This window comes from Scomber scombrus, chromosome 24, assembly GCF_963691925.1.
Source record: "Scomber scombrus chromosome 24, fScoSco1.1, whole genome shotgun sequence".
NCBI lineage: Eukaryota > Metazoa > Chordata > Actinopteri > Scombriformes > Scombridae > Scomber > Scomber scombrus.
In genome coordinates, this window is record NC_084993.1 from 13,443,176 (window position 1) to 13,515,264 (window position 72,089).

At 41.1% G+C, this 72,089-nt stretch overlaps 2 protein-coding genes across 15 annotated transcripts in view; one reads left to right on the forward strand and one right to left on the reverse strand.

Annotated features, from left to right (window-relative positions):
- The window catches only part of LOC134006578 (cysteine/serine-rich nuclear protein 3-like), a 4,209-nt gene extending 303 nt beyond the window's left edge, over positions 1-3,906 (forward strand). Inside the window, exons 2-4 of the mRNA XM_062445494.1 lie at positions 753-1,012; positions 1,212-1,523; positions 2,809-3,906. Of these exons, the coding sequence (XP_062301478.1) occupies positions 753-1,012; positions 1,212-1,523; positions 2,809-3,906 (1,670 nt within the window). The remainder of the gene's footprint in view (positions 1-752; positions 1,013-1,211; positions 1,524-2,808) is intronic.
- Positions 3,907-11,698: 7,792 nt separating this feature from the next.
- scn1lab (sodium channel, voltage-gated, type I like, alpha b) lies at positions 11,699-40,509 on the reverse strand. Of its 14 annotated transcripts, none has more exons than XM_062414816.1 (27): positions 40,234-40,509; positions 38,662-38,780; positions 38,270-38,359; positions 36,529-36,657; positions 35,445-35,536; positions 33,175-33,426; positions 32,238-32,301; positions 30,980-31,121; positions 30,407-30,618; positions 29,663-29,687; positions 28,683-28,961; positions 27,735-28,076; positions 27,112-27,244; positions 26,655-26,893; positions 26,383-26,556; positions 25,542-25,898; positions 24,902-25,414; positions 21,141-21,276; positions 20,364-20,518; positions 20,007-20,180; positions 19,119-19,241; positions 17,682-17,957; positions 16,617-16,670; positions 16,290-16,427; positions 13,751-13,855; positions 12,969-13,239; positions 11,699-12,882 (listed from the first exon to the last, which is right to left on the reverse strand). In XM_062414816.1, exons 1-27 carry the CDS (start codon positions 40,498-40,500, stop codon positions 11,699-11,701), a joined length of 6,045 nt encoding a protein of 2,014 aa, XP_062270800.1. In that variant the 5' UTR covers positions 40,501-40,509. The 14 variants fall into 14 exon arrangements, with proteins under 14 accessions (XP_062270800.1, XP_062270786.1, XP_062270798.1 ...); XM_062414802.1 differs by lacking the exon at positions 35,445-35,536 and adding an exon at positions 35,838-35,929 and having other exon boundaries at positions 40,234-40,500; XM_062414814.1 differs by lacking the exon at positions 29,663-29,687 and having other exon boundaries at positions 27,879-28,076; positions 30,412-30,618; positions 40,234-40,500.
- Between the last annotated feature and the right edge of the window lie 31,580 nt (positions 40,510-72,089).

Here is a 72,089-nt window from a genome sequence, read left to right on the forward strand (position 1 = left end):
ATAATGTCATCCAGAGGAGGATGGGAGGGTTACTATGGAGATAATTGTCGATTTTTTAAGTATGCCTTATAAAGATATGTTCCAACAATATGTTATTTTGCAGGTAATTAAATATTCTTAACCCAATAAAACAGCTTCTTTTTTATGATTAAAATGGTTACATCAGTAGCAAGTTTGACTTTAGTTAATTTTACAGCACTAAAACTGCTCTTGTCAAGGTCACCAGTTATTTACACTCTTACATGAGATTAATTAAATCTTGCTTGAAGCACAGTCATTAATAATGAGACTACCTAGAGAACTGGATAGCATTAAAGACATGGCTCTTAGCTGGTTTTCTTCCTACCTTACTATTGACAGAAGTTTCTCTGTTAGCATTGGATGGGCCTCTTTCACACCTTCCCCCCACTTTACCTGTGGTGTCCCCCAAGGATCTATTTGGGGACCACTTTATTTTCTATATATATGTATACTGCCATGGGGATTTAACTTTAAATTCCACCTTTATGCCGATGATATACAGCTTTATATATCTCCCAACCTGGTGACACAGTTAATGTTACCCAGATCTTGTTATGGCACAATACCTCAACAAGGAGTGACATGTTTTACTGTTACAGCCTTACTTGGTCTAATATGATCAGCTAACTAATATGTATTACAGACTTGGTGTCAGTGTATGAACTCATCTGTAATTGTGCTATTTTTAGTGCTATAAAGTTCTGTTTTTCACCTCTCTGTGTCAATCTCAGCTTCCTCTATCCAGCAACAGCCAAAGCGACTGCGGGGCCGCAATGTGCACTTTGAGAGTGTGACCGTCTACTACTTCAACCGGCGGCAGGGATTCACCAGTGTTCCCACACAGGGTGGCAGCACCCTAGGGATGTCGCCACGTCACAGTGGGGTGAGGCGTTTCACCCTCAGGGAGTTTGCCATGGAGCAGAAAAGGAGCCATCGGAACATGCTGAGGGAACATCTCAAAGAGGAGAAACTCAATGCCATCAAACTCAAAGTCAGTGGAATGACTCTACAAAGCCTTCTATATCAGTTTCTTACCCATGATTTGTCCTCTTTTAAGATTGTCCCTTTAAATATTAAAATGACCGTTGCTCATATATTTGATGAAGAAGTCAGGCCTGAGAGTTTAAATGTATGTATCAGTGTATATTTATGGTCCAGTCTTAATTTAACTTAACTTTCCTGCCCTATAGCTGACTAAGAACGGCACAGTGTCATCCGTGGAGGCGGATTCCCTGACGCTTGATGACATCTCAGAGGACGACCTGGACGTGGACAACACGGAGGTGGATGATTACTTCTTCCTCCAGCCTTTGACTACCAGGAGGCGCCGTTCCCTTCTGCGTGTGTCGGGGGTGCGACGCATTGACGTGGATGAGAAGCATGAGCTGCGCACTCTTCGTTTGTCCCGAGAGGAATGTGGATGCCGCTGCAGGGGGATATGTGATCCAGAGACGTGTGCTTGCAGCCTGGCCGGCATTAAGTGCCAGGTAAATGGAACTGTGGTGAGGCCCATCTATAATCCTAAAGTGTTGTTCATGTCTGTCTGTGCTGTAGACCTTCTCTGAAGTCCAACTGAAATAAACATTTGCATGAAGAAATCCATACGTCTATCCTTGAGGTGTCTAAAAGGAGGACAAAGCTTTTTACATTTTTCTGCAGTTACAGTGCACTATATTAGCATTCTCCATGGTTAGGACATTTTGGGCGTGACAATGTTGGTACTGGTAATTTGATTGGTGCATTATTTGTATGGGTGGACACTGAAAACGGTACCAGCTGGGGTCTGATGTTGGTAGTTGTTGCTTAGCTCGATATCTGATTTGAGTACTCACTGAGATATTCTGTGACTCTGTGTCTTAATCCAAATCACAGGGTAATGGACAGAGTGCTGAGTTTACAGGATTCTACTCATTGCTGTGAGTTTGGACAGTCTGGTCATTTGTCATTACCAACAACTGGTCTAATGGACAAAAGACAGCTAATTCTAGCTCCTTTGCATAATGTGAGATGAAAATGAGTGTGTAGGCGCAGCTGCTAACTTGGCAGGTGTTGAAACAACGATTAACATCTACAGGGAATCAGTGCTAACTTTAGGAAGGCGGGTAAACTAGCTTTCACTTTCTGAGTAGACCATGACTGTATATAAATATGGATTATATCACAGCTCCCCAAATTGAAGCCGAAAATATTTGGTTCACCCCCTGGTGGCTGGCTGCAGTATAGGTCAAAAGTACCACCCACTCCATTTTAGTAGATGGGACATAGGGCCAATCAAAGTATAAGTCAAATACACTTTTCCTGTCAATTTTGCCGCCTGACTCAGACTTGACATTGTCGTCACTTGTTCTTATTTGAAATGTTCACCGTCCACCAGCCTTTCCCAGGGGCCCTTGTGCCTATAGTTCTCTTCCTCTCTACCTGAGAGTATCTGCAGCAGGTTTCTATTAAAACCCTGATGTTTCATAGATGTGGGGTATTCAGGGTGCTATTCTGCTTTGTGAGTATGCATTATTGAAAGCCACCTTGGGAAGATGATGATTTTTTAAGAAACATATATGTAATCCTTTAGAGTTAGAAATCAGTTAACTCTGATATAAGATTTTCAGGGTATTTATGGCACTTGTACATGAGGTTCTACTGCTTTAAGGTGTGTAATATAATATTGATAACACCAACAGCAGATTCCGCAGTTTCTCTTCAAGCATGACCAGCTATGATTGGCAGCTGAATTTACCTTTGCTGTTACTGCTGTTCCACACTGGTGTATTTAATCATTTTTGTATGCAGGTGGACCGCATGTCCTTCCCTTGTGGCTGCACCAAGGATGGCTGCAGCAACAACACGGGACGCCTGGAGTTCAACCCGGTCCGGGTGCGCACCCACTTTCTGCACACCATCATGAAGCTGGAGCTGGAGAAGAGCCGCGAGGAGCAGCAGCAGCAGCAGCAGCAGCGGCAGCCGGAGCAGCAGCTTGTAACCAATGGCAACGGTTACCATGGCGACTCCTCTTTGGTCCAGCAGCAGCAGCAGCCGAACCTGCAGTTTCCACTGATGAGCGGCACGGCGCACATTCCCATCATGCACCTCCAGAACACAGGCGACACAGATTCACATCTAGATGAAGAGGAAGAAGAGGAGGAAGAGGAAGATGAGGATGAGGATGATGAAGCCTATGAGGAAGATGAGGATGGTAGCAGCATTTGCAGCGGGCTTTCAGACTGCAGCACACACAGCTTAGAAACAGACCTAGAGGAAGATGAAGAGGATGAGGAAGATGAAGAAGATGAAGAAGATGAGGAGGAGGACGACGATGAAGAAGATGAAGAAGAAGAAGAAGAGGAGGATTGGGATTGCTCAATGCACGGTACAAATCACCCTCCCTACTCGGTTCCACTTCCCTCTGTGATGAGTTACTCTAACAACACACTCATGGGGCTCAGTAACCCCTTCCACATCAGTCCCTCCATGCAGAATTATCAAATAGACAGCTCTGTGAATGAAACTATGGCTTTTCTCAGAGAAAATGTTACTGTGGCTCCGACACTCCCCACAGTAGAGCCTACATTAGAGTCAGAAATAAAAACAGAACTCCACTGCCAGACAGAGCAGCAGAGCATTCCCTGTCATTACCCTGACCCCACAGAGCCCCTGACGCTCCAACCCTGCTCACATGTGGACACCCGTGAGAGTAACACTGCCCCTGCCGTCGCATCCGGCAAACAGCCGCTCCCGACGGACCCCCAGAACAATCCAGACGCTCATGACTCACAGACTGAGGCTTCGGCTGGGTCTGTGGAGCAGACAGAGGAGGAAGTAAAGAAGCTACCAGAGCAGGAAGACGCAGCCGATCAAAAGACGGACACGTCATGCTCAGAGAGCATCTGATGATTCAAATGTTTTAGAGAGATCAGTTCATATTTGGAAATGGTTATTCAAGAATCTTGACCCTTAGCTGTCAGAGTTTGATTTATTCTTGATAAGTGCACTTCCGAAGAGAGAATGAGTCACAATGAGTGGATTTGCTGCGACTGATTTTGAAACAGAAGGCTCAAAGAGTTGATCTAATTTTAGCTCAATTCATCTCTAAACCTTTGTAAGATTGTTGGTTTAGATAAAAGACTCTAAAAGTATCAAATGTTCATTGATAAATATCAATAAAACAGTGTTTCTGTAAGTTACTGGTAACTGTATGGAGTATTACGTATGCCCTGTTATAAAGTCTTTGATCATTACAGCATGTTTTCTGGCTGGCATCTATGACAAATCTACAAGATTATGAGGTGCTTGTATTGTTTGACTATTTTTCATTGTGCTGGTGTCTCTGAGCTGCTTATTGTTCTTAATGCCTGTCTGTATAGCATGTGTTCAGTTTACCTATGATGTTTCAAGGCTTCCACAAACTGTAAAATGATAGATAATGTTACTGGCAAAACACTGACATTCATATGAATGATCACCAACACATAAATACATTGTAATTCATACTGAAGGTTGTTTTTGTTCCATTTTCGTGCTCAGTTTTTAAAGCTTGGAACATAATTTTAATAAAAACTTCAAAGCAGCTATAATCAATATTTTATATATTGATAATGGATCACATGACTGAAAGGAGGGTTGTTGTTGGTGACAATTATCACTCATTTCAGCTTTCAATTTTACTGTTTGGATGTTCTCATGACATTGTTTCAGAAGTAGCGAGCTCATGGTTTTATTGAGGAAGAAGCTTTGTTAAACCCACTGTACCCTACCTGTCCTTAACAGAAGACTAGCTGCTACACATTTAGCATTTAGCAGCTAAAGAGCTCGATATTTCACTCAAGATTTAGTGGAAACCAACTAATTTGTTAGTATTGTATTTACAGCAACTTTAACTTTTTCCTTTACTTTATAATACCCACAAAACCAATAATATCCCCCTGTACTTGCCAATTAGCAAATGCTAACGTGCTAAACTAAAACACGGTAAACATTACCTGCTGAAAATTAGCCGGTTAGCATAGTCATTGTGAGCATTACAAGCCTTTACAAGCTCTATAACAACAAAGTATTTTACAGTCTACAATACAGTACCAGGAAATGATCAGTTTCACATCATTTTCCTGTACTGTGACAATGAGTATATTCACCATTAAATCTGAGCTTTAGAAAACAGTAAGAGTAACTACCCATTGACTCCTATTTCAAATAATCGTCTACCAGTCAGTACATAAGGTTCATTCACTTTTCTCTATCTGTCCTCTCTCCTCTCAGTAACATCACACTCAGTATTTCTTTGGTTGTTAATAAAAAAACGTGCCAAAGCTTTTAGTAATAGAAAATGCCTGTTATTTATCATTTTACAGTCTTGTGAACAAATGTGATAAAACTGCACTTTTTTCAGTTTATATAATAAGTTAAAGCTTGTGTCTGACTTATTGTCTCTCAATACTGCCGAGAAGTGGGGGCCAAATATATGACATGATTATTTTGTTCTTTTTAAAGCAACAGTGTGATTAAAAAGCTTTTTAACATCCTTCTGTGTTTAAAGTTGGTTCATGAACTGTTGTTTATTTTAATATCTGGGTTAAATATGAACTTTTTACACTGTGAAACCCAAATAATGTCATAACATAGACTTTAAAAGATACACAATAATGAAATATTGTTTAAATCAGAGCAGACAAAACAATAGAGAATTTCTCTTGTTCTGCCAGCAGATGGCGCCTGCTGCTCATAAACTGTTTCCATCTTCTTTACCACTGACAGCCAACAGGAGAGGGTTAAATCATTTTTCTGACGTCAGTAAATTTGTTGATTACATGCTTTCAGCCTCAGGCCATTCTGTGACAATGGTTTTTGCTTGGAACATCTGCCCTACGTCAGCAAACAAACATTTATTTAAATCTTTTTATACATTTTAAAAATCTAAACCAAAAAAAAACCCACATTCATCTCTGGCGTCAGAGACACTGATGTCAACACACACCTGTGGATCCCCAATCTGAGTGTGACCTTTCTAACTGCTGCGTCACACTGATGTCCCATTCTCATTCATGTGCACCACCAGTGTTTCCAGTTGAAATTCTTTGCATCTTGAAGCCTCTAGAGAGCAGTGCTGCGTTAACACCTGTGTTTGGGTGAGGCAGTGATCAGACAGGGGTTAAGAGGAAGCTATGTGTTCCCGCCTCATTGGCCAGCTGCTTCATGTATAGAAATATTTTCATGGCTTGTTGCATAACCACACAACAAACAGAGTCTGGAGCAGGTGCTGGACACAATAGAGCCCCGCACAGACTAAACATACATCCAATAGTCCTTTTCTCATCCTCCAACAATGAAACAACAAGTGTGCAGTACGGGCTGTATAGTGGATCTGATAAGGAACACAAGGTCATCACCTGACCTCTCCTGTTTCTTACATAATCAAATGATAAGGTGTGTGGCAGCGTGAGAATGCCCGCTTGCGTTTTGACAGCAAGGTATTGTGGGTAAGCAAGCCGGGAGACGCTGCTGATCAATCACAGGAAGGGGAGCTGTGATGTTAGGTTGCCAGGCAACAAGAAGGAGCAGCAATGCATTATGAGGGCGCTGCTGGGTGGGGGTAGTCTCAGCTTTTCACCTCCGTCTCCCTTCCTGTCTATCCCACCACAACCTCCTTCTTCTCCCTGTACATGTGTGTCTGCCTCTGGTGATTGATGGGTCTTCATCCTGTTTAATGTGACATATGTTGACTATTAAATATATTTAAAATGCTACATCCAGTGTTGCACATGTAAAGGACAAAAAGCTTGTTTCCTACTATGAATTTTAAGCCATGTTCCCTCCTTCTGTGTCTTCCTTTCTTCATCTTTTTCTCTCCAACTCTTTAATACAAGACACATTTTCAGCCCCCATCACCACAACACTCTAGTTGGCAAAAAAGACAGTCTGTACTTGAGCTTGATGGTTCATTCGTGACATTGGAAACAACAGTTTGGCAAAGAAATGTGCAACTCAAGATCCACTTACTATAGATTTCTTTCTTCTTTACTTAGTGGATTGCTTGTCGGCTACATCTTGTGGCCTTCGTCAGCAGATGAGGTTGTCATAGAGACGTCATCAGGTTCAGCTGACAAGCTCAGACATGTGATAAGATGGGGTCATATGGAGGATGATGAAGGTCATGGGATATAGCTGTAAGCTCCTGAAAAATCTAGTAAATGGACCTTGAGTTAAGATTTGATTGTCAAATATCCATATTTCATTTAAATGCATTGAAAATGTTTTTTAAAGACCCCCCCCCCCTCCTTTTAGCATTTACAGCAGTATATGAACATGTAAATGGCTTGAAATGACATTCATTCTGTATATTATATTTAACCATATTTTTTATGATGGTACTTATGTTTATTAATAAAGTATTTATCTATTTTTAAGTACTAAGCAAACTACATCCATTAATGAATGCCATGAGATGTGTGTCATAATAGCGGAGCAGGTAGATCCAAATGTAGAGCAAAAGCAAGACTAACGGGGGAAAAAAGGTCTTTATTCAGGATGTGCATGCAAATAAATAAATAAATAAATGAATGAATAAATGAATAAATAAATAAAACAAAAGCTGGGCTGAGCAGAACAGGAAATAACAGACAGGAACAGGGCAGAAAGGACAAGATGACACTGTAAAGACTGAATTTAAATACACAAGGGATAATTACATAGTGGACACAGGTGAATGAAACAAGACAGGTGAAACACATGAGGTCATCAACAAAGGTGGAAAAAACACAGGAAGTAACAGAAACACATATATTTCAAAATAAAACATACACAAACAGATAATCTTGGCAGGATGTGACAACGTGGCTGAAATTGGAGGAAATCCTGTAAGTGGACATACAGTAGAGTTGAGATTTTTTGTTTGTTGTTGTTGTTGTTGAACTGCAGTTTCTGAGGTCAAGAATGAACCTTCAAACTCAACATGTCTTGAGTTTTGAACATCGTTATTAACTGTTTTACACCAGCATGTGAATGACTTGTATCAAATGTCATTAGATAAGATTACAGCTGTTATATTGTGTCATCAATCAATCATTATCTGTTCATATTGTACACCAGTTACAGATTCTTACATCTGATGGTCATGTTAATGTAATCTTAAATAGAGCAATTGCAATGTAAAAACACCCACCAGTATGGATGTACATTCCACCCTCAAGCAGGCTTTACTGGCCCAGTTTACCGTTGGGAGACTCAGCTATCTATATACAATCCATCACTCTCAGGCTGGAAACAGACCATCATCTCAGTAGCTAAGTATCTGATTAAACCTCATTGAGTATGCTGAACCTCTTACCTGTTTTTAATCATGAGCTCTCACCTCAGAATGAACGCATCCTGCATGCAAAATATGCTTCCCAAAATAGGTTTTATTTTGGAAATCTAGATTTTGTGTTTTGTTGCCATATCTTTGGTTATAACAAAAAAAAGAAAGAAAAGAAGTCACTTGTCACATTTTTTGCAAATTGATACATAGTTAAATGTAACATGTACTTGAACCACATGAATGATCCTGTCAATCAAAGTTCCCGCCGTGATAAGCAATCATATATACTTCAGGTTCGGATCACAGACCAATAAGAATGATGTCACTCACAGAAAAAAAACTTTAGAACCATCGCACAAGGAATAGGCTTGAAAAGGAAACGGAGAAAATAAGCAAGCAAATACAAAAAATATCTCCTTTATTCTTTTGGCTTTAAAATTATATTACCATATGAGCGGACAGTAGTCACTTCTTGCATGCAGTTCACTAAAACACTACAAGCGCAATGAGAGATGGCTACTGATTGCTTCATGGTTTGTATCTACAGATATGGGGACCATACATTATGTGTTACGGAGCAGAGAGGCAAAAAAAAAAAAAAAAAACGAGTCCTAGAAAAAATTTAAAACAAATCTGAAGACTGGAAAAAAGCACTCATATCTACAGTAAAAATGCTATTTATAATCAGTAGATGATAAGCAACCCGCACACTCCCAGTCTCCCTTTCTTACAAATACACACATAAATATACAAATACACTTGAACTTTCTCTCGCACACACACTAACATGTACGACTGCCACACGTGGTATTACATAGCAGTGGGGATAAAAAGTGCTCTTACATCAAATGTAAGTGTGATGCATACTGTGGGCCCAAATAGCTATATATTTACAAACCGAACCACTACATTAAAACCGCTCGCTTCTCAATTCAAATCAAGAACAACATGAATGTCATACAAACATTTGTGATATTATAACCTTTAAATGTGATATATTGTCATATTCTAGTTTCAGAGCAGTTAGAAAGAGTGACATTTTTTTTATTTTTAAGTATGTTTCATTACTTAAGATATTTTCTTTACAAGACTCCAGGAGATGTGAGGAGGATGAGGAGGAGGAGGAGGCGTGATGGAGGATAAAAGGAACTAATGCATTAGAGGAGACACTGCAATACAACAGCAGATGAATATGTAATTATGAGTGTCACCTTAAAGGAATAGTTTGACATTTTGGGAAATATTCACTTGTAGAGAGTTAGAAGAGAAGATCAATACCACTCTCAGGTTTGTGAGTTAGTCAACTACAGAGCTAGAGCTGGGAGTTCGTTAGCTTAGTTTAGCGCTGAGATTGGAAACTACAGTCAACTACAGAGCTAGAGCCTGGAGTTCGTTAGCTTAGTTTAGCGCTGAGATTAGAAACTACAGTCAACTACAGAGCTAGAGCTGGGAGTTCGTTAGCTTAGTTTAGCGCTGAGATTGGAAACTACAGTCAACTACACAGCTAGAGCTGGGAGTTCGTTAGCTTAGTTTAGCGCTGAGATTGGAAACAGCTCGTCTAGTTTATTCCAGAGCTCCAAAACATGCTTATCAGTACCTCTAAAGCGTGTTGTATCTTGCTTCTTGCTTATTTTAGAAGTTAAAAAAATCCAGTTGTAAAAAAGACGAGTTGTGGTTTCACGGAACTTTTTGTTGCTGTTGCTGGGGCTATTTTACAGGTAATGTTTCAACATAGCTAGGAATGACCGTGCCAACACTGTGAACCACGTATTGGCCAAACCAATCCACATGAAGTATGGTTTTCTGTTCAACTACTTCTATTGTCAGATTAAATGCGTTTCAATGTTAAGTCACTTGTTAGCCTTTGCACTAAAACCTGACGTAGTGACAATGATGTTAGCTAACGTTACCAATTGAACAAACTTGGTAAAATGTTCGGCTCTTTTTGTCAAGAGAACATTTTGAAGCTTTTTTATGGGCAGAATATATTTTTTGTACATGTTTAACAAAGGTTGATAAAAACAAGTAAATGAGAAGTGAAATCCTTATTAAGAACTTCTAACAGCTGGATGAGCTACGTGTGGAACTACGGTGAAGAGATGTAGTAGCATATAATTACACTGAGTGAGGCTTTTATCACAGCAGCTCAGCTCAGTTTGTAATGGCTCTCTCTACACAACACCTGTAATCACAAACATATATTATATGTATTAGACAAAAACATGGTGGTGATCATCATTGTAATGATGCCATTTCATAAACCTTCTGAACAATACAGACATAATTCTAACAGCCTGATATTAACTTTGACATGTCTCAGTTAGTTCTATACAAAGCGGTTAAGACATTTTACTTTTTAAAAAAACAAAACAAGAGCACTGGTATAGTATCAGTACTCTATCGGACAGAACAAACAAGAAGTACAGTACTGATGCAATACATTGATTTTGAGGATTGGAATTAATATTGGGGGAGGAAACATTTAATGGACAGATATGAGAGTGTTGTCAATCTTCTCATCTAATTTTTGGTTAACAAAAAGCAAATTAACATATTTCAAAAACTGTTAAACCATTCCTTTAAATGTGTCTCATTCCATCAGCTTGCATACATTCAGCTTCTCTGTATAGAGACTTGTATTTTCCATTGTTATGGGGTGATAGCACAATATAGATTTGAACAATCACTGATGGCACACCAGTCAGTACAATTTATTTGTTCATTGTACCTCAGTGAGATGCTTGTTGTTTCAGCTTTGTACACTGATTCAAGAGCATTCTGGCATGGACCCTGCATGATACGATAAGTTTCAGATGATTGTTGGAGTTTCCAGCATTGACTTTGTCTGCCCTTGGTGATTTTTACAACAGTGAAAGCAGTGGACACATTCTCACAATAATGACACGAAAAGTAGAAAACATTCTTTCTCATAAAAAAAGGAAATCTTGTAACCAAAAAATAAACTGAAAAAAAAAGAAAAGAAAAATGCAGAGTACTAAGTGATACAGCGATTGTTAAATTCAAGACACTGGATTTATAGTAGTAGCAGCAGCACTAGCTACAGACAACTTAACAGTACACTCAAGTGTGTCAGATAGTAACAACAACCAATAGGAAAATCACAAGCGTTTTGCAGAGAGGCTTTTCCATGTCCATCTCAATCTCTGGCAATGTCTGCTGTATCATTTGTTTCCAAATTTCCCCTCAGAGAAGTCCTCATGTATTCATATATGACATAACCGCACTCCCATTTTAGGCCTACCTGGCGTAGCATTTCTCAACTCTTAACAATCAACACACAAGCGTACATCTATCTACCCCCTTTAGAAGCTGTAAACAAATTTCCCACATGTCGCTGATGCATTTTTATTTTTTGTTCCTTTTTTAAAAAGTCTATTTCTTTCGGTCTTTCCCTTTGTTTTCTTTGTCCCTATTTTCTTTCTCGTATTTGTCCTTGTCCGATTTTGTCACGCTGTTGTAGGAGGGCGGAGAGGCTGTGGAGGGGGTCATGTCTGTTTTGTCCGAGGTTGAGTTCTCAGTGAACTTGCTGATGACCATCACGTCCTTGTCTGGGTCACGGATCCCCTCCTTGAGCTTCTCCTTGTAGAGAGCGGAGGCCTTCTTCATGGCCAAGCGGATCATGTAGTGGCGGAAGGCTCTCTGGATGATTGTGGCAGACATGTCCTCCTGCTTGCGGCGGAGCGTGGTGGTGATGGGTTCATAAGACACCTTAGAGGGGTTAGAGGCCATGAAGCGCTCCTCCATTTGCCCACGTAACACGTCCATCTCACCGCCTTCGCCCAACACTCGCTTGGTGAAGGCAAACAGGATGTCGAGGCAGTGGATGCGCTCGCCACTGACCATCGGCAGGTCCATGGAAATGAGCTGGATCATGTTAGGCTTGGGCATGCGTAACGGTGGATCTAGAGCATCTGCAAAGTCAGAGAGCTTGCTGTACTCCATGAATTGAGTGGCGTCAGGATCAAAGCGTTCCCACACTTCGTAGAACATCTCAAAGTCGTCCTCGCTCAGCGGCTCGGCGCTCTCCTCTGTCGCCACGCTGAAATTCTCCAGGATGACGGCAATGTACATGTTGACCACAATAAGGAAGCAAATGATGATGTAGCTGACGAAGAAGAAGATGCCCACTGATGGATTGCCACAGTTGCCTTTGTAGTAGTTGCCCGGGTGTTCTATTTGACTATCACAGTCAGGCTCCCTCTTGTTCAGTATGGGTGACAGCAGGCCGTCCCACCCACCTGAGGTGGTGATCTGAAATAAACAGATCATACTGTTCCCAAAGGTCTCGAAATTGAACATGTCATCAATTCCTGCCTCATGCTTGACGAAGGCGAAGTTGGACATGCCAAAGATGGCGTAGATGAACATGACCAGGAAGAGGAGGAGGCCAATGTTGAATAGGGCAGGAAGTGACATCATCAAGGCAAAGAGAAGTGTTCGGATGCCCTTGGCACCTTTGATAAGGCGGAGGATGCGGCCTATCCTGGCTAGGCGAATCACTCGGAACAGCGTAGGAGATACAAAGTACTTCTCGATAACTTCAGATAAAAACATGCCTGCAAAAGCAAATAGATCACATTCAGCCACATGATTTAACTCGATATCTACTGGAAAACTGAGGCACCTTAAAACATCTTCTTACCTACAATCGACAGGATTACCACCACAAAGTCAAATATATTCCAGCCAATGGTGAAGTAATAGTGACGCAGGGATATCATCTTAAGCACACACTCTCCCGTGAAGAGCACAATGAAGACCAGATTGATCCAGTAGAGGATTTTGTCCATATCTTCTGTTTGGTCGTCCCTCTCCACCATCATGGTCACCATGTTAAGGCAGATGAGGATCATGATCACTATGTCGAAGGCCTGCTTTGTGATGCAGTCAAACACGCAGCCTTGAAATGCATTCTGAAAGCAGAGGAGGACAAGTAATGGAAACGCATAAGTCATTTTACACTTCAATTTCCAGTCAATTAGAAGAGGGGGCTGGCCATTTGTCCGAATGCCCATTATTCTGAAACCCCAATAATTTGAACGATGGACTGAAAGCCCATTAGTCCAATGGCCCCATTGCTCCAAAAATACATAATCTGGAGTTTGAATTCAATCACTGCTGGCCTTGCTACTTCCCAGACTATAAACATCTTTCTGAATTTAACAGATCTGGGTTACCTGATAGACAGATACTCCTCCTAAATCATAACGTATGAGTTTGTATGACTCCTAAAGAACGATTTTTCATTTCCACTGATATTTAACTTCAACAACTCTGATGTAAACAAAGTTGAACAAACTAACAAACTAAACTATTGAGGTTTTGGAATAATGGGTCGTCGAATCAGTGGCATAGTGTAGACAAGCTTTGCCACGGCATTTCCAATTGAAGCATTAACAAGCCAAAACATGAAAATAGTCCTACTGTTGGCCGTGGTATGGGTTTTTGTGGTTTCTTGGAACCCAGCTTCTTCATGGCATTGTAGTATTTCTTCTGTTCCTCTGTCATGAAGATGTCCTGACCTCCAAAGTAAAGGGAGCACAACAAATCTTGATTATAACCATGTACTTTGAAGTCAAAATATATTTCTTTTACATTTAAAAAGAAAGCTATGTGATCAACAGAGCAACTTTTTATTTCAGTGTATACCTTTGAAAAATACTTTACATATTTAAGGGTAATTATGAGCTTCACAGAGTATAAAAGTATTGGCAGAAATGTTATGACTTTCCTGTAACAGGAGTACAGAGTCTTAATGATGCCCTTGATAGGAATTCTATGTGCAGTCGAGACAGGAGTTGTTTTCTTTGGGTGCGTACATTCACAGCAAAAAAGGCTATTGACAGGAAACAAAGGATGGGAACCATGTCTTGATAAGCAGAGATGTCAAACAAAGATGGAGTGGGATTGTCTTGTTCACTTGCTGGAAGAAAGGCTGCATTTTCTCTCTCTGGCTTGCATTTTGTTATATTTAAATATCTAGAAACCCAAGCTTAAAATGTACATTAAGCTCAAGGTAGATTACTACACAGATCCATGTATTAAAGACCATTTATAGTGTAGGCAGCAGTCCCTGTGTGATTACTGGTACCTGGTACCTTACTCCTGGCAACTGAACTAAGAGTTCATTGGGGTTTTTGTGAACTCTATGTTTTGTCTTCCGCTGCCTCATATACATATAACCCAAGGCGTCCACTATTAAATAAATCAATGAAATAATCATGATATGTTCTGTTCATCTGATGGTAAAACCTTGAGTTGTTGATTAAATGAATGTATAGAGAATACATGAGAGCAATGACAGAATATATTGTGTTCTTCATAATAGAACTGGTGTAAATTGGATTTTTAAAAGTTGAAGTGTACATATGAGCAGGATTTGGTGATATCACAGCTAGTCTGGAGCTAATCATGGTCCAGTATTCAACAAATGTGACGTGGAAACCTGAAGCCTCCAGTGCACATACGTACACTAAGATTGGACTTTTTAGTGAAGTAGGAGGCTTGTTTGCATCTTCATAGTAGATTTTTTTTAATGATGTAGAACGAGGACGTCATTTGAAGAATTTTTAGTAACTCTCCGTAGGGTAAATTCCTCAGAATAACACAATGCTAAAAATAGATTTTTAATTGATTTGTTCTATTTTGGTTTTATATCTACAGCAGACTTTGTGTATCAAGATTCCATCAACGACATGCTGATAGAAACGTCAAAAAATACATAATGTCATAGCTGTCATTTCTAAATTATATCCAAACATTTCAGCCGCTATCGTTTCAGTAATCAAAGAAATGGATACCCTGACAATGGCGTACATGAGGCGCACATCACACCCTGTGTGCTGCTCACTGAGTGTATGATGCGTGTCTGGAGGGAGGACTGGTGTCAACACTGAACAACCATCTGTGTGTGACGCTGTGACTGTGAGGCTGCTGAACCAACTGATAAAGTGTCTCAGTCAGTCAAGCCAGACCTGCCAGCACGCAGCAAAACACAGAGCAAACCCCCCCCTCCCCATCCCCCGCCTCTCCTCCTCCCTCCTCCTCCCCCCTCCTCTCTTGGGCGTTGCCAATCCTACTTGTTAGTGCTCGGTTGAATGGAGGGCACATTTCTAGACTGCATTCGCTGTGACACTGCATGTATACATGTGTGTGTGCAGGCAGGGTGTTTTTCGGTGACTCATGCATCCTCAGTGCTCTCAGTAATTCTTGGCAGAGGCAGGTCCTCACCGTGCTACAGATTATTCTGGAGCTCGCTCTCTTTCTTTAACACAGCTGTGGGTCTGCCTTGGCTAAATCAGTGCTTCAGTTGCTATGTATGTGGTCGTCACAGGATTAGTACCTGTTGGTGCTCCTTTGTGATTGGAACAACAGAGCAGAGCAGAACCAAAGCTGGAAGTCAACATGAACACCAGCTCACACGGTGGACCAGCTCAAGTTGTTTTTCTTCTATATTTTGCTTTGGATTCCATCTTTATTTTGAAATACCGTTACATCTACAAAAGCTAGGACTACAGATAGTGCTGGGCAATACATCAAATACAGAGTATTAGAGTAATCTTTATAGTGGCTTATATTGAGGAAATAGCAATGCATGCACCTTTTGGAACTAATTACACCATGACGTTAAAATCCATACTAGTTCAACTTAACAAAGAGATTGCAAAATGTCTTTCTAAACATGTAATATTTGATTTTTGCTTTGTTAACTATGTCATCAGAGCTGGTTCTCCACCATCCACAATCAATGTATTCTAGCTGGGTGCACACCTGTGGCCTGGGGGGTTTAAGGTGCTGACCGTAAACCAAAACGTCCCTGATTTGAGTCCATCCTAGGACTCCATTCCTCCTCTCATTTCCTTTCATCTTTCTGCTGTATATAAGTATTAAATGCTACAAAAAATATTGAAAGAAACCGTTTTGTCACTTTTCTTGTCTGGAGACACTTCATAATGCAACTTATCTTTTTCTTCTGCTGGTTGAAGTTGTCGATGATGACACCGATGAAGAGGTTGAGGGTGAAAAAGGAGCCAAAGATGATGAAGATGACAAAGTAGAGGTACATGTACAAGTTGACTTCATATTGAGGCTGGTCTTCCACCTGAAACAAGCGAGATGGAACAGGATGAGTTAGTGGCTTTCATAACTTGTGTTTTTCAGTCCCTTTACAAAGAAAAGAAATGAGCCGATTGTCCGTCTGGTTATGCAACTGGCTGTAAAAAGCGGTAAGTGCAGTGAGTAAATGGTATTTTTCGGTTTGTAAAGGCTAACTTGAAGCACAAAGACTTACATCTCGAGAGTCCACGGCTGCGTACATGATGTCCATCCATCCCTTAAATGTTGCCTAAGAGCAGATGAGAGAGGCCGGTCAGTGTGGATGGTGGGAGTGGAGGTTGGGGGTGGGGTGGAGGTGGGGTTATTTTAGTTCCTCCTTATGACAATGATGCAAGATCATTGGCTTTATTACATTATCAGTCACATTCTGCTAGATATCACCAGCCTAATGGTGATAAAGGATATCTGCAAAGCCATTGATAAGGGCTTCTTATCCCAGGTGTTCCAAGTGCTCAACTTCATTATAAAAGATCAAATCTAATAGTAGCTTATTGTCATTTTTATTGATTTCAATTCCATTTTTCATCTTGTTTTGCTGTATTTTCCAGAACCGGCTGTCGTTACAAACATGATTTCCCCCTCCACCCTCCTGCTTGTGTCTCACCTGTGTGGTGTGTCCTTGAAAGTGGATTTGATCAGTGGGGAAAAAAAGGAAAGACTCCATGTTCTCCTTAGAGAGGTGCACCACACTCCACAGAGGGTTTGCAACATCATTGCTGCATGTGCTTGTGTAAGATGCAGCGCTATATTGTTTTATACTGACTATAATATATTACAGATTTGATAGAGTAGGGCTGACTTGGATAAATGAATGCAGCTTAATTCAGAGTGCCACTACAGAATCTATAATTAGCTCTGATTACATATTTTTGTGGCATTTATACGCATAAAATTGCATTTTGAATGTAACCTTTTGCCCTCAACTGTCAGAAAACTACAACATGTCATCAAACTTTCTACTTTGTGTCTCTAAATGTCTCAGGCTGTTCATCTGTTTTTGTAGATAGGTTTATTATAGAAAATTTAAACATATATCATATCTCTATTGTGTCTCATTTGTAGGTTATTATGTTTTACTGGTCTGGCCCACTTGAGATAAAACTGGATGTGGCCCTTGAACTAAAACAAGTTTAACACCTCAGATCACTGATTAGAGTTCAATCCTGAATCATTCTAAGTAAATATGCCTGCTGTGACTTTTTTGCCTCTATATCACAGAGTGTAATTCACTGACACTGACCACTTGGAGCAGAGCCAGGTATCCGGCTCCGACATTGTCGAAGTTGATTTTGACATTCCTCCAGCGGGCGCTGTCGTTGACCAAGTTCAGGCACTCTGTCTTGTTGTTGGCCCGGTCGATGGGCAGCGTCTCGTCTGTGGTGGTGTTGACGCAGTAATAGTACTTCCCTGCGAACAGGTTGACGCCCATGATGCTGAAGATGAGCCAGAAGATGAGGCAGACCAGCAGCACGTTCATTATGGAGGGGATGGCCCCCAGCAGAGCGTTCACCACAACCTGGAGAGGTCGAAGCACACAGACAAACTCAGCGCTCGCTCCTCGGTCAAACACAGTTCTCTGCTTACCAAAATAGAAAAAAAGGCGGTTTGATTTTGTTGGATAAGTGGCCGTAACAATCATCTAATCACTTAACTGTGCTTAAATTGGACATGTGGACACCTGATTTGATTGTGCTGTGAAGCTGATGCTACGGCTTTCAGAGCGAGAGCTGAGACTGAATTAAACATTTATAGTCTTCCTGTATTATTCAAAGCTGTATCTAAATATGTAACGTCTGCACCATCTACAAATCTAGGAATTTAACAAGGTGACAGTTGGAAAGAGGAAGGCGGATAGGTGAAGAAGTTAACATTTGATAGGTAAAAAAGCAAAAACAGAAAAAAACCTTAGAGAGGCGGGATGAAGTCACAACATTTTGTTTGACTGTAAATGAAAAAAGACACACAACAAAGAAAAAAATTACAGGTCAAAGGCACCACACAAGCAACGTCAGAAAACAATGCCTGAGAACAGCTGTATGCAGTAATCCATTGACACAATGTGAAGAAAAAGCATGCAGATAGAAGAAGTACAGTGTTGAATAGCAAGGAGAAGATAAGTTTACACAAGTTGTACCAAGCATGCAGTCTTACAGTCAAACCCTCCTAATGAGCTAAAACTTTGTGAAAGCATTTCTGTCTGCAACAAGATGCCACAACTGACATTAAGTGTTAACCTGAGACATGTGATATTCTACAAATGGAAATATAAATTATACTATATTTTCCCAGAGAGGAGGACAAACAGAGAAACTGTCTCCATAACTTTACTGAGACATATAAAATAAAAATAATATTTCACGTTGATTTGCATCAATAGGTTGACATTTTGAAAAATTCTCTGCAGTTAAACAGTATTAAAGTCATAGTTTGACTACTTTTACACACTTTCTTGCCAAGACTCAGCTGAGAGAACTGGTATCAATCAATTAGCATATCTTCCAGAATGTCTATTTCCATTTTACAATTTTAATCTGACCCAATAAAGCATGCACAATCAGTTAGTGTTAATTACATTTCCAGTTTCCAAGAAATTGCTCAGGTACTCTATGCTTACTCTAAGCTTTCTTATAAAGAATAATCTTTTTTGTTGCTTCACTGCTATTCCAGATGTCCTTACCCTCATGCCCTCAAACCGAGACAGAGCCCTCAGGGGCCGCAGGGCTCGCAGTGTCCTCAGAGATTTGATGGCGGTGAGCTCAGAGTAGCCCAGAGCGTTGGCTACAAGGCTGACCAAGGACACCTGAGAGAGGAGAATGACACAGACAGGCAGGGTGAAAGGTGAGAAATGAGAAAAAAGGCTCCTTTGCACAGTGCCAGCCTGAGTGTTTGAGCAATATGCTTAATGAGAGCTAATTAGCCATTAATGACAAGTCTGCACATAATTAAAGAGATAATTAATTGTTAAAACGGTTTAAAAATGAATAACAGAAGAAGCTCTGCACAATGTGTGTGAATTTTAAATAAAGATGTGATAACAATGAACAAAGACTGAGTGGCACTCAGTGGAGTCTGTATAATAACTCACATATCTGTGTGTGAATATAAATGTATGCCAGGATGGCAGCTTAGTTTAGGACTGTACGTAGAGGGAAACAGCTAGACCAGAACTCTTAGCTTCACAGTTAACGCTCTATAGAGAGTGGTGTCAATCTTCTCATCTAACTGGCATTGGCTTGGATTTCCAAAATTTGTATTTATTCTGGATTTAGAGTCCAGATGAACCTGCATAACAGGCAGGACATAACACTGGGAGTGTTATAATGAATCTCAACTCTGTGACCCTAAAAGTTGAAGACTGATTGATGGGTAGCTGTCATGAAATGGTGAAAAAAAAAAAAGAAGAAAAAAAAAGGTTGGTACAAGTCTACATAAGCATGTGTCATATTTTGTTTTACAAGAAGAAAACATGAGTGGATGAAATTGACGTTTTGGGTTTTTTTGGCATGTTTTGATCATATATTGTGATCTAAAAGACATGCGTGACTACATTTAATATTAAACCTACATCTACGATGAGGAAGTCGAGCCAGCACCAGGCGTTGGTGAAGTACTTGACGAAGCCGTATGCCACCCACTTCAACAGCATTTCCAGGATGAAGATGTAAGTGAAGACTTTGTCTGAGTACTCCAGCACTGTTTTGATGGTTTTCCTCTGTTCGATGTAAATGTCCTCGAAGGCCTGTGCAGAAGGGAATAAATCATGCCGACTGCAGGTGGAAATGATGAGGTGTGGGAGTTGCCTAAGTCTGCGTGGGAAGCTAGCCATGAGCTAAGGCTGGTACATTTATATCAATCTAAATATAGACAAACAGTAGACTAAGATTCAATACTGATTTTGGGTCACAACAAAACACACACTCACCAGCGCTCCACTGCTGAGCAGAATCATGAATATGATGAAGGATTCAAACCAGTTGTGCTCCACTATGATAAAGCAGGTTTTCCTGAGGTTCCACCAGGTCTTAAAATGGCCTTCCTCCTCGTTGATTTGGCAGCACTGGAATCTACTCACACAGCCTGCAGGTGTGGGGAAATGTGGGGAGAGAGGCATGGTCGAGAAGAAATGGACCAAAGGAATGAATATAGCTCCATGTGGACTAGAGGTGATTGTATGATTAAACCAAAACAAGCCTCTCTACCCTTTATTCCTCTGTCTCTTTTCATTACCTGGCTTTTTTTGGACGAATATACTGATTCTAGCAGCTCCATTAGCCACAATTCATTCATTCATGCCCTGTTTCTGACAAATACACTCCTTGTTTCTTGCTAAGTGTATTTGACTCTCGCACAAATAATAAAATGCAGTGCAAAATGGTGCCAAGTACATGCCAAGAATGTGACAAAATGTCCAAATAATTGACTGAAGAGCTCTTTGCAGATTCAGAAATGTACTGGAGGTGTGTTAGACAAAACGTCGGGTTACATCACAAACCAAGAGAATCCCACAGACTACTTTTCTTTCTGTCCTGCTGAGCATTTGTATTTACTGTCACTCAGCGGTGAGTAAAACAGACCGGTGCTAAGCACAAGCAGTTTAAGCGATGTACTCTACGTCTTGAAATGTGTTGAAGCATTTCGTCTCCCACCTTCGGTCCCTCACTTTCCACCTCCCTGCCAATCACCCTCTCGTCCCTCTTACCCTCGGTGAAGCAGGCCTCTGGGTCCAGTGACTCCTCCGGCTCTAGCTCTATTGAATCGACCCCATCTCCTGGGGGGCGAATATCGACTGTGCTCCCCTCTGAAGAGCTGAGATGCTTGGGCACTATGTCCAGCTTCTGCATAGACCAGGAAGAAACAGGGGTACAAAGTTACACTCTGATACCCGAAACCTAAGTTAGTGGTTATAGGAGCCAACCTTCTGAGCTGGTTATCATTGTGATTCTCCATTCACATGTACTCCAGTGCCACAACTGTATACCTTAGTGTGGAGATTAGGCACTGTAATAGCTCACAGAGTTGGGCTCTTCAGAGTCATCATCATTTTATCATCATCATCACATGCAGCATCGATCAAATGTACCTACAGGCTTTGATATTAGTTTTATCTGATGGCTCAAATCAGATTATGTGGCAACACATGGCATGGTGAGGTTGGCATTAAGGAAATGCGCTGTGGGTACGTTTGATGTTACCTCAGTTCGAGGGAGAGTGCATGCAGTATTCCAGTGCATTATCAATCCAAGCCTGAAATAGTACCAAGCAAAACGTGTGCTTAAGTATTTTCATGTCCACTGAAAAATGACCCCCTAATCAATTTATCTTTAATTTATCCCAGTCTGAAAGTTGCTTTTGTGCATAACAATTTCCCCGCCCTTACACCTAGAATCCACCCACAAAAGGGCTGCTGAACATTTTTCTCAGTGACATGAAAACACGTTATTTCCATTCCTTGAAAGCAGTGTACAAGCTTCTTTTGTTTGTGTTGAAGTAGACGGATAACCACATTAGCTTACCAGCAAAAACCAGTACTGTGCACTGTTTATAAGACAGCATGTGGTCTGGCGTTTCTTTTTTGTTGTTGTTGTTCCAACTTGTAAACATGTTGAATTAGCACCCATGCCTACCCAGAAAACATACAGGGCTAAGTGTGCTAATCAATGCTTTTCATCCTTCTTCTCAGCGATATGCAAAACACATGTAGGGACACGTTTTGCTGCTGTTGACAAGTTCATTTGGCTCTCACTTGCTAGCTGAATTTTGAACCTTTTAAACTCCTAAAATGCAGTGATCTTTGTTTTTGTAGTTAATGTACATTATAACATCATCTGCATATAGTTATACATTTTTGCTATTGTGGGACTGTTTCCTGTCTGTTTTGCATTGGGCAAACATGGTGTTATGTTGTGTCTGATCTATCTACTGTGTGAAGGTTAGGAACATGTCATCCTAGACAGTGCAGCAGCCCTGATTGCCGTGGGACCCAGCTAATACGGCGTGGGAATGATGGAAGCATGCTGCTCAAGTAGATTATTTTCTGGCAGGGTTCTTTTTCTTTTTGTCCCTCCTGTTGTCTTTCTCTCCTTCAGCAAGAGACCCATTTTACCTCTTCAGGACGTGGATTATATGAAGTGTTTACTCTTAACCTAACATGCTTGTATCAGTATAAGAACTGTTAGATTTTTTTTGGCGAGTTTCACTACATTTTGTATAAGTTTGGTGATGAGATAGTTGCAGTGGAACGCAAGTGGATAACACAGGCATCGCAGCACACAGAACAGGGCTGACTACTCCATAAATATGTACCATATCTGGAAGGATGCAGAGTAATTTGGGTTGGATGTATTCAATTTTATAAGAAGTAATGACCCTTGCTGCAGTGTGTCATCATAAATCAGTCTGATTCAGTTTAACTGCCGTGTGTTATCTGTTTTGCCACTCTGCAAAAATCAGAGCTGATTTATTTGTATTTCAAAATCCTTGGAAAGAATTCTGTAAAGAATCTTTCATCATTCCACTATTATTCCAGTACCACAGAAAACAAGTACGTACGAGTATTTCATGTATGTATGCATGGGCTGTGAACCAGACAAATGAATTTTGTCAAACTACAGCAAAATTCATTCCTCCATTTCGTTTCTTTCTTTTTTTGTGTGTCTTCATTCTCATCCTCTCTTCCTTCATTCTCAAGCTCAGAGTGTATATGCCAATCAAGTCCCAAAAACAAGTCAAAACCAAGCAATGAAATCAAAAGCAAAGATCATGTTAGATGAGTTTGTCTATCAATGGAAAAAAGGTGGTGTTGCTCATTCCTAATGGTTCGTAACTGCAATACAGCCTGATGCTTGGGGATAAATTATGAAAGGGGAAGGGGGGGTGGGGGGGTGGAAGGGGGGTAAAGGGAAAGACTACAGCATTGACTGTGCTGCTGTATGGGGTGGGAGAGGGGTGGGGGTATAAAGCAAAAAGGGTGTGGGAGGGGGGTCGGTAAGGGACGAAGGACAGACCAGGCAAAGAACAAAAATGGGCAATCCATTGAAGGTATGAGAAAAAATATGTTGTTTGTCTGTAAATGGCATAGGCAGTCCTCATGGTTAGTGGTACAATAAAGTGGTCTTACAATTCTCCTCTCACTGAAAACCTTGAGAGCGTCTGTGACACGGCTGCAATAACAAATGGGGGGTTAAACAAAGTAAGTCATACACACACACACCAAAAGCCAGCATACAACCTCAAGTCTGCACTCACTGGTCAACCACAAGGCACAGTGGGGAAATTAATTAGCCACAGAGAACAGAAACTACAATTTAGGTTTCACTGAAAGCACATTCCTCAAGAGATGCAATGCAATACGGTGGCTTTTAAACTGGCAATGACATTTGACACTCATCTTACACAACGGTTATATAAACACCACACTGAATGCATTATCTCTAATTTATGTTCACCAATCTATGACGCACAGAGTCAAATATCTTTGAACTACAGGATCATTTAGAGAAACAGTGTTAAATTGCCTGATCCATATATGGAGCATGTGGTGCCCATGGCTAGAAATAGTCTCTCGGGTTGTTTTGAATCACGGGGAATTGGCACCACACCCACGGAGACAGGTTGGCATCACCAGGGGAGCTTAATGCTTAGTCAGCCTGGCAACAGCTTTAACAGCAAACCTGGCATTTGCTCTGTAAGAATAGGCACTGAATTACAAAAAAGAAATCTATTATTAAGACTTCTATGCATGTGTGTGCCATTAGTATTTTAAAAGTAATGTTGTTGTTATGGTAGACAATCAGATTTTGACTGGGATGCTTCTACTATATTACACACTGATAATCTACTGTTTATTCAGCAGCATATGGAGTTTCAAAAACCGTTTGCTGCTTCGTTAATTCCACTTTATCACAGGACATGCACACGTATGCGCTTTCCTTTCCCCGAAGCTTGGAGCCATGAATTCAGCAGCATCTTCAACAGGTTGTATATCATAGTGAAGTGCATTTGCTGGCCTGCATGTTAAATCGACCATGTAACGCTGTAACACAGACACACTGACCCTGACACATACTGTCTAATGAGTACATCTAGAAAGTGAATGTGCTACAGTGCATAAGTCAAAGGCATGTTTGAGTCATTATTTTTCATGACTCTTTCTTTATTTTCTGCCGAGGGCTTTAGAACTGAGTAAAAACTCCAGATGATTCCCTCAGTAGCACACAGCTTGCTGCGTGTACAAATGAGTCAGCAGGTATGTTATTTTCAAACTGCTTGACTGTCGGATATTTGTCTGAAAAGGCCATCACTATGCAAATGTTGACATATTCATACACTGACTTGCTTGCGTTAATGTGTTAATTATTAACGTGTATAAAGGAGCTAATAAAATACAAAAAGCTGTGTGACTCAGGATATTTCCTACAAACTGACAAGACACGTCAGTCTAATTAACGTCATTCGTCTTACCTCTTTGCTGCCCTCCATGTCTGACGAGTCGCTGCTAAAATCTTCTGTGTTAAGGTTCTCAAAGTCCGACTCACCCACGGCGATGGGCACGGTGACAGTCAGGCTGGGGTTATGAATAAATGACATGTAGTCACATTCCTCCATGGGGTACTTCTCTGTACTGTCCCCACCAACCCCCACCCCAACCACCAGCCCTCCTCCTGGCCGTCCATTTCCCTCTGTCATATAAACCCCGCTGGGGTCTTTGCTGATCTCCACAGAAGTGTGGTTGGAGACAAAGTTGCCTTTGCCATTGCTGTGCAGTTCATCCAGGGGTTTGCTCTCCTTGGCCAGACCCTTACCGCTCCCCCCAAAGCAGAGGCTCTGGAGGACAGTGGATTTGACAAAGGCGATACCCCGCTGGATCCTGCCCACAGCAATTTGCAGGTTGTTCATCTCACTGTCGTCATCGGTTGCTGCCAGGTTGTCAGCGCTGAATGAGCTCAGGAGGAGAGCCAGGAATAGGTTTAGAACCTGGGAAGAAAGGACATTAGGGAGGATGAGTGAATTCACTTGACTTTATAACTTATAAACAGAGTAACTTAACCTTATAACAAACATAACCAACTAAATATTCCAATAAAGAGAAAGAGCCCCATACCACCAGGTTTCCAATGACCATGACCATCATGAAGACGATCAGGCACATGCTCTGTCCTGCCACCTCCATGCAGTCCCACATGGTCTCGATCCACTCTCCGCACAGCACTCGGAACACAATCAGGAAGGAGTGGAAGAAGTCGTGCATGTGCCAGCGGGGTAGCTTGCATTCGTCCGAAATCTTACACACACACTCCTTGTAGCTCTTGCCGAACAGCTGCATGCCCACCACGGCGAAGATGAAGACGATGATGGCGAGCACCAGAGTCAAGTTGCCCAAAGCCCCCACTGAGTTACCGATGATCTTGATCAGCATGTTCAGAGTGGGCCATGACTTGGCCAGTTTGAAGACTCTCAGCTGTTATAAAAGAAAAAATTAAAAGCAATGTGTGATATTCTGGATTTAGATGGTTATTCAACTAAATAATTAAAAAGACAATTGTATTTGTTCAACGTATATATGTAAACTCAACTTCAGTTAAAGTGGGTCAAAAGTATGAGTAAGCCTTTTGTTTATCCGTAGCGTGAGTACGATATATATTCATTCCCAATGGATGAAAATGGTGTTTCAAACAATCTGCACAGCACCAGTCACTAAAAGCTAATCAGGTGAACAGAAAAAAACACACTATGCCCCAAAGACCACATAAGCTCTCCGTGGGGCCTTTTGTGTACTTCATGAAAGCTCACATTACATCATTGCCACATTAATAGCATGTTATTGAGAACTGTTGCCTGACCCTAGAAGCACAGCTGCACCTTAACTTTTCTCATTTCAAGAGCGGACAAAACTTTTAATACGTCAATTTCCTGGTTAGAAATTACTTTGGCGGAGCTCTTACCAATCTAAAGGACCTGAGCACAGACAGGCCTTCTACATTGGCCAAACCGAGCTCCATCAGACTCAGACTGACAATGAAGCCGTCAAAGATGTTCCAGCCCTCCTGGAAGTAGTAGTAGGGATCCAGGGCGATGATCTTGAAGCACATCTCTGCTGTGAAGATCCCTGTGAACACCTAATGACAGAGAAACCTTTATTTTACACCTGATTCTACATCGCAAATGATATTTAACATGTTTTTATCTAAATGTGTTCATATCCCTCAGTACTTACAAGGTTTCCGACTGTAAGAGCATTAGAAAAATCATCTGTCATGGGGTAATGCTCCATGGCCATGAAAAGGGTGTTGAGGACGATGCAAATTGTGATTGCCAGATCCACAAATGGGTCCATGACCACCGTGTTGACAATATTCTTGATCTTCAACCATGTGGGGCAACAATCCCAAATCAGAGCGGTGTTCGCAAATCTATACCAGCAGGGGGGGCACTTCTGTCTAGACTCTTCAAGCTCTGGAAAAGACAAATAAGCACATTTCTTTATAATAGAATGCAGTTAAATGTATTTCTATAAGATTATACCTTCATACTGACATCGTAGTTCTGCCAGATCTAAAAATAAACATGGTATGATTTCCAAATAATTCAGAATAGTAACACAACTCAATTTTCTGTATGAATATAAATGTCACAGAATGGTTGAAGGTGGTAAACTACGGTATGATTCTGACCCTCCATGGTGTTGGTGAGGATGCTGGCCACGCTCATGGCTCTCTGCCTGCCTCCTGGTTCCTCTAAGTAATCCATGGACGGCTTGCGAAAACCTGTGCGCCGTTTCTTCAGCTCTGTATCTGTAGTCGTACCCTAGGGAAAAAAACACGTACAAAAAAAACAAACATGTTGAGCTCATACGAAAAAACATTGGGAATATTTTTCATGATTTTTTAAATGATTGAAAACATTTGTGCTCAGTCTACTGTTTCCTGGTTGAGAGTTATTATGTTTTATAATTTGTATTGTAAAGGATAAGTATGGAGATATTCTATATTTCTGTTATTTTGTATTTTATGAAAATACCAAAGCCATCAATGAATAGATACAAATTGATAAAAAGTATTGTCAAAACCTGATATATCTTGATGAATCTTGAGCTACTACTGTGAGTGGTAATTATTTAAACACATACTGTATTGCATTAAGGTAAAGATTGACTTCATTGGAAAATGTCAATTTCTCCAAACTGATTAATAATGGGCTTTTTGTGTATTAACAACATCAGAACAAGGACGTGGGAATAAAATGAAAAACTTGAAGGGGGTCAATGGTAAAATAATGCAGGAAACAGTGAAGTCACCTCAGGCAGCAGTAGACCTACATGGGAGGTTGTTACAGAAGTTCCAGCGACCAGCGACACCACGCCGTTGCAGTCTACGGCACAGTGCATCTTGCCGTTGGCGGGCAGAACGATCCGTGGGGCCCCTAGACTGGTCTGGCTGACGGCGCTGCTGCGGCGCTCGAGCCGGCGCGGTAAGAACAGGGAGCCCCGGCGGCTGTCGCTCTCCTCGAAGGTGCTGTGCTCGTCGTCCGCAAAGTCGTTTTCCGAGCCCATATCGCGTGCCCGGCCGCGGAAGCTGAACAGGCTGGCGCGGCTGTTCCTCCTCGGTGAGAAGAGGGATCCGCGTATGCTGAGGAGAGACTGATAGAGAGAGAGAGAGAAAAAGAGAAAGGGAAAATGGGGTTAGAGGGTGGGAATGGGATGATGGAAAGTTGGAACAAGTGACGAAAATGCTACCAAAAGACACAATTGTCAATGATGTAACATCTACATGACGGCTCAACTGATCACCAATAGGGACTTTGCACCAATATTTAACATCATTAATTATTTAATCATTTGCTATGGAATCTGGCTTGATTTTTTATTTTTTTTTTATTGGGTTTTTTTAAAGGAATAATTTGACATTTTGGTAAATACACACCTCAAGTTGAGCCAGGCTGTTTCACTTTTTGTGTAAAGCTATGCTAACCTGCTTCTGGCTCTACCTTTATCTTGAAAGGTGTTAGAGTGGTCCTGATCTTCTCATCTTACACTCAGCAAGACAGAAAGTGAATGAGTTTATTTTCAAAAAATGATAAACTTATGGAAATGTAACTAATTCATCCTGTACTAGTTTATTGCTGGTTTTATATATTTGTTGTCTGCTGCTTTTATTATAAAACCAGAATGATGAAATTTGGTTAATGATATCAGTCTAACTTTATATTTCAGTTTACAGTAGATCACTTTGTGAGTTGCATTTACCTGGTTGGGTGAGGAGCATCTCTTCTCATAAGAGAGCCGGTTGGCATCAATGGAGAAGCGGAAGCTGGATCTCTTGATGCTGTCCTCAGACTCAGACTTGTGAAACTTGTCACAGACCCCCCTCTCTTCCTCCTCCTCCCTCTGCTTCCTCTTCTTCCGCCTGTTGCGCCGCTCCTTGGCACTTTTTGAGCTGAGCTTAGACGTCCCTGAGGACGACTCCGAGGTGGGGCCCCCTCTCCCGTTGTACTCTCCGCTCTCCGTGGCTGCTGCCGCGGCAACCTGCTGGCCAATCAGAGCGCAAACACAGTTGTCATGGCGACCCGGTGCCTGTCTCAAAGGCTCTCGCCGACTGGAGCGGAGGAGAGAGGCTGGCAGCTGAGAGCAGCCGCAGCAGCGTGCAGAGACAAATAAGCCTCAGACACCTTCTAAAAATGGACGCTGAATGTTTTCATGCAAATCAAAACACGTCTGAATTCTTGCATTTATAAACCTACTCGAGTAAGAGATAAGCTGGTGTTTTTTTCCGTTTTATACAAAAAGTGGAACATTACTACTCTTACACACTGAGTAACATCAATGGAATCACTGTGTGGAAAAGACAACATCAGAGGCTCAGGATCTCTTACATCTTCCCTCAAGGAAGCCAAAATGAATTACTACCATGTGTGTAAACAGACACACCGTTACATATTACAAATGTGTTGTGTTTTCTCTTCATAAGATGCTTTAGAGTAGACAGGTTTGGAATCTGAGTGAGTAAAATTGCTTCTTTTTTTTGCTTAAAGTATACATCAACATATTTATTCTAATGGAAAGAAATGCTCCTGTGCTGTTCCACAAAACATACACTCGACACACTAGAGGATTTAAGAGGGCAAACAAACAGAAAATCATCAGTTGGTCTGTCATGGCAACTACAGCCCAATCAACAACAACAATCTGGATGTGCATGAGCCTGATAAGACAGGCAGAATAGCTACTGAGTGAGCAGAGGTGGAGGTGGAGGTCTGAAAGGAAACAGGCAGCAACACAGAAGATAAAGAATCTTCACTTTCCATTAATGTAGATGAGATGTTGTGGTATTGTTCATTATGATACACAGAAAGCCTTGAATCCTATTTATACACACATACTGTATATCATCACCGTGTTCAATGCCTTGTAATGGTTATTTTCTCACATCTTAATCTATTTCTTATTCTACATATTTTCCTACACCTGCCTCCACGTCAGTCTGTCTACATTACCTAAATTTAGCAGGACAGATATAGACTGTCTGGCTTTGTCGTCACGAGCTTCCAAATAACTGTTTGGCAGCCAGAAACACACAAAGTATGGCTCTCCCTTTCAAATTAAAAGCCAAATCTACAGCGAGTGTTATTTTCCATTATCCAGCATTTCATTTGCTCTCGTCTCCATCTGCTAATGTTTCCCTCTCTGTAGGTTGATCAAGGACTCCTGACTCCTGAGGGAAAGCAGAGTGGTGTCAGTCATCTAGGACAGCGAATCCCTCTGTCGCCCGGGGCAACGCTGCTTTTGGCAGCTGGATTGAGACTAAGCCGAAGAATCAACAGTGTCTCCCCCAGTTACACACAAAGAGAATCTCCAAGCCTCTGTGTCATGAAATATACACTATTTTATGTGCTCAACACACAAATCACTTTTAAATCTTTGTATCTAAATTCTAACATGAATCTCAACAGACTAAGAGGAAAGATAAATATCCTGCCTGTGCCTCCTCCTGCTGTCTCTTCAGCTGCTCCAGCATGGCCTGGAACTCCTCCTCCTTCTGCTGAGCCTCCTCGATGGTCGCCTGGTTCTGCTCCTCGTAAGCCATTGCCACCACGGCCAAGATCAGGTTGACCAGGTAGAAGGAGCCCAGGAAGATGACCAGCACGAAGAAGACCATGTAGGGTTTCCCTGCCGCGCGCAGTGTCTGATGGGATCCAGGACACACCGCAGAGGAGAAGAAGAAGGATGTGTTTTTATTAGAAATATAAGACAGAATCCACCAATTTTAACTTTTCTTTTCAGTTGAGCTCATCCAAATGCAAATGTCAAGTTGCTGCAGTAAAACGACAACAACAAAAAAAAAAACAGAATGACACACCCTTCTGAACAAAACTCCTACCTAACTGTGTGTATTTGACATTTTCTTATTGAAAGCGAGTCTTTGTTATAAAATGTAAAGCTTTGTTTGAATGCTGAAATAGAGCGTATCTCATATTATAAGACGTGACTCATTGTCAACGACCTTTCCAGACAGACGTTTGTATACAATTGAAAAGTCTGCCAACCTGCTGGTAGAGGTTTTCCCAATAGTCCTGGGTCATTAGTCGGAACAGAGAGAGGAAGGCCCAGCCGAAGGTGTCGAAGCTGGTGTAACCGTAGTCTGGGTTACGGCCCGTTTTGAGACATACGAAGCCCTCCGGACAAAGACTGTTAGGACACAAATCGGATAACAATACAAAGTGTTTTTAGAATGCAGACACATGACTGGTGTCTATTTTCTCTTGTAACTCTAAACAAGAAAGTGTATTTGCAAAAAAGGAAACTATTCCTTTAATCTAGACATTATGTCAGATATACCTTTACCTTACCTTTTACCTTATTTAACACTTATTATATTTTATGTATGTGTATGTGTGTTGAGCAGAGTGAATGCAAACAGCTTTCTTATATGAGACAGCACATTTAGTTGTATATGTACATGCAATGACAATAAAGGCATTTATTCATGCATTCATTCATTCATACACTTTTTATACTGAGCAACATTTTTTGGCCTTGCTGCTCTTAACATGAATGACTTCTAACATTAAAATAACCTTAAAATGACTTCACTATATGTCTTCACCAGTTTTTTTTAACCAGTGCTCATTTTATTCATTTCAGCTTTGATACCTGTCATTATTTAAAACATGTATGAAAAGAGCTGCACTGTGTCAGTTTCAAGCCTCAGTTTGACCTCAGTTCCATCATCAGGAGCAGGTGGAGGCGGTTAATAGATACCAGGTGTGCAGCTGATCACTCATGTGCATCAATTAGGTCGATGATGTCACAGGCCTACTGCTGCTGCTAGGACTGAATATCAACACTTGTCAACCCCCACTTCTCCAAACATCATGTTAACACCAACAGTTCTATCTGCTGATGGTGAATGAGTTGAACTAGTTACTAAAAAAGCTTCTCCTAATGTTTTGGTAACAGCTACTTTGATATGAATGGAGGTTACATCATTAAAACATAAGAAATACATAAGTAGTGCTGTCCAATCAAAGGCATGGAAACAGGAAATTATAATTAAAGTATGTGACTGTTGTTTTAGGGGGGGACAAAAAGTGAAACTGTCCTTTAATCAACAGATTCCCTCAAAAGAAAAAAGGTTTCCAAATGTTTGCCTAAACACACAACTTGAAACGCAGCCATAGTTAACCAGCAGTTTTAGATTCCCGTGATGCTTCAGCGCGGTGCTGGAGCGTCGACACTAATTGTGTGTGCTGAGCTTTGTGGTGTATCTAATTGGCCGTATAAATAAAACATGTCAAGTCTTACCCGGCGCCGCTGCCATTCCCACAGAGCAGAGCATCCCTACGGCCAGGGAGGGAATAGTAATTATCTAGAGGAGAGAGAGGAGGGAGGGAGGGAGGAGACAGAGGGACGGTCAGTTGAACCCATCTCACAGAGGAGCAGCAGTGAATATGAAACATTAAAGATTGATGGAAGGAACTAAAGAACAAGTGGGTTTCTCTTCAGTTGATGTGTGTGCTTGTACAGTACAGTGGATGGAGGGGAGGGGAGGGGAGGGTAGAGAAAAGTGGTGATTTGTTGTTTTAACACCCAACTGCATTAGTCATCCCTTTTCAAATTTATAGTCTGGTGTCCTCGTTCACCGCTTAACTGTCAAAAAATCACAATCACATCAGAGTGGTCGCTGTGATTAAAATGCAGGGCTGTGCCACATCTATGCAATTTTAATCAGCTCTATCTCATGTCTCCTTCTCTCTCGCTCTCTCCCGGCATCGCTTTGTCATGTAAGCTGGTGCGCGTCTTCTCCATATCCTGCTGCCGGTCAGTGACTCACCCTCCTCCTCCTCTAGCACTTCAGGGCTGCTCATGCCACACAGATGGGCGACGGGAGAATGATGAAGGGTAGCGAGGGAGGGGGTGCAAGTGGAGGGGTTTTATTGTTGTGGCGATTATCCGCCACATTTGCTGCGTTCTCCCACCAGCCCTTGTTAGAGAGAGCGCCCATCCTGCTCCCAGCCATTGCTGTCACTCTCTATCATGGCATCAGCCCCCCTCCTCTCCTCCTCTCCCCTCCCGCTTCTCTCACTACCACACCACCCTGACCCAACTCTGCATATGAAGTAGCCAGTATCTGACTCAGGCCGTCTGGGCCGGACACTGACTTGACCCCGGTTAACCCCGTGTGTGTGTGTGTGCCTGGCAGACATGTAACAGCGCTCTCACGCCTCTTTCCTCTGCTTACTCTCGTCGCTGATGTACTCCGTCCAGTTGAAGATCTCCGTGTCGTTCTGCTGCAGGCTGCTGTTGAAAAGCGCCGAGTCGTTGAGGCTCGCGCTGACGTTGAGCGGCACGCGCACGCACTTCTGCCTCAGGTTGCCCATGAAGAGCTGCAGGCCGATGAGGGCGAACACGCTGAGGCAGAACACGGTGAGGATCATCACGTCCGACAGCTTCTTCACCGACTGGATCAGGGCGCCGACGATGGTCTTCAAGCCTGAACGGGGAAGGCGAGGGAAGGTTGGGGGGGAGGCGGGGGAGGGTGGAGAGGACATCGCAGAATGATTACTGCCTGCTAATTACAGCCACAAGCTTGTGTGGAGAAGAAGCTGCTAATAAGAGCTTACAGTAGTGAGCAGCCAGAGGGATCTGCAGTGGAAGTTCCTGTATGAACCCTTGGCTGTCATACAGGAACCACACTCACAGATCACTGCTAATCATGTGTATGTATTTCAATATTCATATCCATGTACATTACTTGTATATGACATAAACCTGTGTTGTCTTCTGGTTATTGAGCTCTTTTTTTAGTGCAACTGTAAAGCACTGTGTCATGTGCACAAAGTCACTGAGGACAGATCCAAGCACACATGCTGTTCTTGATCCATATAGACATGGCACATTAAGCGCAAAAGAGGGCTGAGTGAAGTGGAATATAAATTGGAGGGTGATTGTGGTGATTAACCAGTATTGTGGGCGTCTCAGCCAGTCACAATAATGGTCTCGTACTGTTCTCATCCAGCTGTGGGGGCGCCGAACAGAGCAGAGTCAGAAAATAATGTAGTTGTCTGGCAGGCGATGTTACAATTGTGTAGTTGTCATGGTTTTTGTCACATAACTAGTTTGTGCTTGTTGATGGAACTTATTAAAAGAATACTTCAATATTCTGGGAAATATGCTTATTTGCTTTCTTGCCGCAGGTTAGATGAGAATGGTGTCTAAATGGTAAATATGAAGCTAAAGCCAGCAGGTCATTAGCTTGGCTTTAAGTAGAAAGACCTTTGGACAGAGCCAGGCTGTTTCCATTCTATATGTTAAGATAAGCTGATCACCTATTGGCTATCAAGCATACATACTATTGATCTTCTAATCCAGGGATGTCCAAACTATTCCATAAAGGTTCATGTAGCTGCAGGTTTTCATTCCAACCAAACAGGAGCACATCAAGCTTCACTCATTTAATCAGCTGATCTCAGTCCTTAGACAGATGATTGGTCCAATTGTGTGCTCTTGATTGGTTGGAACAAAAACCTGCAGGCACACAGCCCTTTATGGAATAGTTTGGACATGCTTGATCTAATCAAACTCTTGGCAACAACCCAAATAAGAATACTTCCCCAGAATATCTAACTAGTCCTTTACCAGAGTCAGATGCAACCTGGTCTTCTCATGTCTATCCTCAACATTTAAATACCTAGTTGTCACCAAAGCACCACTCTCAATCATATTGCACCTCTCCTCCCACTTTTCCACCATGTGCACTGTTCTCTGCATATAAATAGTGACGTGACTGAAGAGCTAAGTGCATTTCAAGTTCAGGAAAATTCCAACATGTGTTAGAACTGCTTGTCCCAGACTTTGCATTGCCACAAAAACAGAGCCCAAAATGTGTAATCTCTATGTGTAGTAATGACAGCTGGAATAAATCATATATGTGTTGGATTCAGATGATCCTCTTTATACACAAAGCCAATGACAATGTTCCTGAGATGGTTTACACATGTTAGTATGTGTCATGAATAATGTTGTTTAGAATGCTGTTACCCAACCACCACACACACACACCATTCCTCCAAAGAGTACACAACATTGAAAGGGACATGCACAGGAGAACGAGGTAAGGAGGAAACCCTACACACACAAGTGCTTGCCACCAGAAAATCGGCTTTTGCAATGTCTCATGCAGAAAGGAAAAAAAGGAATGGTGCGCAAAATCTACTCGTAAGGCTCCCAAGGCAAGAATAGATTTTAACCAAAAAAAGAATTCTGCCTTAAAGGATGTGTCTAAAAGCTCAGAATCCTGTCAATCTGTGCAGATTGGAGCCAGATTCCAGCTTTTATTGGCCTTGGGACGAAGGCAGCATGAGGGACGGCGTCGGGCGTCGTCAGGCTTAGCTACAAGTGAGATGAGCTGAAAGGAGGGGGGGCGTGTGGGGTGTGCTTTGATGTTAGCGAAACGCCAGTTAGCCGTTAGCATTTCATTAACCCTACGGGGGGCCTTGATGGCTCTCTCACCTGGGATGACTGATATAGTTTTCAGGGCTCGCAGAACCCTGAAGGTTCGCAGTGCTGAGACATTGCCCAGGTCCACAAACTCTGTGACATATCTGTAAGGGAAGGGAGGAGGAAGGGAGGAGGAAGGGAGGGAGGGAAGGAGGGTAGGAGGAGTTGGGTAGAGGGGGCATTTCGGGGGGGGGGAAGGTGTGGGAGATACACGCACACATACGCACGCACACGTATCAAACACCCACACACATGGCGTGACAAAGACAAAAGGTGGGTCGTGGGAAGGGGAAGGGAAGGGAGGAGGAGGAAGAGGAGGAGGAAGGGGAGAGGAGGGAACGGCAAACGGTCACGCACAAGAGGACAAATGGCAGGAGTGCTGGCAGCAGGCGCCGGCGGCCTTACCTGGGATTACCGAGATAGTTTTCAAAGCTCGCAATACTCTGAACGTTCGCAGAGCTGAAACATTGCCTAGGTTTACAAACTCTGTTATATACCTGCAGGATCAAATGCACAGTTACTACACAGCAGCAGCATCATCAGCATCATCATCATCATCATCACAGGAAGAAAAAACCCATTACAACGTGCACAAAAACACACATCTGAGGAATAAAAACCCTTCTCTCTAAAAAGCTTTGTGATTTACAGGAATCTCTTGGACTAAACAAGATTACAGTCTTATTGTATTACATGACCCAGTGAGTAATCCTTCACATCAACAGACACAAAATACTACACAAAAAAACCCCAAAAACAGTGTGTAACCTAATGCTGAAGGCTTTATTTTGTAGTTTCAAGACAAGTAGCTGAAGTCATTGAAGCGTGGGACAAATGTGGGACAAGATGCTCCGTGCTTTGGGGGGCTCGCATCCATGACAACAGAGTACAGTTGACATTTGTGGCTTTCTCAAATGTACACATAAGTTTCAGTTGCTCCTGTCCTCCTCCTTTTTTCTATCTCTTCTTTTTTGCTCACGTTCGTCGGGGGGGCTTAATATGCTGCTGGGCTGATTAGCATTAAAAGCACTGGGCCTCTGATTCTGTTGCCAGATCATGTTACTCTCATCCTAACAGTGCTTGTCATAATACTTACGCCATGAGGATAACACTGAAATCCAGCCAGTTCCATGGGTCTCTGAGGAAAGTGAACTTCCCCACGCAGAAGCCCCTGGCCAGGATCTTTATCAGGGACTCGAAGGTGTAAATCCCTGTGAATGTGTACCTGTGAAACGAGAGGAGATGAGAAGAGGCGGGAGGGAAAAAGACACACACACACACAGAGAGAATAATGACATGAGTCACTGTATGCTGTGCAGTACATGATTCTTTACAGTACCTGTATCTCTGCATCCTCAAATCTCATTAGTCAGTATTATTATGTTAGTTGTATAAATTGCTGCAGTGTGCACTGATCCTCTTTGATAAACAGTGAATCTGTGTGGCTCGGGTTGCTTCGCCGCACCCATTTTTATTGGGGGGACGAGGACTCATATGAGGCTTAAATTAAATTTAGCAGATAACAGAGTATTTGGCCATGTCTGCTACTGGCAGTATTTTAGACCTACATAATCAGACCTATGGTTATTTTCTCTTGCTTTTAACCCTTTGAACCCTTAGTTTTTTCTCCTATTGTTTTTGCTTGGTTTTAACTGCGACATATTCATTGCATGCCACATGTTCTTATTTTTAATTGACTACTACTAGAAATACCATGCATTGGTGTGTCAGTGGTACTATACTGTTTTTGTCGAAAAAAACACAAAGAGTAGAGGAGTGTGTCAGTTTTTCAAGGAGGTTAAAACAATGATGAGGAGACAAGATGACACATTGTTTGTGTCCAAAATCACTCCCTATTTACTATATAGTGCTTTACATTTACCTTCCAACATTTTATTTGAGTGTTTGAATGCTGAGTGTGTAAATATATCCTCAAATATTACACTACGGAACATATATACATATATATATATATAGCAAAGGCTATTTGCACCCCAGTACAATTAGAAGTGGATGCTATTTGTACCCTGGTATATATAGCAAAGTGTTCTATTTGCACCTGTCTTGGTGCAAATATCAATGTATGCTATTTGCACCCCAGTACGTCGCTGTTCTCTTCTGTATATTATATAATCATTTCTGTCCGGTGAGATCTATCACTTCCCGGCGTGAAAAAATGTCAGACACATGCATTTCAAGCTGCCATGAGAGCAGCTTGAAATGCATGTGTCTAAGGCTGATGATGAAGAAACTATTGAGTGAGCTATTTAGTGAATACATGAATAAGGGAGTGATTTCGGACGCAGCCATAATAATGATGATGGCTTATATTCATGGTTCTTTCAGACAGCAGGCGGATGCTGCTTGGCTGTATTTTGACTCTTCCAGTGGTAGAGTGGTGTTTTGATCCACTACAGGCTGCTGCTATCACCTCGTCTTAATCTCATCACGCTGCTAAAAAGAGGACGTTGAAGCAAGTTCTGCTTACTGACGTCATAACGAAGCCCAGATGGGACAATCAAACTTTGATACTTTGATGTGTGTGTGTGTGTGTGTGTGTGTGTGTGTGTGTGTGTGTGTTCTCTTTGCTGGTGAAAAGACACCAGTAAAAATCTTAAACAATATCCTGAGTTTAGTGACTACAGTTTCCACGATATTTTGTGTAACTGTTCTCTTCTTTTATATGATTTCTGGGTGATTTGAGGGGGATTTTTGACACAATCAGGTTCAAACCATTTATCAACATGTACTGTATGTCTGTGTATCCATAATCAATAATCAATAATTGTCATGTTTGCAGATAGAGAGAACACAGAGTGGACAACTGGAGAACTTACTCTACATTCTTGGCCCATTCCGGGGGATTACTGAGGGTCATGAAAGCACAGTTGGTCAGGATGGTGAACATGATCAACATGCTGAACATCGTACAGATAGAAGTCAAGGAACACAATGGAACATTTGTGGTTTTCATTATTTAACCCTCTATTCTAATAAGCTGTAGATACAACCAAACATCACAGTAAAACAACTCAAATTCCTTCATCCATCATTGCTATGAGACAAAAAACTGTTTCTTTTCACTGGCTCAGCTGCTACAAAGCCTGATGTATGTTAAAGCCAATCATGACATTGAGTATGCATCATCATCACGTTCAAATCCCTCTTTTGTCTGATAAACCCTATAATCCAACTCAAGCTGCATCCATAGCAAACTGTGAAAGGATATGAGTGTACTAAAACTCTAATAGCTACCCTCCTTAGAGGGTTGAAAGGGCTTAGGATGTACAAGGCAGGAGTGGCATTGAAACGGAAGATTGTCTTCCCGCGATTCAATACTATGAAGGTCTGAAAGAGAGAGAACACAACAGAATATTTCATGTGCAAGACATTACAGTTGGACAATATTCATTTATATATAGTATGTAGATTCAGAACAGTAACAACAGTTCATGTGCATGTGTGAAGCTGGATGAGTCTACCTCAGGCAGGAGGACATGTTGGCACTACAGTTCAACTGGCACAGCAGCTCAGATCAGCACTTAGCACCTCTGCTGGCCCTCACTTAAAATTCTCTGACTTGGCTGAACACAATTATGTTGCAGCAATACCAAACACTTATGTTGCCAATTTGTTTGAGTTAAGTAAAAGTAGCAATGGAACAATGTCAAAATATTCTGTTGCAAGTGAATAGTTGTTAGTATTCCTAAGCAACTATATTTGATATTTTGGGATTCATTATTCACTTTCTTGCTGAGAGTTAGGGGAGGAGAATGATACCACTCTCATGGTTTATAGAGTCTGTATGCTAAATATAAAGCCAGAGCCAGTGAGTAATTAGCTTAGCTTAGAAGAAAGACCACAAACAGGGGAAAACAGCTAGCCTGGCTCAGTCCAAAGCTAACAAAAGCTAACGTTAGCTCACCAAGAACAGAACGCCGTGTGAAATCACAATTTCTCATTTTTATCTTATCTTCTTTTCTGCAAATTAAACGAGAACATGTTACTGGATAGAGCTAGCTGTAGCCTGTCTCCCTCTGTTCTCAGTCATTATGCTAAGCTAAGCTGTCCAGCTACAGGCCAGCTTCAAATTTAGCATACAGACATGAGAGTGGTATCAACCTCTTTCCATAAAAAAAAGAAGAAGCTTATTTTCCAAAATGTTGAACTATACCTTTAAGTATAAGTGCAGAACTGCATAAAGAAGCATTAAAAAGAAATATTCAGGTGAAGTAAACGTACCTGCTAATTATGCTTATTAAAAGTTACTTGGTCACTTTCCAGCATCAATCATTACAGTTTTAAAATGTTCAAATTTCACTTTGATCCTCGGTTTCTAAGCTGTGAGACTGAAATAACCCGCAGTGAAGCTAGTCAAAACATCCAATAGAAAGATGTCTGAACACATGAATAGCATTTTAAAAGGAACGTTGATTAGTCTGCCCTTTAATAAAAACCGATCCGCTCACTGAAAGACATTTATGTATTGTGTTTGTATCTCTCTTCAGCAGAAGTTTGTCTTACGTGGGAGGAAATTGCTACATCTGCCGTGTGTTTCCTTAAAATAGTTTGTTGAGAGCATCCGGCAATTAACTTTGAGCTTTTAAGGGGTAAAAAGCTCGGACTAGAAAAGTAAAGACCTGCAATGCATTAGAATTCAATGCTGAGTCATACCATAATTGAAGGCTAAATCAGTGTACGTAATGATGCTTTAAACACAGTTATTATTCATCTATTTTAAAGCCATGAGTTACAGGTATCCATCTGCATTAACTGTGATGTTTGCCTTTCATGTACAGACCTTCTGATTGCTGTAGAAGGTGTCAAGGTCCTCCAGAGGAGTGGACACCAGGTGGGGAGGGGTGTCCCCATAGATGAACGGCAGAGATTTCCCCGCCTCGAGATCGCTGTTGGGCTTGGGCCCGTTGTCGTCGTCGCTGTCGCTGCGGCGCTCCGCCCGCGGTCTCCGGGCCTCCTCCTCGGCGATGCGCCTCTCGATGGCGGCCAGCGACTCCGGGACGAAGGGGCGGAAGCTGTCAGGTCCGGGCGGTACAAGCAGCTGTGCCATCTTGTCATCCTGCTCCTTCAGAGGGCAGAGAGGGGCTCAGCTGGGGCAGGGAGCTGCAGAGAGAAGAAGAGAGAGAGTCAGGGGGGGAAAGGGGTCAAGAGTCGGGGTCAGATTCTGAAAGTAGTCACCTTTAGAGGGCAACTCATCTTCTAAGATCAAGCGGTAAGTATGACCTCCTGGAAAAACAAGATGTGACATATATATAAGAATAAAGAAGTGTGTCTTTTAGATTGCGTTCTCCCTTTAGAGACCTTTTCAGACATGCTTTATAACAATCCTGGCTTCATCTACGCCCAGCTGTTGCCTCTCATGACATTCTAGTCAGTGCTATGTAACTCATTTCCCCAAATAGTAAATGCCTGGTGAGTTGTGCCTGTTATTCCTAATCTGAAAAAAATAATCTGTCACCTGTTATTTGAAGGAGTTAAACAGAGAGAAGTTTCGGTTGAGACAGAAACAGTAAAGGTGAGAGTTCTGAGAGTTCTCTGTTAGAGAGAGGTGAGGTGTTGTAGTGAGGTATTGCTTTGGAAAGGAGACATTTCTTTTATGGAGGATCCTGTGACAAATTACCTGCATTTCTACACCATCTAACCTTTTGGATTAAACAGCAACCTTCACTCATCTAGATTAAATAGTGCTAAAAAACCCCAACTAAGAACACGTTAAGAACAGTGTATAACTGGGTTTATCAGGACAAGAAACGATTATCAAAACAATGGCTTTCATTTCATATTTTTTATTATATTCATGAAAACATTATGAAGCCTAAATGGTAGCAGGCTTCTAGGCCATCTCCGAGGTCAAACAGTTTAATTGAATATAATTTAGATGATTAAACCTGGTTAACTAATGTTAAACATGAAGGTTGATCTCCTCTGTACTCACAAGGCTGCCTTCAAGGTCTGACAATTGCAACAAAGTGCAAACAATCTGGATGAATGAAACTGCCTCACATCAACACACACACACACACACACAAGTTCTAGTGGTAGCTATTATTAACAGCGCTACTTCCTAGTGTTAGTTATAATGTTATAAAGGAATGAATAATCCTAACTTCAGAAGCAGATCATTTGAATCTACATGATCTCTATCAGAAGAGCTGCTGACTGAGATTACTGTGAGCAGCATGCAGGGAATAAATTACAACATAATAGATTTGTGTATCATTTGTTGCTCCATATGCTCCACTGCCTTCATAGTCGTCTTGTCTGGTAATGCACCACCTTTCACTCACATACAGTGCAATCCCTCCCCCCTTCTTCTTACTGCTTCGTAGAACATCCCTGTCTGCCCGAACAGTCCTGAAGTGTAGCCATGTCTCTATGAAACACAAAATGCTGCTCTCATGGTATCCCAATCGAGTCCTGATCAACGCTCCGATCTCATCCATCTTATAAACCAAGGACCTGACGTTCCCCGTGATTATCACTGGAACGGAACGTTGATACAATCCTCTTCTTCGCTCTCTGCTTAGCTCCAGCTCTGCAGCCCTGGTGTTGTCTCTGCAGCTGCTCCAAGATTTCAGGCCTCACTCTGAGCAGTAGCACTGAGTCAACAATGCCCTCACTCCTCACTGCATCCGCTCTCTTTCTGTACTGACTAACTCCATTAAGAATGACTAATACCAATTTGACTGCCTTATAACACAATAATCACCTGTCAATCACAAACTTAATTGTATGCCATAATCTAAAATAACACTGTCTGCTAAAAGGTATATTCATGTCTCTATGCCTTGGAGGAGAAAGAAAAATTGTGCCATGTGTCCTGCTGACCTCTGGGTAAATTATTTTAATGGAAGCAGTTGGAGGTCACAGGTAAGGGGCTGTAGAGAGGCAGTAAATAGGGAGACTCACGTGGTGACACGCCTTCAGCTGATAGCGGTACAGAAATAGCCGGCAGCAACAGAGTCAGACAGGAAACCGACTGAACATGGAGAAAGTGATTAGATGCAGTCAAGCTGCCAAATAAAATGTCATTTAATTGCAAAACTAATCGGTAGATGGCCTCAAGTTAGGAAAAAATACTTGAATTAACTGCTCCCACAATGCTTCTTTCATGTTCATATTTAATGGACTGTTCATAATGCAGGCTGCAATAAACCAATCTCTATCAGACCATTTGAAGTAGTTTGTTTAATGATCCAGCAGGTGGCGCTCTAAAACATAGCTAGCTTCATGCCCTATTGATCTATCAGTAAACTAAATTCATATTAATTTGTGTTTTTTTTGTTAAAATGGAGGATAATAGCAAGTGGAGCCGTCCTGATTGGACAATCACGACACCGAAAGATCTGAGAAGCGGCGTGTCGAAGTGTTTTGGGTTCTTCATCGTGGACGGCAAAGTGGCGAACAAAGATTAGGCTGTTTGTGGACTTTGTAAAAGCTGTCTTACTCTTCAACAGCAACAAATTCATTCTAACAAATTACAGGTCATTTCAAATTTGTTTGAACTTCATTTGATGAAAAAGTACCACCTCTATCCTTCAATAGCTTTCTATAAAAAAACATATTTAGTCGCTGGTCATTACGAATTTGTTTCAGTTCTTCACTAATCAGCACCAACAAGAGATACCCAATCCTTCATACCCAGAAGCCCATCATGGTTCCCATAGGAAATAGTTGGAGGCACACAAACAAGATCTTTCTATAAAACCCTGGTGGGCCATTATCAGCGTGTCCTCAGTTCCTCCTCGTCTCCAGTGTCTCAGGTGGGTCCCGTTCCTCGCGGGACTCCGTACTGGCCCAGAAAACAGGAACCTCCCCTCTGGCAGAATCGCAAAAGTGATGTCTCCTTGAGTCATCGGCTACTCTTCCTTTCCCAAGTAGAAATGGAGGAACGGGGACTGTCACAGCCACTATAACCTAATTCTCTTCCCATTTCAAAAGGTACAGGGAGAGCTAGGGAACATTTTAAGCTGTTTTGACATTCAGCCCTGGCCTGTATAGAGAACAACCCAAGTAAATGATGTAATTCAGTGTCATCCTCTAAGCAGGGTAACACTTAAGCATAATCTTAATAAGCTTAACTAATGTGAGACTTTATGTGTCATGTCTAACTGGGCCTCAATGTCAAAATACTGCCAAAAATCATACACACACATTTTACACATCTCTGAAAGCAAACGTCTACTTCTGATCATTTGCAGCTGTGAAGTGACCAGTGTGACTTCACTGTCAATGAAAATGGAGGAAATGCATACTTAATTATTTGATTTCTGCATGTACATTATTATGCAAAGTCATATAAATTAATAAGATGCCCTTATTTCTTAGAAAAACGCAGCTTGAGGATTTCAGGAAATACATTCATTTCTTTGTGAGAAGAGGATGAGCAGATCAATAGCACACTCATATCTGTCTTTTCAATCCAACAGCCAGCAGCTGGTTTAGCTTAGATTAGCATAAAGCCTGCAAACAGGAGGAAAAGTAACACAATCCTCCTACCAACAACTCACAAGCTCACTAATTATGTCATACTATCCCTATAAATTCACTCTAATCAGAGTAATGTTACTCTAAAGCTTACATGAACTAGAAATGCTGCTCGGAATGCTGACGAAGACTGTGTCATATGGTCAAAAGCTCAGGAAAAGGTGAGTAAGTGGACCATGAGTCAAGACTGTCAAAATGTGTGTTATATTTTTGGAACCAAATCAAGTCATTGATTGGACAACCACCTCTTAAACCAACACTTACCTACTGTAAATATGTGTAACTCCAAAACCAAACTGAATTTCTTGCCAATGCCAAACCGGAAGAAATTAAAGGAGATTACAGCAAATTAGGTCATAAAGTGCAGTCAGCCAAGCACAGCATACATCAACACCATTATTAGAGAGCTAGAGTAGCCGACCAATATTGTGTTTCAACGAATTCATCAGCCATAAACTGTGAATTAATTAGCTTTTCCCATAGGGGAGTCTCATAAAACACATCTGCTTGTGTCCCAAAGACTGCCCCAGGACCCGATGTTGTGATGTCTGACCTGACAGCTTGTCTAGCAAGAGCTCCAGGAATGGGTGAGGGGGGTTGTGAGGCCTGATCAACCCCCGTGGGCCCAACATTCACACCCACCTCTGAGCTCGATGATCAGAGCGGTCGTCCCCTGCGGTCAGATACTGTATAACATGACAGACTGAGAACGTGTAGGGACGGCCGACATTTCTGCACTCACTGTATGTATCCTGTCGCTGAGAGGAATCACAGTGTCTATGAAATCACAAGCAATCTGGTTCACAGCCATCAGTGTTACACATGGACGCAGCACTTCTAGCAGATATCTTGATATTTTGAGGCTTTGGAACGTTGAGAAAGTAGTTTTTCATCCTTCATAGCCCCTTAAATGATATTATCAGCATCAGTATGGCGACATACGGTTGCCTAGCAGTTAAAGGACCACTTCACATTTTTTAAGTGCATCTTTAAACAACGATAACATGTCCCTTGTGCATGTTTGTCGTCTTCATTCTGGCCGTTAAAGTCACAATCAAACAGAAGTTGTATGTCTTGAGCTTCGATCTGTGCGGTGTAAAATGACAAACAGGAAGTGAAAAGGCAGGAATTTTATGGTGGAAATAATAAAGTATGATCAGGATTAGAACATTTGATAAAGCTACCCAAATGTTAGGGTTAATATCTCACACTGCACTGTGTCTTTTTGTTCTCTTGTTTTATCTGTCTTATTCTATTTTAGCTTCATTGTATTTCCAATTTAACACTTTTCATCCTACGTATTTAAATGTCTTTTTAATTAGCCATGTGTTGCTTTTATATCCTGCCTTGATGTATTTTATGTTTTATGTGAAGCACAATGGCCTTGTTGTTAAAATGTGCTATACAAATAAATGTGCCTTGCCACAAGGCTTTAGTAGTCTAATAAAGTGGGTATATTTTCCTTTTTTTTCATACAGATTCATATTGAAAAGGACTGCAACTTTGGATGCCCACTGCAGACTCTGTCCGTCAGTGTAAAAGATTACACTGAAATCATGTTACAAAGTGATCTCTTAACAGCCAGTACGGAGAGGACGAACAATCTCAGCCACCTAAAAACTGCCTCAATGCATATATGTGCATGCGTGTATTGTTGTCACGCTTAAAAAATAGTGTACCTGTCCTTTAACGTCCCTCTCATGCACAAAAAGGTCACCGATTTAATCTCCATTAACAACATAAGTGTGCTTGACTTGAAACTCTTTCTTTCCCTTTAACTGACGTTTCACTGAGAGAGGGAGAGCACTTAAAAAAAAAAAAAAAAGCAGCTGCCTCAGGAAACAAACAAGTGGCAGCAGCCCTCCTCAACGTATCAGACACTACAAATCCCTCAGCGCTGTTCTTAAAGGAGACATCTGCTCTCTGCTAGTTAAACCTACCTGTGCTGCTGAATGAATAACATTTCAGCTGACGTGGTGTCAAAGGGTGCTGCTGTCCGTGGTGCTTAAAGAAGAGGAGCAACGAGGGGAAAAACAGCCTCAATAAGACCAACCGAACAAGTTTATCGTCACCTTTTAACCTACCGATGATGAGATAAAGGTAGCAGCTACCCCCATGTTTAGTTTCATGGCTGCTGCATTGATTTACTATCACACTAATACAGGGGGGTCAAACTCATTTTCATTCAAGGGCCACATATAGAACAATTTGATCTCATGTGGGCCGGATCATTAAAAAGATGGAAGGAAGGAAAGAAGGAGACAGCAAGGAAAGATGGAAAAAAAAGGGAAGAAGGACAGAAGGAAGGAAGGAAAAGATAGAAGGAAGGAAGGAAGGAGGGAAGAAAGGAAGGAAGGACGGACAGATGGAATGATGGAAGGAAGGAAGGAAGGAAAAAGGAGACAGGAAGGAAAGATGGAAAAAAGGGAAGAAGGACGGAAGGAAAGAAGCAAGGAAGGAAGGAAGGAAGTGAAGAAAGACAGAAGGAAGGAAGGAAAGAAGGAAAGAAGGACCGAAGGACAGATGGAATTAAGGATGGAAAAGAAGGATGAGAGGAAGGAAAAAAACACAGCAAGGAAAGTGGGCCGGATTGGACCCCTTAGCGGGCCGGTTCTGGCCCACGGGCCTCGTGTTTGACACCACTGGACTAATGGCTACAGATAGTAGGAGTAGGAGGACAGAAATAGCTCGCCAGGCTGATTAGAAAGGAGAGATAAAGGGACGGCGGGAGTCAGACGTTACCTTAAATGTTGCTCGTTTCAAAGCGAGCAGACTGTCGCCATGTTGCTTACAGCTCCGAAAAGAAGAAGAAGAAGAAAAAACTCGACACTTTCCGCTTCATATTCCCTATAGAGACGAGAGCTTGTTCAAGTAACCGCGGCCATCATCTCTTCCTCGCTTCCAGACACACACACAAACAAACAAACACACACACACACACACACACACACTGAGCGTTGCCCAAACTAGGGTCCGGGGGCCACCTGTGCTCTGTAGCTATGGTAGAAATGGCTCCCACATATAAAGCCTAAACATAGAGTGATTTAATCAGCTTCATTAAGGCTATTTATCTTCGCGGTTATTCCACTTGTTTCCCCCTCTTTCACTTTCTAACACCTTCATATTCCCTACATTTAAACCCACAATCATTCATTGAAGTGTGTTACATGAGCTCACCAGAGTCACACAGCTGTGGATTGTGTAGAGGAGTAGAGAGGTAGAGGAGAAGCAGAGAATGGATGTGAATGAGTCTGGGCGTGTCCTTGCCAGATGTGTGTATGGTTTGTATTCATATAGGAAAGAACAGCTGCTTTACTAAAAAAAAAACACTAACACATCTTTGTTTCTACAAAAGCTCTTTTTCTCTTTCTTTTAGGCATGTTATGAATAGGAAACATTTTCCCAGCAAAGGGCCTGAAGCTATGAGGGTTACCCCCCCCCCCCCCCCCCCCCTCCTCCCCAACCCCCTCACAACACATTACAGCCTATGTGATGCCTATTGTGTTTGTCATAATTCATCCACTGTGTATATATATATTAGAAAATGAATGAAAATGTGCACAGTTTAGTCGGCTAAAGTCCAATTAATCAATTCACGAGTTAAATGAAGTGTTTTTTTACACATATAACATATCTGCGTAATTATAAACACGTCTTTTAAGGTGGAATAACTGTACAATATGATATTAGCCTGTTGATATATAGGTCTTAAACGAGCTCAATTAGCGGAGGGATATCATAACATAAATTGTCAAAAAGCTACAGGTTTTTTTTTCAAAATCCTAAATACGTTATAACACGTCGTCCACTTCCTATTAAAACGTCAACGCAGCGTGTATTGTAATGTTTAGACAAATATATACAACATTAACCCGAATATCCATCAGTGAGAGTGTACTGTCACATTAAAAAAAGCTTGATGTAGATACTCACCACCATCACGGTGCCCAGCAGGTGGGGACCCTGAAGGTGGATCCCATCTCCGAAATAATAATCCTTTTCTTCTTCTTCTTCTTTTTTAAAGCGGATAGTTCGTCAATGAGAGATTTAAACGCTCGTCTCCTTTCGAGAAATCCTGTGTGACGGTTGATGGATTATCATTTAATAAGCGCTCCTTTGATTTTTTTTTTTTTTTTAGCCGCCCTTGCTTGCCATGGAGAAATCAATCCGCGCTTCCGGTTGGTTAGGCATCAGAGGCTGGGAATGAATGTCCTTAAAGCTGTGTGGCTGTCACAAGATGGCCTGGATGTACACTTCTAGAAAACATTCACAAGTCACTAGAGAAACACAAACCCACCTGCTGGAGTTATAATGAATATGATATGGAGCTATACAAGCCTACTTTCTTATATTAAATAATTCATGATTATTTTATAGGGCACCTGTTGTCATATGTCAATCATCACAATTATCACCCTATCATTTTAAAAAAAACAAAACATAAAATCAATATTATTATCTAACTTGCCTATTTTCATATACACCCATATAATTACGCTATAGCTGTTTAATAAGAGAAAATGCATGAAATTTCTTCCAGGCACTTTCAACACTGCTTATATGTGAAATAATTGATGCAAACTTAAGGTAAAGGCTATTATTATAATTATGATGATTATTTTCTATAGGATGAAATGTACTAAAGGCAAAACAAGTCATAATCAGAGGCTACTGTATCTTTTTTAGATTGTGTACTTTCTATTACTGATTGCTATACATATTATAATATAGCTTATGAATTGTTGCATACTTGTTTATGTAAATTAAGCCCCAAATGTATTGGTTGTATTGTATTTATGGTGTCTGGGGGCTGGAGGCTGGAATTTGAAATTGTAGGATTAATTGTTTTTGTTCAAATGGAGGTGGAGGTTGAGGTACAGGAAGCTGGCATGTATGCGCTCACGTGGAAACCTTATTGGGGTACAGACATCATAAATAACTTATGTACAATTCTCCCTCTGTATGTTTCTTATGGAGTCATGCCACCTGCTGGACAACTGCTTAAATTACACCCATCCATAGTTACATAGTGGAATAAAGTTTGTTCTCCTGTTCACATGAGAATAAAATAGTGCTCTTGTAAAATAGTTGAAATAACAGGTGATACTGAGGGAGGAAAACACACATGTGGACAAACTACAACCTCCAACAGCAAACAACTCAATTGCTAAAACTTAAATTTAATAAAACATACATAATGTACACTTAGTGGATGGTTGTGTGATTCCAAAAGGTGGGCACACCCTTAAGCTCAATGCTGCATGTCACTCTCACATGGGCGCACACACTTTCACTTCACCATGCGAACATAACCCACAAGTTGTCAACACCTCCTTCACACACACACATTTACAAGCACACATTTACATAGAGAATTTAAATGCTTATTACTTATCATTTTACTTACACCCACCTGTGTACTATCTATTAAGGATGGGAGGAGGTTTCACATCTCCAAATCCTATTTTTGTCCTTTCATTTCTACAGCTGCACTTTGAATTATTCAGTCAAATCTCTCTAAACAATGTTCCATCATTCATTTATGAAATGAAGCCTTTACTTTTCCTACCAGTCATGCTTGTAAAATAGCACTCACGGTCATACTGTATTAGTAAGAATCGAATATAGAAGTTTAAAGGGTCTATGAGAATTACACAGAGCATTTTAGATACATAACACCTAATAATATGCTGCTTATAATTGTATAGTTTGAGGACATAACTTGAAAATGTTTGAGATATTTATGATTTCCTGTCAACACAATTGAAATATAAAACACTGCCAATAATAAGATGTAGATATACTGTGTTTCCGTGCTCATATAACACTCTGTATGAACAATGTTCCCAAAGAGTTCACAGTTGTCCTACTTGGCAGCTATCTGTGACTTTGCTGCATGTTTCATTAGAAGCTAAGTGATGAATTTGGGAGCTTTGCTTAGACTGTGGTATGTCAGAATTAGGTTGTCCCTTTTGCTCAAAGGAAAGCTTCCATTTGGCCCTCTGTTAGACGCTTATGTTATAGTTCACACGAGTTTGCATTTTGATTCTTTCTATAAATGTTCAGGTTAAGAAATGAAAAAAACAGAGCGTAGACAGAGCAGTGTGGTCAAAACTTCCTGAGTTTACACAAAGAGTCCAGTTTACATGAGCCTACACGTGAATGTTAACATTGAATGTGGAGTAGAGGATAACAGGGGAGGAAATGAACTCATATTGTTGCCGTTTTGATTTCCTTTGACAGGAAAAATAAAGCTTGTCAGTATCACGCCACTTATTTCATCACATGTAGCCAGTCCAGGGTGGAAATGATGCTGTAGAGCTGAGATAAATCTATTTCTGCCCCCGAGTCAATGTATTTAAAGGCAAACTGACAATTTAACACCTTCTACCTGTTTATCTCACAGCGGAGTTTAAGCTCAGCTGCAGTGCAATGTGTGTGTGTCTGTGTGTGTTTATCCGGGCCGCCTTCCATTTCACAACATGATAAGTGATGATGCCGAGCGACAGACTGGACGATGTGACTAACTGGCTCTCTGTTCATCTGTTAGTCATCAAAAGGAGTTCATTAACCTCCACGGTCACACGGTGATCTGTTTACCTCAGCCAGCGAAGAGAAGTCCATTGAGTCTCTACTGACAGACTTCACAATGAGATTACAAGATTACAGTCAGCGTGGACATGTGTTCCCTTGTGCTTAATTTGATTAAAACTCCCACTTAACTGCCTGTTACTGCTCATCTACTGTATGCAGATGAATCGGGGAGCTTTGTGTGATACTCCTGCAGTCCGCCTCATAAATGAATTTCTGTAATCCATAACTGTAGAAGAGATTTGGCTGATCACATATTAATGGAATAGAATGTAAAAACTCTACTCTGGATCAAAGCTGGGAGTAAATAACTTTCCAACATCTACAAGCTGTTCCTAACGTGTTCCCACTAGTTTAGAACTTTTCAGGAGATATTTTTGGTTATCTTTGCACCAATTGTTAATTAGTGATTTCCTCTCCCTGAAGACTTTAATAGCCCTGAGAGGACTAACGTGAACTGGTTTGACTTAACTGGGTTATACAAGGAGGTGGGGTGGAGCAAAATCAGTCTTGCATTGAGTTTCTAGTCTACTGTCAGGGGAGGTGCTGGTGCCCCTTCCTCTTTCATGGATTTCTTTATGGTTGTTGATTTGCTGCTGTAGCTGTAATGGAAATATAACCTCAATTATATTAAGGTAGATTAAAGTAAAACAGCATTAAACAACAGGTTGGAAGATTGTTAACCAAGCCCTTAAGCATTTGCCTTTTAACTCCATTATCTTCTTATTGTCCATCAACAGTCTTTATTTTATTACAAAAGGGGATTAAGTAAGAATTAATCTACAAAGTAGCACTGCTTGGAGAATGAACTCAGTGTGTCACCATGCTATATGGACCACATTATAGCTGATCAGCAATAATTTAGCTAGATCCTATAGAGAGGATCAGTAGCTTATGTGGATTAGAGGCCTTTTTAGAAATTGGGTATGTACACTCTTTCTAGTGTTCATGTGGGTAAAGAAAAGCTTTCACATTTGAGTCTGGTTCACCAGGTTACCATGTGCATGACCGTGCAGTTGCTCCCTTTACCACCACCCACAAAGCACACACACACACACACCAACACAGACATGCAAAGTGTCACATGACTAGGTCTGGCCTTTGGGTGTGGTATACCGTCTGCTAAACAGGGATTACCAAGGGGGGGGGGGGGGGGGGGGGGTCACTCGCTGCCTGAGTCTTTCTCAACCTCTCCGCCTCCTGCAACTTAATAATACACAGGCGAAAGTTGGAAGAGGATGGGAAGAATCTGCAGACACAGGTAAGTGTAAAATAGAAATCTTTTATAGTATAAGTATAAGTATTTCTAAATGTGTGCCAGGTAGCATGCAGACAGGCAGCCCTTTAAAGACTCTAATCCCTGTCCCTCAAGAAGCTGTGGAAGCTTATTTGGAACTGAGTATTACTGCTTGAACAACATGGCTGAAGGCAAACAGGTGCTGAATAGACCTTCCATTGTATATGTCATTAAGATACATTTGTTTGTGAATTAACATGACTCTAGTGTTAATGTACAACTGTATGTGTCAACTATATAGCATGATTAATGGGTGGGGACCACAAATGAATATACTGTTGGCCTACATCATACCATGTTTTTGTCATTAACATAACACTGGAGGTTAATGAGCACATGGTGATTTATTGGCTCTTTTTAGCAACATAAGTGTTAACATTTTATACTTTTGGAATAAGTTATTTAGGTATACAGTCACAAGCCACTTCATTAGGTACACCTGTGCAATCCAATACAACAGCTTTCCCATAAAGTTTATACATTTTCAGTTTTTGTTAACATTGTCAAAAAAAAGGGATAATTCTACTTAATGTTTATTATTGGGGTCATACTAAATTGTGGTGGCATATTGGGGTGCACCATGTTGACTGATGTTCTTGATATTTTGCCCCTCTCAATGGAGTGGACAAAATATTAGGAACACCATTCAATATAATGCATCCTTGTACACCACCACCACCCACTATGACCTCAATAATAAGCATAAAGCAGAATTATCACCTTCTCGACAATGTCAACATAGACTGAAAATGTATTGAATTGAATTAGATTGCATAGTTGTACCTAATAAATAGGCCAGTGAGGGTATTTGCATTGCAGAGGTAGTAAGGATATAGATGAACAAATACATAAATGTAAATTTTGAGGCTACATTTCTAAATAAATGCATAAAATGAGTCAATAAGCAGCTAAATAACTTTCAGATTTCCTCCATTTAATACATATGAAATTGTTATATATGAAATATTTTCTTTTAAATATGCTTGTTTTGAAAGCAGTTTGCATATAATACTTTAAAACGTAATGTAAATGAGTTTAAATGTATGTATGTAATTATATTTAATTGAATTTGATACTTTGCTCTACTTTACTCACATCTCTGTAATGCGCGTGTCCGTGTCCGGTGGCACGCGCGTGTTGATGATGACATAGACACAGCTGTTCGGTTGGCACGCTCCGCTGAGCAGCTCGCTGAAAATACACACACATACACAGGGCGTTGACTTTGATCAAAGTGTGTAAAGAGGCTGTTCCTAAGTCACGACAGACAACCACACAAGGTCAAAGGTGAAAGTAGAGAGCGGATAAAACTCCGCAGGGAGCCGAGGAGCGTCTCTCCCTAATTCACCCCAACTCCCTCCGGTTCCGTTTAAAGGGCTCAAAGTCACTCCGCCATTCTTGGAAAAACACAGAAAAGTCTCAAACGTTGATATCAGTGGATAGAACTCAGTCTTCAGCGACACTCTGGATATATTTTTGGCTGTTTTCATGTGGAAATAGTGCGGTTGTCAGGTTTATACTGGCGCGTGTTGAGGAAAAAGCTGTTCAGGTAATAACTGTTTACATTTGTCGCAATATTTATTTGGCTTGGAGAGTGTACGAACTCATAATAATAATGCTAATTATACTCTGAAAATACCAAAATACTCCGGAGACCCCAAATAAAATGTGAATAAATATATTGTCAATAAGTCAGTATTTTGTCTGCTTGAGATAAATATATTATCTTTTTGGACTGTAAGTAAAATCAAAGAAGTAGTAGTGATGTCTTGGAGGTGAGATTGAGTTAAGCAGAGCGTTGAGTAGTCTTATTTACAGTGAATTAAGCCTTGCAAGGATTAGTTGATTACTCAGTGAATAGACAGTCAGCAGTTCTAATCATTTTAACTGTAAAAGAGAGGAAGTTAAGATTGCTGATTGGACAAATAAACAAACATGTGTACTTGGTCTCAGAAACATTTATCAGCCGAATCAATACTTGCCACAATAATTGTCAGATTAATCAATAATGAAATCATTAGCTACAACACTGATGTGCTGTTAGGAGTCACAATCAGACCCTCAGATTGCATTCTTGAAATGTTTTCAAAGAGCTGTAAGACATTTCACACTGACACCAGCAGTCAGCCAAGTGTCACTGACCCTGCTCCCGTAACGATGGCTTGATCATCCCTAACTCTAGTAGCGTATGAGGTATTTTGTACTTCATCCGTGTAATCACTGGACTATTTTTAATCTCAGGAGGTTTACCTGACATTGGGGAAAAGTATCAGATCTGGACCCTGAGTTCCTTTTGAGATGGACGAGCAAGTAAATCCACTGGAGAGAGACCACGATCTGTCTGTGGTTCTCCCGGGGGGGCTGGAGAAGAATGCCACAGTGCATGGAAGGTAGGCCATATCAAGAGCTTTGAAGTGAGGGTTGATGCCATATTTTAGAACTTGTGTCAGTTTGGTCAGTCTAAAGAAACTCCTGTATCTATATTTGTATGGTCTGGTGTGTCTGTTTTTTCCTTTTGTGATTTTCATTAAATGTTCTCCTTCTAGTAAACCAGTGATGGACTTACTGGTGACACTGTGTGCGAGTTACCACCTGAATCCTTCTGACTATACTGTGGAGGTTCTCTCACCCAACAAGAACATCATCAGCTTCAAACCAAACTCCCCTATTGGCTCATTGGAAGCAGAGAAGATTGTGCTGAAACCTAAAGGCATGGAGGAAAGGATCAAGAAGCCATACATGCCTGAGGTAAAAATGACCAAAAAAACCTTTATTTAACTATGATCCTGAATGCTTATATATATGAATACAACTCCTAGACTATTAAACTTCTCTTTTCAGGCAACCGTGCGTCTGTTGATCAACTACAATAAATCCCACAAGGCCGTGGTGCGAGTGAATCCCAGAGTGCCCCTTGAGACGCTGCTGCCAGCCGTGTGCGACAAGTGCGAGTTAAATGTAGAAACCACTGTTTTACTGAGAGAGTCTCTGTCTGAAGATCCACTGGACCTGACCATGACCCTAAATGAGCACGGACTGAGGGAAGTGTTTGCTAAAGACACGGCTAGTAAGGACCCTGCTGACCAGCCACACCGACCCAAGACGCCTGACGCAGGCAGAGGTAACCCTATGTACCGCATGTCCATATTTGATTTTCTAGCTCTAGGTTTATTTCCTTTTTAATGAATTTTATATCAGTCAGGAAGGTTGTATTGCTCCTATCACTGCTGATACTACACACACTGGGATTTACTGTAAGATAGTTAAGATAGACATTTTTGGCTTGTTTGCATTGTTGCTGAGGGTGAGATGAGAAGCACACAGCTAGCTTGACTGAGCCCAAATTAAAAACCAACACCTCTTATACCCACTAATTAACACATTGTATCCTGTTTATTTTAATCCCTACAAAAGCTGACAAGTGAGTGTTTGTTTTACGGGGAGTTGCACGCTTTAACTGTTTCTCACCCATGCCAGTAACCTGAAGTCTGCACCGGTTGCCAGGCAACCTCATGGTGATGACCTGACTCCAGATGCTTTTAGAGGCAGATTTTTTAAAACTTTGGACAAAGCCAGACGAGCTTTCCCTCTGCTTCTAGTGTTTATACTAAGCCGCCACTTTAGTGTACAGACATTAGAAGCATAAATCTTCTGACATAGGCATTGTGTATTTCCCAAAATGTTAACACTCTTTCCAATATAAACAAGCTAGAGGTTGTTACACTTTGTATACCCAAACTGAAACTACATATGTCAGTGTATCAGTTTTTAGCTCCCTGACTTTTCTATTTAGTGTCTTAATTTTTTAATCATTTTTCACCACTAAGTACACCATTTAAAGGAATGCGTTGAACATACTTACAGTATACATTTGTTCATGCTGTACAGTCTGACCTGATCCATCTGTGTTGGCAAATATGATAATGACACATTTATTTGTTTTGAAACAGCTGTCACACCAACAGAGGTCATCTCACCACCTCCGCTACAAGGTACACAAACATACAAATACAATCCCAGCACTGTATATCACTCCTGCTATGTATCATCTGATTGTAGCCTTTGTATAATATGTAGAGCTGCCAAAAAAGGAAAAGAAACAGAAGGAGAACGCAGGATTCCTCAGTTTATTCAGAAGAAGGAAGAATAAGCCTGAAACGGTATGTTGTCAAGACATGGTGTAAGTTGTCCTGTTTGCCGTGACTTTACTTGACGTTTTCTTCTGCGTTCCCCTCTTCACAGGAAGGGGCATCGAGCGCTCCGACGTCTCCTTATCTCAACAAACAAGCTTCTGGGAGTGTGAACGAGCTGGGTTTCTCCTCTTCCAACACCCTGCCAGCAGACATGCCCAAGAAAAGGCGAGCCCCGCAGCCGCCCATGTGTGCATCACAGAGTGTCCCCAACAACCTCAGCAGCTGCCATCTAGGAGGAGCACAGGTGGGTTGCTGGGGAAATCCTTCCTATTCCCACTATATGTCTCTCAATCCATGAAACAGACATCCTCTTGTAATATCACTGTCTCTGTGTAGGGATCGGCAGAATCTACCTTAAGGAGTACAAAGAGGAGAGCACCACCTCCTCCCTGTGTAAATACACACCAGCGACTGGAGGCAAACATGGAGGTTAAAGGTAAAATCTTCACTGATGACTTGATATTTGAGCTTTGCGATGTACTTAAAAAAAAAGGCTACTACATCCTGTTCTGAACACGTTTACATTTTAATGATAATGAATGGGATCTTATCCAACAGTAAAGAGGGTGTTAAGTGTTGCCATTTAAGAGTATAAATTGGGGTCAGCACCATTACACAGCAGTCACTGCAGAGATAATATTAGCTGTCAAAATGCTGCCTGATCCCACAGGCGAAGCTTCAGTTTATTTTGCCATCTAGTGGTGATTGTCGAGGTAGCATCATCGACACAGAACAGGAGATGAAATATGCTGGTGGAAGAAGCCCAATTGACCTTTTTACAGTATTTCAGTGGAAATCAAATGGCTTTAGAAGGGAGGGAGGGGTGGGGAGGGGTGAATTCTCGTATCTGCCAAATCCTCACGGCTTCAGTCAGTGTCACCCGAGGTCAAGACAGACTGAAGTTAAATCAAGATTAAAATGTCAAAGCGGATACCGTTAAATAGAAGATTTAGCAGTTAAATCCAGCCGCAAAATGCAGCTGTTATTATCAGTCAGAACAATTTAACCCTGTTCAGGGCAATTAAAGTGACCCGGAGCCTTGTTCACCGAGCATATTGGCTTCAGTCCGTTGCGAGATAAATCCCTCTATTGTTCGAGCTTTCATTCCCCCCGTATTAGTCTGTCTGATATGCTTTCCCTCGCTTGGGTTCAGGTTCTCTCTGTGTGCTCGGCTCCTTTATAACGCTTTCACAGACTTGAATGGACAATGATCGTTTTTTATTATTATTATAGACGTAGCTTCTTCAAAAAGGGATCCGCAATTATGTGAGAGGCACTTCATCGTTAGGTTTTTAAAAGAAGGCGAAGTAAAAGTTTGGAGCACTTTTTCTTCTCTCGCAGTGTTTTAATTATCAGACTAAATTGCCTTCAGCGGTGTCTCGGTTCACTCCCTCCGATGTTTTCTTCTTGCCTCCGTGATGCATCACATTGCTGAGTCGGTATCAATCCTCTGCTGAGAAAACAACTCCCAGTCCAGAGTTGATAACAGTCTTGATCCCATCCTCCCACACTTGCATAATTACGGTGTGTGAAAGTTCAAAAATCGCATTTCCACGTTTACACAGCATCTTTTTCATCATTGAGAGTTCTCAGTCCAGTATGAGGTCTCTGGGTCGTGATTATTATTGTTTTAGAGAACATTTTAGACTGAAGATGGCTTTTTCTCCCTGCCCACAGGCTCTGTGTTACCTGAACGGGGTGATTGAGGGCTGCTGCTGCTCTCTCCTTTTCCCTCTCCTCCTTCCGCCATCCCTCTTCCTCCTCTCCGTCCTCCTCGCGTTGGCTTCTTCTTCCTCATTCCCGTCTTAGTGGCTTTTGTGGATGTGTCTCGCTGCTGCCTGCTGCACTTCAATGCTATTTTTTTTTTTATTTGTACTGTTTTTGAGTTGTCTGCTTATTTCTGTCTCTGTTTTGTGATATTTCTTTTTTGTTTGTTTTATGCCTCTTTTGTTGTGTTTTTTCTTTTTCTTTTGGATTTAGATTTGGTTAAACATATTGCTGTGCCTTTAAATCAAAAGCTAGATCACAGTAGTACTTTTTCAATAAAATAACTAGTTGGTACTTCTGTTATAATTTTCAATTATAATTCCTTCTAGACCTCTTCGTAAAATGAATATTCTCTTTCTAAAATCATTGTTTTATGTTACATGTTTCTTTCTTTCTTTACTATATTGTATATCAATGCTTTTCTATGTTTAAACGTGTAAAATCACACACTGCTGATTCATCTGGACATCGTACTTTTTCAGGAAAATGTAACACTACAATTTTATATGTCAGGTTTTTCTCAGTATTTCTCACTTTTACAATAAACTTGTAAATCCTTAACTCAACTTTAATACTTGATGTAATTTTTAAAACGTGTTAATGCCTCTGAAGTTTAAGTGAAAAAATGATGTACTGAGAATATTCACTTGTTCTTCTGATCCATGTTGCTAAGTGTGTTCTGTCTCTCCAGGGACCGTAGACTCCCTGAACACTCTGGAGGAGCTGCCAGAAAGTGATGAGTCAGACTCTCTAAACCTGTCGCTATCTTCACCTTCATCACCACGTCCACCCAAACATCCGTCATCCTCATTCCCCTCACGTTCATCACTGGCTTATCTTCATGAAGTGGCAGATCCGTACCTATCAGACCTATCAGACGCCCGCAGCGCTCTCGCCAAAGTCCTGACGTCCTCCGTTTCCAAAGGGACGCTGGTCAGGCGTTTGAAGAACTCTGCCACCTTCCCGAAACTACACAATGGCTCCTGCTTTATGTCGGTGACTCAAGAGTGTCAAGGTAGCAGGGATTACCGTGCAGAACTTGAATCTGTTCTGAAGTCTAATCCCCCTACTGAGCCTAAGTGGGAGGATCCGATGCACAAGACTGGGATGACCACGTTCAAGGTGGTTCCCTCTAAGAAACAAAAGTCCTATGAGATACAGGTCACCCTGGATGTCCCACAACAGTGCCAGGTAACAGTAGAAGATAGACGTGATAGTGTAGCTTCTCCTAAGAGGTATAATCAGAGAGAGAGTGAGGAGGATCCATGTTCCCCAGACAGAGCACAGACTGAAACACCTTCATTCAGTCCAGAACCTTGTTCTCCTTGTTCTGAGGATATTCTGGTCTCTGACAGGCCAGCGTCTCCTTCATCTCAACATGATTTAGACAGTCAGGACTGTCCAGGGTCTCCTCTTTCTGAGGTTAGAGACACTGATGAAAAACTGGAAGAAGGGAAGAAACCTGAAGTCATATCTGAGGAGACACAAGCTCCAGCTCCAGACTGCAGTGATGAAGAACTTGCAAGTGATGGTCAGATCAAGTCAGAAACTCAGAGCGAGGTTCTCCAAAGCCCCAGTACACAGTCTCTTAGCACGGACATGGACCTCATTGCTCCATGTGCTGATGAGAAGGAAGAAAGGGAAGTGGTTCTCCAAAGCCCCAGTACACAGTCTCTTAGCACAGACATGAAACTCATTGCTCCATGTGCTGATGAGAAGGAAGAAGGGGAAGTGGTTCTCCAAAGCCCCAGTACACAGTCTCTTAGTACAGACATGGACCTCATTGCTCCATGTGCTGATGAGAAGGAAAGTGGGGAAGTGGTTCCTCAAAGCCCCAGTACAAAGTCTCTTAGCACAGACATGGACCTCATTGCCCCATGTGCTGATGAGAAGGAAAGTGGGGAAGTGGTTCCTCAAAGCCCCAGTACACAGTCTCTTAGTACAGACATGGACCTCATTGCTCCATGTGCTGATGAGAAGGAAAGTGGGGAAGTGGTTCCTCAAAGCCCCAGTACAAAGTCTCTTAGCACAGACATGGACCTCATTGCTCCATGTGCTGATGAGAAGGGAAGTGGGGAAGTGGTTCAGTCTCTTAGTACAGACATGGACTTCATTGCTCCATGCGTTGATGAGAAGGAAGGTGGGGAAGTGGTTCCTCAAAGCCCCAGTACACAGTCTCTTAGTACAGACATGGACCTCATTGCTCCATGTGCTGATGAGAAGGAAAGTGGGGAAGTGGTTCCTCAAAGCCCCAGTGCACAGTCTCTTAGTACAGACATGGACCACATTGCTCCATGTGTTGATGAGAAGGAAGAAGGAGAAGTGGTTCCTCAAAGCCCCAGTACACAGTCTCTTTGCACAGACATGGAGCTATGTGGTTTAAGTGTTGATGAGAGGGAAGGTGGGGAAGTGGTACAGGAAGAAGAAGAAGAAGAGGACAGTTTCCCTCCGCCTCCTTCACCCGTCTTTTTTAATGAAGAATTACTGCAGGAACCACAAAGTCCTACCTCCAACAGTCAAACTAAAACCTTGTCTGAGGACCATCAAAGTGAGTCTACATCAGCCAAGCCTGAGGAGCCTTCAGCTGCACCGACACCGCCGCGGGACAAGATGAGCACAGCCCCATCTCGGTTTGCGCAGGCGGTGGCGCAGGCCGTGCAGAGGGCTCGCCTGAAGAGCCGAAGGAAAGCTTCAGGCCCAGTGGCTGACACGCTTCCCTCACCACCCAGGTCTGCTTATCAGTACGGTGAGTGCCACGCATTAGTTACTGTGACCTCACTAAGTCATCACTCAGAGTATGTAGAGCTTGTAGATGTAAAGCATCATCATTCATTTCTGGTATACTGAGAAAATACATTAGAAACATCCAAATAATCAGACATATTGATATAGATAAAAACTACGTCACTTAAGTATCAAAGTCTTCTCTAGTTTGACTGAATATTTTTGAGTTCTTATCAGACAGAATCATACATTTGAAGACATAACTTGGGACTTTTATTGATGATTAATCGATTAACGAGGTAAATACTTGGCAGATTACTTTATAACATTTTTTTGTTGCAGCTCTGGTGTAACTGCTGACGTACAGTACATAGCAGGAATAGCTCTTAATTGCATTAGCTTCCATTCTTAGTGAAGCTTGTGTCACAGTAGACATGTAATTATTATCTAGTCATAGAAAAAAGAGGGAGTACACATGTATTAATGAAGCTTTCTCAGCATGGAAACATTGAGCGCATGATGACAAGTATATTTGTGGATGTTTAATGTCTGACTGACCTGGCGCCCTTTTTAATTCCCTCCTATAGAGGAAAAAGTGATTTATTTATTTTTTCTCTCCTCTGCTTCAGGTGCCTGACTGGCTTCCTCACACATCCATGAGTGGAAGTTGTTATTTAGGGTGAAGGTTCAGAGCTGACTGAGGACACCACACTCATCACGTCACCTGCAAATAACTAGAACTGATAAATGATAAGAAGACGAAGTTGCATCAGTTTTATCACGAGAAGCACCAGACTCAGTTTCTGCAGAGTATGATCGTTTAAATTTTTTTGTTCACCTTGGATTTTTGTTTCCAAACACCTTGTCGCATTTCATGTTTGACTTGATGTTCACAGGTTGAACATAAACACTTTCTGTTGTGGAGAAGGCCAAACCTACAGGACACGAGTTGTTGAACTTACAGCGTCCTGTTTTTTCTTTACTTCCTTTTAAATGTTGATTGAAGACGTGCCAAAGCGGACATAAAGCTGACGTGAAAGAATTTTTTTATTTATTTTTTTTTTGGAAAGAAATTATGTACTGGCAATAATAGACTTATTCTATGTTTGTGCCGGACTTTATTTTACCTCTTGGGGTGTATATTTTTCTGCTTTCAACAACGCAGTAAAACTCAGGAAACTGTATGTAAGGCTGGTATGCTTTTTAGTCACCAGGTGGCAGAAGTGCATTGCTTCTAAAAATGTGAGGTCTTTTTCATTGTATGAATTCTGATGGACGTATCCAGAGTGACAAAAATGTATTATTTGAAGAGAAATAACAGTAAATATTGTTTTCTATTTACTCAGCAGCCATGAATGAAATAATGTAAAAAAAAATTATGTTGTTATAATATAATTTTCATGAAGTGTCTTATGTTTTTTTCTGAAGGCAATCTCTGTCCAGAAATCTGTATTAATCTCAAAGAGCTTCTCTGCATAAATGTGCACAAAATATTTAATGAAGACATGAGAATATTTTGTATTTTCCAACAACAAAGTGGAAAAAAAATCATTTTGGAAGCATCAGTTTTATGCCAAATATTTCAACACCTTCCTGAATAAACTCAGTCCACTTTGCTCACATGCGCACGCTGTTATGTCTTTAACGGACGCATTGCTCAGGGCAATACTGCATAGCTATACTTGGGTGCCAAAAGAATTCGCACTACTATATGTATTGATCCAGCCCTGGCCTTGGAGGAACGGCAAGGAGCTATGCGAGGTAGAGACCTAGCCAGAACCGCCTGTGGCTAAATCTCCTTGTTTGCCAGGCCTGGACTGAGTGGGCTCGCTTCAAGACTTTTCTTTCTCTCTTTCTAACATTCCTTGCTCCACCTGAGGGGAAGGAGAGAGAGAGATAGAGAGAGGAGGACGGGTTGCTGGTGGATGATGGGAGGTGACCGCTGACCCTGTCGTGTTTCTGCGGCGCTCCCCCCAGAGGGGGTGCCCGGCCCTCAAGGGCACAGCCGTGTCACACTGCCGTTGTCATGGAGAATGCCATTACCGCCCCTAAGGGAGAGAGCTACGTCTAACGTTTTATATATCAAAAAAAAAGTCTGGAAACAGAAACACACACACACACACACACACACACACATGCTGGCGAGAAGCTCTTTTTCTGCCCAAAGCAATGATACCCAATGTAAGTGACAACTGTGGCATTATCTCTTTTTTACAGTGAAAGGTTGAATTCCAACCTGAGCAGCAATTTTTAACTCCATCTCATGATTATGCAGACAAAAGAAAGCCGGATTTATAATCCAGCATAACAGGAAATGCTACCCTGTCATGTACATTTATGATCCAGCACGTGACACAAGATGCTATCAGCACCGATGAACCTTTGAACAAAAAAAAAACAGACATGGACATAAAGAGGTTTGTTGATTATTGTCTCAGGAGACGAAGCGGAGAGAGACGTGAACAAACAAGGTATTCTAAATCCAGGAGGACACTTCAGTCACAGAGCACCAACCAATTAATGAGGAGGCCGTGGTATGAATGCAAGATCACTCAGTAGATCACTCCGGGTAAAACATACACACCTGAACAAACACGTATTGTTTCGCCACAACTAACAAAATATTCAACTGCATGTGTGGAGTAGAGATGAACAAACTGTTGACTGTAAGATAAATAAACTTGCACCTTTTTCTTGCTTTAACTCATTGTTTAAACAAACACTATGCAGATGCACTAAGGTAACATTATACAGGCCTGTATCAACATATAGATTATATCATATGTCCTCACACTACAGCATGCACTCATTTTACCAACATGATTCCTGCCATGGCAAACCTCTCATAACCACCTTACCCCACCCAAACCACCACCTCCACTATAACCTCAAAATAAAATGAAAAAAAAAGAAATTACATAATAAATAAAAAAAATCAATAACAAAGGACAAAAATACAGAAAAACTGAAAAAATTATTTATATTCAAAAAAGTAACACTGAGTTCCTCCCACTGATACACTTATGAAAAACAAGTCAACTAAAAGAGAAACATCAGTTTAATGGTTTGATTTCCCTTTTTCAACTGCAGAGCTCCACATATTGATGATATATTGATACTGTGTTGTCCTATGCATTTATTCTTATTGATAATGTTATATAAAGTATGTAAGAAAAATCAAATATCCATTGAATACAGTTGAGAGTGAAAGCTTACTGTTTTTTTCTACAGTAGCCAAACCAGCTAAAAGACATTTTTCACTTGAGACATTTTAACATGATGTCATTTATAACATGAATAATGGCCACGTTCCATTTATTCCTATTGTGTAGGTTGGCTCTCTGGCTTTGCTTTACTGGGATGACTAAATGGAACAAAGCCATAGTTAATATTATTATGCTTTTGCTGCTGTGACAAGTCAAAATGTCTGCTGTGGAAAAGGCAGATTATTGTGTTGTTAACAGGGGACGACTGATACTGGATTTTTGGGGCAGATGCTGATACTGGCCGATATTAGTGAGTAAAATAAATAAATAAATAAGATAAGATAAGATAAGATAAATGTATTGATCACACAGTGGGGAAAAATTGCTACAGCAGCTAAAAAAAAAAAGCATATAAAGCCAATGCATATAAAGATGCACTAGCTGATAATCTTACTGATAATCTTATGTACAGAATATGTATTTTAAATGCACATATTTTGCTACAATCCCTCAAATGTGGTTGTCAAACACTTGATGACAAAGATATGTAAAGTAGGGATGATATTTTACAGTTTAATAATAAACTTTATTGTATTAAATTACATCAGTGCACTTGAAATGTAATAATTATAAATTCCTAGTAATAAAGTAATAAAACTATTATGTATTATGTACATATATATAGTAAACTTGAATTAAGAAAAATATACATAACATGCTGAATATATGACTTTAAAAAATATTGGCGGGTATCAGACAATAGGCCAATATCTGCCAATAATATCACTTGATGGATATATCAGTCGGGCTCTAGTTAATGCGGAGGAAGAATTGTCAACCAATTAATATCATATATATAATAACTTTGGGCAACAAGGTAGTCCTATATTAAGTAAATGAACATCAGGTCACTCCATTTAAAAATAAAAAAACCCAATATGGTTATTCAAACTAAAATAACAAAGTGGAGAGTGAGTATTAAAGCATCTTTTTGAGCTAAATTAATTCTCTATACAGTTAGAGATAACTCAGTTTATGATGATCATTTTAGATGTAAAGCTCCAGAGTTTACCAGTCAGCATCTTAGTTGTCAAAATAGTTTGACATACACAAATTCTTCTTCCTTTGTCACCCACACAGTCTATCTGATAAGACATGTATACTGTACCTTTAGCAATCCACTGAGACACAGAGAAAGAAAAACACACATTTTGAATAGCAAAGAAGAAGCATAACATTATAACTTGGCCCTCGTACTGTAGCCTACTAGTGTGCGTACACACAAAAAAACCTCCAGCTCCAATCAATAACACAATAGTTGGCCCACACAAATACCGGTAATGCGCATTCATCATTTATTTATTCCTTCCATCTCTTCATTCATCTCTATTTAATTGCCCATCAGATGTATCTGCATTGTGATTTGCAGATGCCCACGAGCTGCTTCAAATCCGAATCGGATTATAAAACAGCTAGTAGGCCCAGGGCGTGCTTCGCTGGATACACGGCATGTTAGTATGTGTGTGTGTGTGTTATTGGCGCACATGTGTATTGTAGACTACTAATATATGTGTGTTTACATGGCACCTCCATGCTTGGGTAGAAGTAATCAATAGATGAATCACCCAAAGCAGTGTTGTTTTCCCCAGGCAGTGTGGTGCAGCGTAATGCTATTCTTTCCATTCACCTTGGGAACGGCATCCATCAGGCCTCCCCCAAAGTGAGGTACGCTTGCCTAAAACATCACCAGTGCTTGAGGGGCTGCTTGGAAAGTGATGCAGGGAGAGCGCAGTTGACCTTTCACCTCCTCCATGTTTGCGCTCGCTTCCCTCCTCTTTGGCGGAGCGGCAAATCACAGAGTCCCTGCCTCATTGGCATTGTCAGGCGCTTACAGTAGTGTTTCTCTGCATTGTGCTGGTGGTTAACTGGTTCAAATGTTATGGAAATGATATTTACCTCTTCTTTGATCCTGTAAACTCTAAACAGACAGGCCTTTTTTTCTCCCCAGTTGAGGGAAAGAAGGACTTAAAGAGGCTGCTATAAATACAAACAACAAGGAAAAAATAGATATCCAAAACTCAGCTGCGCCGCGTTTCAAATCAATCAAATCTCTGGATTCTCTACCGCAGAAGCCGAAGCCTTTTAAATCATCCCTGCTCTCTCACGTTAAAAGGACACGGAGGAACATTTTCGACACAAACCGCAAAGTCCGGGGCCGGGCTTGATTCATGATGCTTGGCAGCGCCGTGTGAAATAAGCAAAGCGGGAGCGAAAGAAGGCAGAAGCAAGCGTTTGATGGTTGGAGCATACAGTATAGACGGCCCCTGTTGCTCTGTGATAGATAGTGGACAAGCCCTATCTCTCTGTCATTTTTCTTCATTCATCCCTTATCACTGGATCCTGCGAGGGAGAGGGGGGGAAAAAAAAAACAGCGGCTTTCCCCCAATGATGAATGGCCCAATGTCTGCGATTCAGTGCGGTGACAAACTGACACAATCACTGCAGTTAATTTGTCACCAGGCGGCTGTCCCTTTGATCAAAACAGACGCACCCCCCTCCTCCTTTACCCTCTGATTCTATACAATGAAACAAATGAGCACTTCAATGCAAAACAATGTATTGCCTCCCTCCTCTTCTGATTTACCACTCCATCCTTCTGACATATAGAGTGTATCTTTGACTTCACTTTAATGATCGCACCAGTTGGCTGCAATCTCACTGAGAACTTGCTTGTGATGCTGGGAATGATAATGCAGTGCTGCCTTACAACCAAGAGGGGGCACAGTAATCCCTGCTTCAGATCATGGACAGAACCATGAGCCTGAGAAATACACACTTTGATGATGGTATAGATAGATATATACACACACACACACACACACACACACACACACACATGCACAAGTCCAGCTCAATCAGTGATATTGTTAAAGTTGTTGCAAATAAAGCTTTAGTTTGGCTTTTGCTGGAAATAAAAGAATAAAAACAGCTGGAATGATCTTGTTATACATAATTTTGTGCACTTTTATGGTTTATTAGTCAAGTTTAACATCTTAAAAATGTGACCTAGAACTATTTGGCCTCTCCCCTAAACTGCCTCATCTCCAGGCCTCTTGATGGAGCCGCAGCACTCAGCAGCAATCCTTAAAAAATATTAGGTTTATTGTTTTTTTGTGTGTTTTTTTTTGTTTTTTTCAAACTCTCCTCTTTCTTTTTTGTCTGTCATCATTAATAATTCATCTCTTTTCTTGGATGCTAAAACAACAACAAACAGAACAACAGCTCAGATAATGTATTCAGTCAAAAGCTCATTGTCTGGGGGAGGAGGAGAGGGGACAGAGAAAATGTGCACTGGAGTGAGACAAGAGAGCACCCCGACAGGGAGAGGCTCAATGTCACTCCGCAGCATGGCGGAAAGGAAGAAAAACAAACGCCAGAGGGGGAAGAAAAAAAAAAAGAGAGAGAGCGAGAGAGAGAGGAAGATACAGTTTGTAAGTCATAAAAGCCCAATTAGAGGCATTAGGGTCCTCAAATGGAGGATTACAATGAATAATTTGTGACTGCAATTTTTTCAGACTGATTGTGCCATTAATGTGGGTGACAAAAAAAAAAAGATATATTTTTTTGAGAGAAGCCAGTAGGAAAAAGCTTTCAATGTGGGAAAAGAAAGAAAGAGAGAAACAATAATTCAAGGTTACATGTATGCTGTGCCAATTCTGCACCCTGGCCGTCCATTGACTCAGCTGCCTTACTTTAAATCTCTTCACTCCCCCGTCACCCTTTCATTTGGAGTAGCTCGACCTTGAATGTCTCCGGTGTGAACCAGCGCCCCAGCTTTCACATTACGCCAGAATGGTCCCTGACTCATTCAATTTAAACCCATCAAGAAAGCACAATACGAGGCAAATTAGCTGCCATTATTTAGATACTTTGGTGCCCCCCGTTTTTCGAGGTTACGTGACAATTAGTTACATTTGTCCAGACTCGTCTTCATGGTTGTCCTGTTCTCGGGCCAACGTGAGCAGACCTTCCTTCAGCAGGATTTGGGATATTTATATCTTTAATTCTCACAGAAGAGTGAAGAATTAGCAAATGAAAGATTCATTATGGCATTTATTATCCAAAGTGTCGGGTTTTCAAGGTTTTTTCTTATTAAAAAATAACACCGAACAATTGAATCATTATCTTCACGACAGCTCTGAAAAATATCCTTTTTTTCTCCTTTTTTTCATTGTGACTGCTGCAGCATTTATTTAAGGAAGATTTCAGTGAGCGGCTTTACTGCTGTAACCACTTAGATGTTGGTGAAATTAAAGCTTTTTGACAACCTTAATACATTGTTTATGGAAGTGTTAAAGCAGTGCATCTTACCCAGAGGTGTACGTTGTTACTTTGCAGCAATCATTGCTCACTGACCTTAGACTTCTGCAGGCCAGGAGGATAATGGTTTGCTTCTGGAAACATATGGACAAACCTTTTATAAGAGTGTGGACAAAGGAACTGACAGGTTGATACTTCCTTACTGTGTAAAGATTTTTTTTGGAAAGCCAGACTTGTGAATGATTTAAAATTGCTGTTTTTTGCTTTTTAAAAGTAATGACCACACTTTACCGTACAGCTGAACTAATCATAATGTGATGTGTTAACAGGTAAATGATTTCAGTGTGGAGCTGAGAGCATACCTGAGCTTCTCTATTTTAAGGTGCTGCATCAGTAGGAGGTTGTAGCCTTTTCCAGCTCATAAAGGTCACAGCGGTGTTAAAGGTGTGAGAGAAGAAGGCAGGCAGTGATCTACAACATTACAGAAGGAATCAATGTTAAGATACATTTTAAGAAAGTTTGACTTTAGAGAAATGCATTCAACAGAGCACCTTGAACTGCACTGATCCTTCAAATCCTTCAAATCATACAGAAATCTGACTAAAGGGGAGGAAACACTAGATAGCCTGGAATGAGTGACTGTGTTGAACTACTGCAAATGGTTTTAGTCTAATTTTTTTTTTTAAAGAAAGAAAAAAAAAGAAGAGTGTAATAAAATATTTACCTTTGTTATACCACATTTCACATTTGATTGTCTCAGTTCAAATAGTGTGGGCAGCATATCACAGCACTCACTTTAAACACACGACCACAGCTGAGAGCTGACGAGCTCATGAAAGACTCCCAGTTCTCCCACTCACCATCTCTCTCCTGATTGGTCATTTCTATTTGTCTGATTATCAGTTGACATATTTTTAGAGCTGTGCTCTCGATGGTCCTGTAAACTGAAATGTTTTAGTTTTTTCTTAACATTTGGATATCCGATAATGAATCCTTCTTTTCTGTTTTATTTATCAGTATGTGGGCTTTTTTTTCTTTTTTTTTTTTACAAGTTTACACCTACAGTACCTGAAACTACTTTTTTTAATCCAAACACACACACACTTCTTTGCATTGCCTACTTTGACCTAACAGACAAAACCATTTTCCAGTAGTGTGGTTTAGATTGTGGTTTATTTATTATTTCGGTATACTCAGTTTATCAGTATTGTTTTCCTTTATTAAAACAAAAGAGTAAAAGTAAAGGAGACATAGGAAAGAAGGATCTGGTGGAAATCCCTTCCAGGCCAGCGGGAGCACAGAGGCAGTTTACTTCCACAGAAGATAAAAGACTATCTTTGAATGCACTTAATTACTTTTCTCACTTGAAGTGTGTGTTGACAACTTCTTCCTGAGTTTCCCTCTAAGCAGGCTGGACTGCCCAAACACAACCTGAGCCTGTAGTTTCTACAGCGTATCCTTCCACCTTCACCTCCTCCACAGAAACCAAATCTCCTGTTAGAGCCACGTAAAAGAGTTACAACATTCTTATCTTGTGTGTTCTATAACTGCGCTTCCTCCAACTTTACATCTGACTCCGCAGCGATGAGTTGAAGGTGGAAGGGTTCAGAGCCTGAGAGAGATGAAGTGAAAAGCTGCACTTGTTTGGAGAGGCGCGTCGCCATGTAAAATCTCATTTGGGAGTTTGTCGGAGAAAAAAGCAGCAGGGCAACGCTATTAACAGGTGTTCACGCTGCCTTCCAGCTCCGACTCTTTATGGAGCCTAAAGGTAGCTTTAACCCCGGCGCCATCAAACTTAGGGTAAACAAACATGAACCCTGCACACAGCAGGAATCCACTATTCAGAATGTGTTATTGCGTGCAGTAAATTGAGATTGTGCAGAGGAGATATATGGGCTTTAATGCAAATTGTCCCATTTTATCTGTGGTTGCTTTTAACGTTCTGGCAGCACACACAGCACGGCCTTTTCTGTAGAAATATGCTATAAAATGAACATCTAAAAACCTTGTAACAATACAGATGTATTATGTTAAAAAAAAAACAAGTGGTAAACAGAAGCCCACATTCTCTATGATGCACCTGAAAGAAAGCAGACAGCGGCCCCACAAGTCTGCCAGAAATAATTTGGTGTGCATTCAAGTCAAATTTGTATTCATGCGTCTGACTCCTGACGGTTACATTGTTTTGTTTTATCTGGAGAAAGTTTGCTGAGCTCAAATGTTCCTTTTCAAATCGCACACAACCGAGTGGAAATAATTTCCACCTCTGCCGCCGCTTATCTCATCTTAAATTCAAGTGGTTTCGGTTAATTGCTACATTATTGGCATCTGTGCAGCATTTGAGTATCGCGTCGAATTGTCACAAATTAAAACTCATTATTCATTTTTATTAATTATCCGTGTTAGGCTGCGGGAGTTTAAGGACATCAAGAAAATAGAGTTTTTTTTAGCCGCTGAAGGAAAATCTGTATCATGCGCTATTCATTTGTCAGTGTCAGTGAGAGAAGAGATGTTTTCCCCGCCAATTGAGTGATATATGTTACACCCATCGATTTCAGCATCTACAAAAATAGCACCTGAATGTGTGTGTGTGTGTGTGTGTGTGTGCATGTGTGGAAGAAGCAGCTATAGAAGAAAGCAGCTCTGTCCTCACAATCTATTTTCAAGATAAAGTTCTGCTACAACACTAAAGAAAGTGCTTTGAACTGACATTTAATTGTATGGGGTTTTTTAGGATATTGTGAAGGCAGAAAAAAAAGGCTGCATACCTGACTCTATCAGTCTCAAATGTAATATGAATTCATGGTATGATACCTGGAGTTTATTAATTCAGGGCCACAGAGACAGCTGAATAATGAAATTTAATGAAAATTTTAGATGGACTAAAAGTCAGAGTGCTTCTGTCATTAATTTTAAAAGCACACATACCGTCAGGCTTCGCACAGTAATTCCTCCATTGGGCTTCATGTATATAGTAGCTTTTCCCAATGCCATGCAGAGAGGAGGTAAGACTAGATTTTTCTCAATTCTTGGAATTCTGAAAGTGGAAGTCTTATTATATATAAAAAATTGTTTCTGAAAAATCAAGAGAAAAAGCATTTACTTTAAAGAAGTATTAGGGACTGTACACAAATTAGTTGGGGTGTGCAGCTCAGCCTTAGGGCTCACTTAAAAAAGCTAAATTGGTGGCTTCCCAAATCTTTTTTATATTATTTTTAATTTCCTCTTGACTCATAACAAACTGCAAGAGCCTCCTTATTAATATCTCAAAATAATTTAAATGTTATGTAAATTAAACTGTTTTCAAGATAAAAGCATGTGGTGTAACATTTTAAACGCCATTATCATTATTATCCAATGAAAAGCCTGGATTTCCTAGTTAGTGATAAAATAATTAAGTGTTGATTAATGGTGTGACAAAATTCGGCTAGTTTTTCACAGGACAATTTTTTACATTATCCACCAAACTGAACATCAGAACTGATGGCAAACATAGAAAAAGATGTCCTTTTAAACCAGGATTTGCTAACTGATCAGTTATTAGCACTGTTAGGCTGAAATCAAATAAATCTAGAGTGAACATTTTTTTTAAAGACCCCCCATTGCTACTCAAAAAATTCAAACTCCCCTTTCTTCCACACAAACAAAACAAACAAAAAAACAAAACAAAACATAACTTCCCCTCTTTTTTGATTCCTCTTAACCCCTAATAATTTGCATACAGTCTCTAACTTTTACTCATCAGCAATATATTCTTAGCATGTTCTCACTATAATTGGTGCAATAAAAATCCTATTTTGGGTCATACTGTCAGATTGAAAACAAACAAAGAGGACAAAGCTGCTCTATATCTTCCTTACAAAGTGACACAGGATATCTGAGCTGATCTATACTTTATAGAGTTCCATAATGGCACAAATGGGAAGTCTGCAACATTTATATAAAACCCAAACATAAATCTAAAGAAAAGCAACAAAAACACAAATGGCAGCCTTCGACAGTTTCCAGTCAACACACTGAATTGAAAATGAATTACATAACTGGCAATGAGCAG

Coding starts and splice junctions, on each gene's coding strand:
- scn1lab (XM_062414816.1), bottom strand. CDS start 40,500: ATGGCACAGCTGCTTGTACCGCCCGGACCTGACAGCTTCCGCCCCTTC. Junction 25,899..26,382: donor TGCTCAGGTCCTTTAGATTG/GTAAGAGCTCCG, acceptor CTTTTATAACAG/CTGAGAGTCTTCAAACTGGC. Junction 12,883..12,968: donor GGTAATCCTGTCGATTGTAG/GTAAGAAGATGT, acceptor TTGCTTTTGCAG/GCATGTTTTTATCTGAAGTT.